The sequence below is a fragment of the Anastrepha ludens genome, chromosome 3 (genome assembly GCF_028408465.1).
Source record: "Anastrepha ludens isolate Willacy chromosome 3, idAnaLude1.1, whole genome shotgun sequence".
NCBI lineage: Eukaryota > Metazoa > Arthropoda > Insecta > Diptera > Tephritidae > Anastrepha > Anastrepha ludens.
The window spans coordinates 40,400,191-40,471,611 of record NC_071499.1 but is presented as its reverse complement, the minus strand read 5'-3'; the positions used below and the strand labels follow the sequence as shown (position 1 = coordinate 40,471,611).

Below are 71,421 nucleotides of genomic sequence, written 5' to 3'. Positions count from 1 at the left end.
AAGAGCTAATATCAAATTTTGTTTTAAAATCGGTACAACGTTTACTGAAACATTTGAATTGATGAAAAAGTTTATGGTGATGATTGTCTATCTCGTGCCAGAGTTCATGAGTGGTTTACACGTTTCAGAGATGCTTGTGGGGACATAAATGTCAATGACCATACGGGCCACCCAAAATCAGTAATCACCAAAAACTCCATAGAAATAGTTCGTAAATTTATCAAAAATGAACAGAAATCATCGTTGAAATCCATGGAATCGGAGTTGAATATCTCCAAAACATCGATTTATCGCATTTTAACAGATCATTTGGACTTACAAAAGTTCTATGCACGTTTCATTCCGCACAAGTTAACTGAGGACTAAAAATTGCTCAGAATTCAACATTTGAAAGACCTCATTAAAGAGGCGAGAAAGGGCAAGAACTTCCTTTACGACATTGTAACTGGTGATAAAACGGGGTGTTTCCAACATGAACCTGAAACTAAGCGTCAAAGTGCCGAATGGAAGACCCCAAACGAGGCACCACCCAAAAAATCGCGTTTGGAGAAGCAAAAAATCAAGTCGATGCTCGTTGGTTTTTACGATTCCAAGGGAATTGTTCACAAGCAGTTCGTGCCAACGGTCCAAACCGTCAATGCAATTTTCCATCTTGGCGTTTTGAAGAGTTTGTTGCATTGCATTCGTTGAATTCGCCCTGAATACTGCGAAGGAGGAAGCTGGCGCTTATTGCATGATAATGCGACATCTCATCGACTCACTCTTGTGACCGAATTTTTGGACTAGAAATCGCATTTTAACCATCAATCATTCACCATATTCGCCTGATATGGCTCCCTGTGACTTCTAACTATTCGGAAAATTGCATTTGGCCATGAAAGGAAAACGTTTTGTGTCTGTGGAGGCCATCCGAAAGGCTTGCACCGACATCCTGAAGGACATTTCGGTCAATGACCTGAAACACTTTTTCGAAAAGCTTGTAGAACGCGCAAAACAGTGTATCGGGGCCAGAGCGGACTATTTTGAGTAAATAAACTCGAAGTTATCAGAACTATGATCCTCCTGTCGTTTCTATTTTAGCTTAGACTTCTTTATTTTGGACTTCATCTCGTACAATTGTTACTGAATTTTTATTTTTAAACTATTATATCGTTAAGCTGTATACAGATCATAGGGATGTGAAGAGTTTTGATACATAAATAAGCTTAAATATGTATCGCACACAATTTTTGAATGCATCAGTACCTAATTTCGTGTTTCACTCGGTATTGTGCATTCATTTGTTCTGTGCACTACAGTTAGCAGACTATAATGCATTGATTAACGTGTGCTTAAGCTGTTGGCCAAGGTGATCAGTGCGTGTTAGCTGCTGAAGTGAATAGGTGAATATTGCAATCGGCAATTTCGTTTGAGCACTGGCTGCAGGAATGTTCATAGCTATTCCTTAACTAAAGTTTTTGAGTTTGGAATTTCCATCGCATACGGAGTCATCGTAATCTCATCATCAACGATCTGAGGTCGTGATCTAACTAACTCTAACTTGTATCACCTACTACTGCAATGGATTGCTTTGGTCAGCGAAAAGACTCAAATCAGAGCGATTGCGCAGAGTTGGAGTGCTTTGTACCTGGTGTTGCTTTGTAAAAGCAGCATTTGGTAATTGCAATAAGCGTGTAAGACTGTGGTGTTAAGTTTATCATGCAATGTTTTGCCTTTTATAATTAAAAAATAAAATGAAAAATAAAAATAATAAAACAATAACAATCAATTTGAATTTGAATTTGACCATTTAACTATTTAATGTAATTAACCCCATTGTTCAGAATGCGAGGCAATCATTTGATGGCCAACAGGGATTTCAAGGCGGGCAAAATCAGAATCAGCCGAATTACGGAAATAAACAAAATCAACAACAGAAGTTGGAACAGGAACCAAAGAATAAGAACGTTCAGAACACTGCGAAACCGGAGCGTAATGCAAAGCCGGCACCGCCACCACTAGAGCCACCGCCGCAACCACCACAAATGGAAGAGGATGAAGCGCCTATAGAGAACAATAAAGTGGATGAGACGTCCTTATACGATGAGAGTGGCAAGTTGCAGTATAAGTATATTTTCCGTACGCGCAAGAAGTCTTCCGGTATGTTTACATATTCTATTAATTACGTTTCGACATGTTTCTCATATAAATACTTAACTTTACTTATGCCAATAGTTCGTGCCAAGGAGAAGAAAGTACGCCAGAATCGTCAATTGCGTAAAACACTGATTCCCAAAAATGCATTAATGGCACTGAATGAAGTAGTTGGGATTACAATTAGTGAGTTTACCATTGACAATGCCCCAAGTGGTGGTTTTGTCGCTATGGTTACCGTTAATGACAAACAATACGAAGGCAAAGGTAACTCCAAGATAGCAGCCAAAAATGCAGCCAGTGAAAAAGCATTGCGCGATTATGTGTTAGAGAAAATGCGCGAGAAGCCACGCTTGAGAAAGATTTCAACTAATGCCGATGAAGCAATGGACACGAGTGAAACAAATAATGGTAACTTTGTGATAAATTGTTTATGTTTAAAAATAACTAATTAGGCTATCGAAACTTTTAGATGTAGCTAGCGAGAATGGTGAGGATGGACAGCAAGAGAATGGCGGAACGCCGACAATAATCGACGATGTACCAATGGTCAATTTGGCATCATTCGCTATTTTTAAACTTTTCACTGAATGGGAGAATGATGGTTATGTTGTACCTGAGTTGCGGACTACTCATCCAATACAGCCAAGCTCTGGTACCGAGGGTGGCAATGCAGACGTCATCCCCCAACCTAAGCCGCCAAAGGCTCCACCAGTACGGTCCGAATTGCCAAATAATTGGGAATCAATACATCCATCTACTTTACTTTGTATGGTAAGCGAAAAGATGTTCGATATAAATCAATTTTGATATTTTTACAATTCTGATCATCTTGTGAGTAAAAAACCATCTGTGACATTCATGAAACATGTTTGCCACACATACCTTCTGCTCAAATATGAACGAGACGTTATCAATAAAACGGTCCGCGGATGACATATGGCAGGACTGTTATAAGCTTACATGGCAAATTTCAGCATGATATGTCACATAGTTTGTTTTCTGTGCTACTGTAAACAAGTCAAGCTCGAGTGTGTTCTTCGAATTCTCTTTTATGACTTCAATTGTCTCAAAATGTGTTCCACGGAGCGGCAACTTGAGCTTGGGAAACAGGAAAAAGTCACATGGAGCCATACCAGGCGAATACGGTGCTTGCGGAACGATATTATCATTATTTTTGTTCAAATAATCGCGAACAAGACGTGATGTGTGAGCTGGTGCATTATCGTGATGCAAGAACCATGACTTGATGTCCCACAATTCCTTCCTTTTAAGGCGAATGTTCTCGCGCAAACGCTTTAAAACGTCTAAATAATATTCAGCGATAACCGATTTTGCGATTTGTGCGATTTTCAAGCACAATTTCCTTTACTTTTCCGATGTTTTCGTCGTTTACTGATGTTGCTGGACGACGTTCATGAGGCAAGTTTTCAACCGATGTACGGCCCTCTTTGAACGATTTGTACCACTGGAAAACACGTGCACGCGATAGAGCAGAGTCCCCATAGGTTGTCTGCAACATTTTTAAGGCGTCTGAAGCCGAAATTTTGTTGGAATAACAAAATTTCAAACAAATTCTTTGTTCAACTTGAATTTCCATCGTTAAATTCGAAGAACACACTTGAGCTTGACTTGTTTACAGTAGCACAGAAAACAAACTAAGTGACATATCACGCTGAAATTTGCCATGTAAGCTTATAACAGTCCTACCAAAAAACAAAAAATTTATTTTTGCCATATGTCATCCGCGGACCGTTTTATTGATAACGTCTCGTTCATATTTGAGCAGAAGGTACATATCTACATATTTTTAGCATTTGACCACATACCTGTAATACATAATTGCTCTTTTATTTTATTTTTTATTTTATTAAAACAAACGCCAATCGGTAATATACATACAAATATAAAAGAGAGTACAGAATCAGAATTTATAGAGGGCTGGTAAGAAATACAATGATAAAGATTATGCGACAGACGGTTCTTGAGAAAAATCAGGGTATTACTATAGGATGATATGTTTGACATTTCGCAGAAAAGTATCGTAGTTGACGCTGATGGCTATTCTATTGCACGGGCCGTGATAGACGTAGCTTTTGTAGGAAGCGACTGTTTTCAGTAGACGACTATTCCTAAGAGTGAGACCAGCCGGGGCAAGCTCAAAGGAGCTGCGTACTTCCGGGGCATCAATAATATCATTTACCACTTTATAGAAGAACGTCAGATCAGTTATGCGACGGCGAGCCCGCAGCCTGTTGATGTTGTACCGAATGTAGATATCTTCTGTGGCTGAAAAGTTTGATGATGAATGCCGGAAGGCTAAGGTCTTGCAGAGCAGTAATGCCAGCTTCAGTCTATGGAGACCAGATTATGGATCCATACTCCAGTCTTGAAAGAACTAAAGTTTTGAAAAGACAAATCAGGGAGTAGGGGTTTTTGTAGTCCTTACCATTCCTAGTTATAAATCCGAGTATCTGAAAAGCTCTCTGCGTTATTCCGTCTACGTGATTGTGGAAAGTTAGTTTGGTGTCAATCGTGACACCGAAGTCTTTGATGTCATCCACCTCCCTTATTTTATCACCATTGAGTGTGTACACTGCAGGTAAGGGAGTGCGCGATCTCGAGAAGGACATCACAGCACACTTTTTAAAGTTGAGATCCAGTTTGTTCCTTGTGCACCAGTCAGAGAGATTATCGACGTCCTGTTGTAGTAGATGACTATCCACCACACTAGTAATTGATCGATAAACTTTAAGATCGTTTGCAAAGAGTAGGTATTCCGAGTTGAAGTCATTACCAATATCAGCCACTTTGACCTGCAGGTGTCTACAAGCTAGATATGATCTAAGCCAGTCTAATGCTTTGTCGCAGCCGCCATATTTCCTGAGCTTGCATAGCAAGATTTCATGGTTAACTCGATCGAACGCTTTACTGAAGTCAGTATAGATGCTATGAACACAGGTGTTGGTATTCAGTGAGTTCAGTAGATAGTTGGTGTAGGCGATAAGGTTAGTTGACGTTGAACGGCTACCAATAAAACCATGCTGTCTTATGGTGATGATTGGACCAAAAGCAGCAGAGAGTTGCGGTAAGATCACCTTTTCAAAAAGTTTAGCCAAGGCCGACTGAATGCAGTTTGGCCGATAATTCGCGACTGTATTCTTTAGGCCTTCTTTATGAATGGGGCTGACGTACGAGAGTTTCCAGTCTGTTGGGAAAAACACCACACTGCAGAGACGATTGTAAAATTTGTGTCACCGGTTCACAGAGCCCATTGGCGCAGTTCTTAAGAAAGGCATTCGGTAGGCCATCAGGTCCCGCACCTTTACTAGGATCTAAGGAGTTCAGTTGCTTGAAGACATTATCAAAGGTAACCTCAAAGTCATTTAAGTTTACCGATTGCGTGTAAGGGTGTGCGTGTGCCAGGGGTACGCTATCGTAGGCTTGAGTTATAGTAGTGCTTCCCTTTAAGGTAGTAGTCTGGTCAAATACTCATTTTTTATAGATATTTTTTAGGACCTTTTTTTTAAGAAAATAAAATAGTATACAAAAACATTTTTTTTTTATTTTGACATATTTTTTTGTAGTAGTGTGGCCACACTAAAAATTGGGGGTATATTCAGAAACGCATTATAAATGCGCAGTAATTGCAGCGCTGGCAACACTGCCAATGTGACAAGTGATGCAATTGATAGATTTGTTGACGATTTGCAAAAAGATTTGTTGCATTTATGAACGCGTTTTACACTAAAATGGAAGTATTATTGAGTTTAGTTGTTGACGATATATTTGAAGTAAAAAGTGATAGTTTTTTGCTAAATTTAAGAAAAAAAGACGTGCAAAGCTAAAAAGAAGATCACATATAGTAAGATGTTCATTAAAACGAAAAATTCCCAAAAATAAATCTTTTTTTCCTAGTCGCTAATGCTTTTTAATTTATTGTGATTGTAATTCATTACTTTTCCAATTTTCAAAAAAAAAAAAAAAAATCTTTTGAAACAATTAGAAAATTTTCGCTGCGCGATTTGCCCGTCTATTTTCAAATCTTTATTCACTTTTTTTATTTTTTCCGCCACCTTATTCCACAAAACACTCTTTTTCCTCCTCCCTGAAGCAAATTCACTTTCCATGCTCAGTCGGACTCTGAGAAGCAACTTTACTTCCGATGTACTTAGATAATCGCTAAAATCAAGAAAAATGTAATAAAATATTGTCTTAATAATGTATATTTAATATATCTTTACATTAAAAGCTAAAAAAATTAGTTTTATACTCACTTTTCATCAGACATCATATTAGCGTAATCAGCGGCAGTATTAAAATTTTTCCTGCAAATAATGCGTGACGTTTGATACAAAAATGGCGTTTTGGAACGCGATGCATTTGCAGTACTGCCATATTTGCATTTCTGAACGCACTGCCAACACTGCAAAAGTACGTTGCGCATTATAATGCGTTTCTGAATATACCCTGGTATTTGACCTTAATATTGAAGCTTCTGGACTTTTCTTTTATAAAAAGACGTTTATAAAGTCGTAGCTTTTTCAATTGCAAGGAATCATCAAACGCTTACAAGCGCTGTAGTTTTTACTAATATATACGATATTATTTTGATAACAATATTTTAATGGTTTGCTTTTATTTTTCATTTAATTTTTTATTTTATTTTGCTTTTGTTTTTCAGATGCGACCGGGACTTCAGTACCGCGAATTAGGTACAGTGGGTGATGCCCCAAATGTGCTTCAGCGTATGGGTGTTACCGTAGATGATGTGAAATATGAGAGTTCTGGGCGTTCTAAAAAAATTGCGCGTCGCAATGTTGCTGTATGTGCGCTCAACGAGTTGTTTGGCACAAACTTCACAAAGGAGCAACCATGTGAGGAATAAATTATTAAATTCAACTATGTTGAGGATTGTAAAACTTTTAATGAAATCTTATCGCATAGAAAAACTTTGAAATAAACATCAAATATAAAACATGAAACTATTTTATCATCTTTTGTGTCCAATATGTTATTGCGGAAGAATTTCAAGTCTAATGGAAATATTGTTTTTGTTTTTTTTTCGGAGAAGCGAGTCTTAAGCTTTGTATAATACCATCACATTCCCCTGGCAGCCGGTTTAACGTTGCCGGAATGGCTCCGCGTTTGTCCGACCAGTGTACCGTTACTCACCTCCAACCAAAATCGTCACGGGAGCAATCCCAGCAATTTTGCTCCAAATACTTCTCTTCAGGGCTGTTATCGAAGCCACCCTGGACCACAACTATTCTACTGCTACATCTGCCACAAACGGCTCCTCCTCGGTGTAAGGTGTAATAAGTGCAACGGATGGTGCCATCTTAAGACCTGCTCAGGCCTTAAGACACACAGGGAGTGGTCCACAACGTATATGGCCACGTGTTTATCCCACCATCAGGATGCCCGCCTTAACAGCTTCAACGTCAAATGTGCCGGCACTGCAAATTGCCACCACCAATCAAACCTTAACGGTTAGGAGCCCATCGGTGCAATACAACTCCCTATCTGGTTCACAACCCTCTTACTCCAATCCTAGTGCGGGGACAAACCAGCAGCTCTTGGTCCCCCGCACAGTCTGTTCCGTGTGTCAGACCAGAGTTCTTCGGGATCTGACATCAGTCAAGTGCAATTCTTGCAATGGCTGGTGCTACTTTCGGAGGTGCTTTGGCCTGCGCATCACCCGTGAGTGGACACGCGACTACGTTGCCCCCTGCTGCAGAGCTCTACACCCGCAACCGCTTTCACATTAGGTGACTTCAATGCGCATCACGCTCTTTGGCATTCAAACCTAGCAAACGATCGTAGGGGGCAGAACTTGGCAGAGCAAACTCGACATTCAGCACAGTAAACGACTACGTTCCCACAAGGGTAGTGGGCAATTGTAGCGGCTCGCCTGACATAACAATTGCTAACGCTATCCTATTCTATCACTTGCATCAGACCACTTGCCAATTATCATCTTGATTGAGAGACCTGCCGACTTCCGCGGATCACCAGTCATATATTAACTTTAACGAAGCTAATTGGGCCGGCTTCGCGGAATTTACCGAGAACACCTTCGCCGCTCTCCGCATTCTCACCGATGTGCGCGTAGGCGAACGCGCATTCCGCAAGGTGCTCACAGCTGCTTCGTCTCGCTTCATCCCCGCTGGAAGGATCCGGGATGTGCATCCTAATTGCTCAGCTGCAGCTGGGTCCATTGGGAGTAGAGTACCTCAAAAGGGTTTCCAATATGTTCATGACCAATCTCGTAATTCCTGGCAAGTGGAAATCACGGAGAGTGGTTCCACTACTGAAACGCCATCCCGTCATCCAAGGAGGTTCTTACCGACCGATAACTCTCCTTTCCTCAGTAGTGAAGACTCTTCTACTCCCACTCTACACGAAACATTTCACCTGCCTTTTACGCTTCTTCACAGCGAGGAATCTATAACTTTCCCCACGGCGACCCTCTATCCTACCTGAACAAAGGAGGTCAAACTGCAACTTAAGGTAAAAGTCGATGACACGATGAGGTTGACAACCCAAAAATCTTGGGAGTTGGGACATTCGACAACTTGCTCTCCTTCCCTGCGCACACAACCGCAATTGCCATTAAAGTCGAAAACAACAACAAGGTCCTCAAATCGCTTGCCGGCAGCACTTGGCGCAAAGACAAAGAAATGTTGCTATCGACACTTAAGGCAATTGGCCGGCCGGCTCTAAACTACGCCGCGGCTCTCTGGTCGCCTAGAGCTAGTGTAATGCAGTGGACAAGGCATCCAACTTGCCAAAACAAGTCATTCGGACGGCGACGGGTTGCCTCCTGATGTCCCCAATACAACATCTACACAACGAAGTACAGAGGCTCCATGTGAAGGAACACAACAAACTGCTCGGCAAGCAGTTTCTGATAGGGTGCTACCACAGGTCCCACCCATGTAGACACCTGCTTGAGCCTCCCAGGCATGTCAGGAATTACCTCTTCAATTACCCCGACGAGATCTAGGACAAGTCAGACCGACAATTACTAAATCGGACAGTGTACAGACGGACTATACACAACATTTATTGGGAGACACTTACCGCCTTCTTAAGCTCCCGACCCGAATGCCGTTATCGGAGTCCAACCACCACCCAGAGAGCAGACGAAGAGCTCCAACTTCCTCGAGAGTCCCGTGTAACCTTGGCACAATCATGTTCTGGATTCTGTAGTAGGTTAAACTCCTACCTATCCATAATTGAGACACTAAACATATGTCCGGCATGTATAGGCACCCCGCACGACACTAACCACTTTTTCACATGCCACATCAAACCCACTCATCTAACACCCTTCTCCCTCTGGACTCAACCTGTCGAAACAGCAAGTTTCAGTCTGCAGTGGCCCGTGAGCATTGGCGAGGGTTATGAGTCTTTCAAACTTCTTTTGATTATACCCTCCCAGCAAGGATTTCGCCGTCTGTTGCGTCTACTGCACCTATCATGTGGTACTGAAATATTCTACAGGATCCGGCACTCGAACTGTAACCAACTTCAGATCGCTCAGACGAGAGTAAACGCGAAAAAGAAAATCAGTAATGGATTTCCAACGTAATAGTGTGATTGCATTATATGATGTTTGGCTGGGAAATCACAACCAACGATTGTTCGTGAGCTCGAGCACCTAAAAGTAAATAAAGTTTTTGTTTATCGTACCATCACTCGTTACAATGTCACTGGTAGCATCGCGAAACGTCATGGAGGTGGTCATCAAAATACTGCAATGTCACGTGAAATTGGTCAAAGAGTGAAGAAGCGACTTGAGCGAAATCCTTGACGAAGTGCCAATCAAATGGAGCAAGAACTGAAAATAACTGAACGTAGTATTCACCGCATGCTGAAAAATAATCTCAAAGTAAAGCCTTACAAGATCCAAAAGGCGCATGAGCTAACTCCAAAGCAGCAACAAGTCAGACTTGAGAGAGCGAAGGAGTTGCTTTGCTTCGCCGAATGCGGTCACTTTCCGTATATTGTGTTTTCTGACTAGACAATTTTTCAAATTGAACAATTCGTAAAATCCCAAAATGATAGGGCTTATTTGACCAACCGTTCATACTAGGCAGCATCCGCCACAAGTAATGGTTTGCGGCCCTGTAACAACAGATGAGCGCTCTCCAATCGTGTTCATCGAGCTTGGCGTCAAGGTAATCTGGAGGTTGAAGTTTGAAGCCGTGGGCAAACATTTCGGTGGCAGACCATGGACGTCTCAACAGCACTCGGCACCGTCTCACAAAACTCGAGTTAACCAAGAATGTCTAAAAAACAACGTTCCGAACTTTATAACGTCCACACAATGGCGCTCAAATTCATCAGACGCGAGTCCGATGGATTATTCTCTTTGGGTAATTTTGGAGTGCAAGGTCCGCACTAAAAGATTCACGAACTTCATAACGTCCACACAATGGCTCTCAAATTCATCAGACGCGAGTCCGATGGATTATTCTCTTTGGGTCAATTTGGAGTGTAAGGTCCGAACTACAATAAAAGATTCACCAGTTGTTGTTGTTGTAGCAGTATCTTCGCCCGGTCGTCTTCGTCTAGCTCATCTAACCGTATACCCAGGAAACTGGCTGTTTCGACGGGTTGGGTCCAGAGGGAGAGAGGTGTTAGATGAGTGGGTTTGATGGGGCATTTGAAGAGGTGGTTAGTGTCGTGCGGGGTACCTTCACATGCTGGACATATGTTTAGTATGTCGGGGTCGATTCTGGATAGATAGGAGTTTAACCTGCTACAGTATCAAGAACGTAATTGTGCCAAGATTACGCGGGACTCTCGGGGAAGCTGGAGCTCTTCGTCTGCGATAGGTGGTGGTTGGACTCCGATAACGGCATTCGGGGGTCGGGAGCTTAAGAAGGGGGTAAGGGTCTCCCGATGAATGTCGTTAATGGCCTGTCTGTACACTGTCTGCTCCTGGAGTGGTCTGTCCGTTTTGTCCTGTATCTCGTCCACGTAGTTGAGGAAGTGTCTCCTGATGTGCCTGGGAGGTGGCTCGGGCTCAAGCAGGTGTCTGCATGGGTGAGGCCCACGGTGACACCCAAGCAGAAACTGCTTGCCGAGCATTTTGTTGTGCTCCTTAACAGGGAGCATGCACGCCTCGTCATGCAAGTGTTGGATAGGGGACATCAGGAGACATCCTGTTGCGGTCCTGATGGCAGTATTCTGGCAGGTCTGGAGCTTCGTCCACTGCGTACCACTGGTTCCAGGCGACCAAACAGGCGCGGCATAGTTCAGAACCAGTCGGCCTATTGCTTTGAAAGTCGACAGCAACATTTCTTTGTCTTTGCCCCAAGTGCTGCCGGCGAGCGACTTGAGGACCTTGTTGCGATTCTGTACTCTCGTTGCAATAGCGGTTGTGTGCGCTGAGGAGAGCAAGCTGTCAAAGGTGACTTCCAAAATTCTGGGGTTATTAACCGTCGGTATTGGGGTATCATCGACGTGCTCCTGAAGTGGCAGCTTGACCTCCTTTGTCCAGGTGGTAAAAAGGGTCGCCGTGGATTTAGTGGGAGAAAGTTTTAAGTTTCTCGCAGTGAAGAAGTGAGAAAGGCGGGCGAGGTAGTCGTTTACTTTAGAGCATAGGCCATCAATGTCATTGCCCGACGCCATTATCGTGCAGTCGTCGGCATATGAGACCAGTGAGACTCCCTCTGGTGGCTGGGGGAGTTTCGAAATATAGAAATTAAAAAGCAAGGGTGAAAGGACACCACCTTGCGGTACTCCTTGCTTTATTTTTCTCTGTTTTGAGGTTTGGTCTCGAAATATTACCGACTCAGGTGGACCTCTTCAGCCCTGGCGGGAGTGTCGACTGTAAAATGTCATCTAGTAGCGTGGCGTGGCTGACTGTGTCGAAAGTCTTTTGTAGGTCCAACGCTACTAGGACAGACCTCTCGCAGGGGCGGTTTTGGTTTAGTCCGCGGTTTACCTGGGTGTTTATGACGGTGAGTACCGTGGTGGTACTGTGCACTCTACAGAAACCATGCTGGTGTGGGGCTGGAGTCAGGTGTTCAGTGAGGAGTGGGAGTAGAAGGGCTTCAAGCGTCTTCACTACTGGGGAAAGGAGAGTTATCGGACGATAAGACTCCCCTTGGTTGGCGGATTTCCCAGGCTTCAGTAGTGGGACCACTCTCCCTAATTTCCACTTATCAGGAATGATGAGAGTGGCCATGGACAGGTTGAAGACCTTTATGAGATATTCTACTCCCAATGGACCCAGCTTTTTCAACATCAGCATGTTTAGTCCGTCGGGGCCAATGGCTTTTGATGGCCCCCTGAACCTCGTCACTGGTGAAAGCAAGCGGTGCACTATTGTATGGCAGTTTGTGCAACCGTCTGGTGGCACAACGTTTGGATCTGTCGACCGGAGGATGCAGTATAAATTGCCGGCTAAAATAGCTCGCGCATCTCTTCGGGTCCGACCGTTGAAGGTGATATCCACCTTGTCGTTGTGCTTCGTCGGGTTCGACAGGGACCTTACGGTGGACTAGAGCTTGCTCACACCAGAGGTGAAGTTACAGGACTTCAGATGCTCTACCCATTTGGTCCGCTTATGTTGGGTGACCAGTTGCCGGATCTCCGAATTGAGACCCTTTATACGAGGATCCCCGGGATCGGCCTGGCGTAAGCGGTCACGCTCGTTTGCCATAACGGCTGCTTCGGCTGGGAAATTGGGACGTAATTCCCGGATCCGTCTAGCAGGTATGAAGCGAGCCGCGGCGGCTGTAATCGCCTGCGCGCACATCGGTGGGAGTGGGTAGGGCTGCGAAGATGTCCTCAGTAAATTCCCCGAATCTGGTCCAATCAGCTTTGTTAAAGTTGATGTATGACCGGTGATCCGCAGAAACGAAGTCGGCAGGTCTCTCGATCGAGATGATAATGAGCAAGTGGTTTGATGCAAGCGATAGCATAGGTCGCCAGGTTATGCTATTTATCAGGTCAGCGCTAGCAATTGCTATATCAGGCGAGCTGCTACAATTGCCCACTACCCTAGTGGGGGCGTCGTCGTTTACAGTGCTGAACGTCGAATCGTCTATCTGCTCTGCCAATAGCTGTCCCCTACGATCATTTGGCAGGCTTGAATGCCAAAGATCGTGATGCGCGTTGAAGTCACCTACTACCAATCGGTTTTCTCCCCTGATGAGCGCACCAATATCGGGGAGATATCCTGCCGGGCAGCAGGTGACAGGGGGTATGTAGGCGCTCAAGTCTCAAGGCGCTGTAAAGAGGCATTGTCCGCGAGTGTGCCAAAAAAATACTTGCAAGTCACATTTGGGCAGTTTGCGATTCGTTTCTGGACCGTCTCAAGACCATAGTCAAAGCAAAAAGTGGTCATATCGAGCAAAAGTAAATTAATTCTTAATTTTGTATTATTTTCACACATTTTTTACATTGAATTGAATAAAAGTAATTTTCCAAATCCAAATGTATGGTCTTTTTAATTGGTTACACTACGAGTGCCGAACCCTGTATAATATCATGATATTTTAACAGCTGTCTTTTTAAGGTTAGCATAAACTGAAAAAAAAGAGGTGAATGCAATAAAACGAGTGCCATCTATGTGTTAGGCCCGGGAATTTTCTGCCCATGCGTTAAGATAAAGAAATGTATATATTTTTGTAATTTTAATAGAAATAAAAATAACCATTTTACAAGAACAAATCAAAATAAACAATATACATATAATATTTGAAGAACTTTACAATAATAATTCATGTTCAATTTTTACTCACTGCCTCTTCGAAGTAATAACAAAAATAAAATACAATGTGATTTATGCCTGCTTTATTATTACTTTTTATTTGAATGACAATAAAATATTAGTTGCATATTTTGGCTTTACAGAAATTTTATTTTCCAGTTTAATGGATATTTTGAATTGCGTCTAGTCTAATGCTTGCATATTGGGCTTCTTAATTCCTGTATGCGTATGCTTCGACATATCGAGTTTATTATGTCAATTCAATTCATTTCATTTACTTTCATTTCGTTTGTTTGGTAATTTGATTGCAGCACTAAAAAGAAATGGTCGAGCAAAAACTGTAACAATTTAATACGCTTTTCATTTGAAATACCAACTCGTGCCATACCGTCGGGTGATCAAACACCGATTATTGAATGATCTTAAATATATATCAAATCAAATCAATTCATAATCCATTTTTCGCTCTCACATACATACATATCATGCAAACTTTTTCAATGTGTATAGGTGTATATATAGTATATGTGTGTATGTATTAATTGCATGTTATATGTGTGTGTGCGCGTAATTGTTTCCATTGCAATATTTGGAATGAATTAAAAAAAGAAGAAAATATGAAAAATTCTGAATTCAGTGCGTAACATTATTGTTTCATGTTTAAATATTTTCATATACTCAAATATACCGCAAATTCTTTGCATTTAAGTTTTCGTGTTTTACTTTATTATATAACAAAAAAATGTAATAAAGGGAACGATGGGGAATCAGATAAAACGAATCATTAATTAAGCATGTTAAAAAAAAATTCACATGTGATTGGAAAAAAATTAACAAAAAAAAAAAAACAAAAATTTTTGTGTTATATTTCGTAAATTTTCAAACGTTTCTCATAAGCGCGGATTAAATATGCTCAACAATACCTACTTGTACTAGAAAATGTTTTACAAATAATTTGAAACAAAGGAAATATATTTATATATGTATATAAGTAAAAATTATATTGTAAAAATGGAATTTGTGCAGCAGAGCTCACTCACATTCGAATTTAAATTCATCACGATTTGTAAAATGATTTTGACTTATTTAGAAAAATATACAATGGCTCACAACGAGTCTACCAATTATTTTTTATACTGATATATAGACAATTTCGGATATAAAATATATCCGGCATTTTGTTTTTTCTTGTTCGTGTCTATATGTTTGCCTCTTTTTGTGTTGGTATACTCTAATATCGTATGTAATGTAAATGACTACTCCATGAATGCATACATACATACATATGGTATGTGCATATGCATATATGACAAAAAATACATACATATAATAAATATTTGTGGTACCATAAACAACTTTCTCATTTATTTTCTATGTGATCACACAACATTCGCGTCAGTGTCACACACCGTTTTTTATGTTACTTGAACTTTTAGTTATTCAAGTAAATAAAAAAATATATATTTTGATTTATAAGAAAATTGAATTTTTCAGACTTTTGAAGCTGCATACTTGTATGCAAATATTTTAGTTTTAATGCTACGCTCAAAATATGTTTATGTTTTACACAGAAAAATATCTCTTCGCTGCTGCTTGTGGTTATTTTGTGTGTGGTGTTTTACATACGATATTTTTGTACTTATAAACTTAAAATATTTTAATTTGATTTTATTCTTAGGTGGGCACATCGAAAATTTCTTTTTGAAATTTCCAATTATTTTTAGGTTTTAATAAGAAATTCCAATTTAAAAAATCCTGACGTTTATTTGCTAAAATTGCGTTATGTAGCAATTCAAAAATAAAAATAGAAGAAAAATTACGCTTGTCAAAACTGAGAAAAAAGAAAAACCGTCTACGCAAACTTTTCCTGAATGGGATATGAAACAAAAAAAAAAAATCTCGTAAGACACGATGATCTTGCGCGCTCATTCTCAATACATTGGTTGTTGTTGTTGTAGTGTATCGTTGTTTTGTTTTATATAGTTTTTACAATTGGTTGCTTTCGCCAGAAATATTCTTCAAAGATATGTGATCCATTCAGTGCGATTGCATGGACTTGTTAAAACCACATGTTAACCAAGCCGCGCTCATCTAATTGCGGCAGTAAGAAATCGTTTATCAAGGCCCTTCAGCGTTTGCGTCGCTAACAGTGACTGTATTGCCGATGACATCGTCAAAAACATCATTCCTCTCGCGTGAACGCCGCGCACCACACAGTAGCTTTGAGTGAATGTAATGGCACTTCGTGATTACACGCGAATTTCCAGTGACGTCGCTCATGATGATTTTCATCGTTGTTGAAATTGAGGATAGCTTAACAGTAATTCACACGCGACAGACGGTCAGCAGGCATTAACCCATTCACTTAGCACGGGAACATATGTAAGTAAGTCTTTCTCTACGATTCGTCGCAAGATCCGTCTGGTGATGCCCAATTGCGCGAACCGTCATTTGGTTGATATTTCTTCGTTCTCGGTGGCATCGACAACCACAGCCGCGACATTCTCGGCTGAACGACCTGTCCGGTGGCGGTCACGCCCTGCAACATCTCGTGTGGTGCCCGTCTGTTGCAGTCGAGCAGTTAAGCGCCGGAATGTTTGCCCAGTTGGCGCGACACAATTAGGAAATCGACGTCGATATTCATGCTGCGCCAACATCATCAACCGATTATTGGTAAAGAAAAAAAAAAATCTGCACAATTATTCCACTCGCCTGCGAGGTGTAGCGCTCCATTTGCAAAAACCATAAAATCCTCCGATATGATGATTAAATTTGCGCCACTTTGTACATGGCGAATGTTTTATGGTGTTGTGGCAAAAAATGGATTTTCCTATGTGTGTTCATCCAGCAACATCTGCGCCAATATACAAATCAGGAACTGCCATTGAATCGTTTGCAACGACAACTGTTTTATGCACAAAATCAACCAAACATCATTTGCGTTGAAAGCTTTTTCTTTCACTCAGTGCGTTATTAATTTTCTCGTTAATTCGCTCAGCGAAAGTTCACAAATTTCCATTTTTTACATTAATAATTTATAAGTATATTTTCAAAAATAATAAACTGCTAACCATTGGTGACTTGTTCTCTTTTCTCTTGTTTTACTCTAATACTAATGCTTTTCAAAAAATTTTGGAAAAGAGAGAACCCTACAGCTCAATTAAGAAATATTATATATGTATGTATTTCATCAATAGAAAAAACAAAAAAAAAAAAAAAAAGTAAAAAATAAATAAAGTAGTTTATGAATTTAATGAGAAACATTTTTATTTGTAATTTTAGCAAATCGTTTCGATCTTTCATTCAGTTCAGCTGTGCTTGCTAAATACCAAAAATTCTTTAAAATACGTAACGTTTTGTACATATAAACGTTAGATTTGTATGTTTATGAGTTCATGTACTTTTTTATTTCACACGTACATATGTATACAATAAAAATGGAAAAAAGAAAAAAAACGAGGCATAGAATGTGCCTCATATCATCCATATAAATATAGTTTTGTTATCATATGTTTTATTAAGTCTATCACATCACATTTTGTTGTTAGTTTTTTGTATGCTAATTTTAGCTGTCGCTTTGCAGTTGTTGCATTATTCAAATTTAATTTTTATTTGACATATTTGTATTATGTATACATACAGCTTGTCTTTTCTAGAACAAATGCCTTTAAATACTGTTTTTGAAACAATATTCGTGGACCCGAGAAGTTTCGTTTTCGTACGACGGGAATATCCTAGATACCCTGCTAAAAAAAAAGTATTCTCACTGCAAACCCACATCAAAAAATATCTTCGTTTTTTGTTTTTGTTTTTTTTTTTTCTTTGGATAAATTAGTTTCCTTTCTCCAATTATTCGAATTATAAGCTACATATAAAAAAGTGAACGAAAAAAGTTTAATTCAAAAATTCTTATCTGTTTTTAACTAAGAGATCTTTATTAGGTTGAGTGCAACCGACACACATAGTTGAAGATTGAATACTGCCGATATCCAAATTAATGCAAGTTTTATGACAAACTGTTTAATTTCGCCTTGTCGCAAATGAAAAATTAATTAAGCGTTCGTACACATCCTTTAAGGAGCTGACTACTCGTTTCTTAGGCAGCAGTTATAATCTCCTACCAAGGAAGTCATTTATAGTTGTTTTTGCTTGCGTAATTTTTCATTTATAATTAACGAAACTATTAATCACATACGTAATTATACACGTATATATGTATGTGTTTACTTAGCTTTATTGTACTATGTAAGCATTCCTTCTAATAAACCATGTTTCGTGTCTGTGGTCAGTACATACATAGTTATATTTGATACAACTTTTGTATAAAAAATTTAATAGCGAAAATATGCCATTTTTCAGTACACTTTATTTCACAACTTCGCTTTTACATACAAAGCAAAATTAGTCGAAAAAAAGTTTGAATTTCATTTTAACCCAAGTCCCATCCCAGACTCGGTGTTTTGTTCGTTTTTTTTTTGTTTGCTTGTTTTGTAAATCACCAAGTGATATACATATGCACATTACATTGTTGTATGTGTGCCACACACTAGTAATTTCTTTACAAATCACTTAATGATCGCAAAAATTGCATAGATGTGTATGTATGTGTATGTGTATGTATACACTTGCATACAAATGTATGGCTGTGTATATGTTTGGGACTTTTTGGTTAGGAATATTCGAATATGTATTTTTTTAAATTGAAATATTAAACTATTTCTTATAAATTATCGTTCACGTTTTATGTTTTCGCTTATTTCCTCACATTTACATAGTATATAAGTATGTATGTATGTACGTATGGTAATTAAAAAAATATTTATATTTTAACTTCTTCCTGTTTTGCATACTTTTAGTTTCTTTTGCTTGTATAATTTGACTTTGGCTTCGATACTAACAATTTTAGCAGTTTCTTCTTTTTTAAGGTCTATTAAAAGTAATTTTATTATATATTTTGTTTCCCCCCCCAACACTAAAATTCGAATACTAAGTCCCTGCCGACTTTTGTGTTCCATAGTTGAGAATACTAGCAGCAGAATAGCGCAAAGTGAAGTAATTCGCGGTAAGACCCGTATTTTTTTTTTTGTTTATAATATTCGTATTCGTAGTTTCATAGACGAATATTTCATTCGAAATGACTTTTATCATGCAAATGTAGAGCAACAGAGTTTTTTTGGGAATACATTGTATTCAAATATATAACTCAGTACCTAAATTATTGCATTTTCTTGTTTCCTTAAATATATTTACACGAAGTAAACATATTTTTTGCTTTTGGAAAATCAAAAGGCGGTTCAATTATTACACGTATTATACCAAATTTGCGATATTTTTTAACGTATTACGTTAAGTATGACTTAGGGAAAAGTGTACGAGTATGTGTGTAGCGAATTTTTTGAAACACTTGCTCTATATATATGTATGTTATAAAAAAAGAATATCTGTACATAGCGGTACATTTCATCAAATGTGTATGTGTATGTATGTGCAGTTTTCCAATTGTTTTAAGGGTTTATTTAGGTTTGGCAGTGAAAGTGGTAGACATTGATGCTAAAACAAAAGTAAACGTTGAATTATTATTATTATTAATTTAGCAAAATCTCAATTTTCTCGTAGTAAAGCCAAACGAGTTTATTTGTTCAAACTAAGGAAAGCTCTATTAATCACAGAATTCTCTATTTATACACTGTTAAACATTTTTTTTTTTCAATGTACTCAAAAAACCTTCCAAGTTTATGCCACGCAACGTTCGGCCCCCGAACACAAAAGTCTATGCAATCCTCTTAAATGCGCTGGTCAAACGAGGCACACATAAGTGTACTTAAATCACAACGCATTTTTTTGTATCGAAAACAAAATTGGCTGTTGTACGCTGTGTATACTTGCATAGGCTAGCGGCTTTTCATAAATACAATACTGCAATATATTTTAATATTAGGTGAAATAAAAAGTTTTAAGTACTATAGGCAATTGAGTACTAAAGCCCTCTCTCGACGAACAAAAGTCGCATTTCATAAGTCCATCATGAATGAAGAGATGAAGACAACATCGGATGGGGCGTCTTTTGAAGTGTTCGAGAGGTGCTGCGGACTTTTGTACGTATCAAGCCGTACGAGCTTGAAGGTGATATAGATATAGCGCAGCGAATAAAGATTCAGCTGATTCGCTTGCTAGGCCGAGTCGCCCAATGGGATACAAACACTTTCAAAATATTCGATGCGGTAGGTGATGGTGAAAGATCATGTGGTGCCTCATCTTCGATGTCCATTACCAGAACGGAATTAGTTAGCTTCAACATTTTGTTGTTGCATTCGATACTAAATTGGGTCCATAGTTGCAAAACTTGGATTAACCTACTCCGACTTTTCTGCGTGGTCTTAGTGGTACTGAAGTATACATCGATTTTTTTTCTTTTTAACCTCTCTTTTGGAACTGTTAAGGAACTTAAGCATAATATTAACTTTAAATCAGAGAGTTTTACTTCACCCAGTATTACAAACTTTGCTTAGAATCTTCACAACTTTTGAGTTTGCAGTTTTATATTTAAATTTTCGCCGAAAAAAGTGTTTACTCGTACTAAGATTCTAAAATGGAAATCAATATAATTAAACGTTTACTTCTTCACTGCATATGAACCAAATCGTTAGTCAATTACTGCACTTAACTAAGCCCTGAGCGTTCTAGGCGACAAATGTTAGAGCGAATTTAACGATAATCGAATTTTTTGGAGCTGTTTTGCATATTGTTAAAGGAATTGTCGTTTTTTGTTTTTAGAAAAAAAAAAAAAAAAAAAATTAGTTATCTGATTTTCACGAGTTACTCTAACATTTGAAGACTCCTCTCTTTTTATTCTCATATGACCGTTTATATAAGTTTGCCTATTAATTTTAATCGTAAACTTTTCATTTTATGTTTGTATGGATGAATGCGGCGCATTTTATGTTTCTTCTTGTATACGGCCAAATTCTTAAACTGGCGAGATTTGGCTGTTGCAATTAAATTTATTTTTTGGAAAATAAAACTAAAATTAAGTTATCTATTACATACAAATTTTTTCTATTTGAAATATTAATAAGTTAAAATTGTTTCTCATTAGTAATTGATGTGTTTTATTCGAAAAACTATTAAGTAAATTAAATTATTGAATGGTAGCAAGGACCGAAGAAGAGCTGTGCCTGAGAAATCTATTCTAAAGTTAATATAATATATTCCAATTTAGATAATTCGATTAAAAGCATATTGCAAAATATAACAAAGAAATGAAGGCATTTAATCGTTGAAACACGATATTTTTTGTTTTTCATTACAATTCTAATTGCTTAAAAGGTATTGCGATGCAAAGTGGGTATTTTGCGGAATATCATTAAAGTAATGTTTATGAACAATTCAAAATTTTTTGTTAAATAGGATTTTTTCTTGTTGGGTTACATATAGTACATATTGTATTTGTGTACTAAATAATTTAATTTTGAATTTCGTTTCATTTGATGCCGTTTTCAAAAATTCAGCGTTTAAATTGTTCTTTCATAGTTACTGACTGCATTCTTTTAGTTGCTCGCTTAATTTTATGTTCTTCTAGAAACCGGAAATAGGAATTTCTTAGTTATAAAATAATTTATAAAATTTAGGAAATGCACTTTTGAAGGGATTTTTTGTATATTTTTGTAAATGCTAAAAGATATTATATATACATATATATAATACCGCTCCGGTAATATAAAATCCAAAACAAAATTTTTAATGGGTTTAAATTTTTAACTAAGAAATTCTACGAAGTATTACCGATTTTATACCAAAACAAAAACATTTCAATGTGCATTTAAAAGAACAAAAAAAAATATATATATATATATAGTTCATATTAAAGACTTAAATGAAATTAAACTTTTGTTTCTATAAAAGATAATAACACAGGCCTCCAAAATTTGACTGAATCAAAAACCAAACAAAATTCGCCCGGATGATTTTTACGTACCGGGCATCACAAATTTCTTTCTTTCACAAAAATAAAATCTTCAAAAAGTCGTCATGGTGCCGACAAGTTCTATTCTGCTATATGTATTTTGATACTTTGTCTCCGAAAAATCGTTTTTTAATTTAGTTGTTAAATTATCCATAATCTGATGATTCCCAATTTTCAAATATCAACGAATTCACCAAACTCAGTAAATAGTAGATTTTTCGCTACCAAATACATATTTTTAAGTTTTAAAATGTATTTTGAAGGGCAAACTTTGAGATACTGTGACGACATTTTTACGCACATAATTTTAAAAATAGGTTAGAAAATTTCGACGACCTTACGTACCGGGGTTATATTTAGCTCAGATTCAGCATGTAAAAACCGTTACGGAAATTGTTGTCTGGTATTTGAGTCAAAATCTTGTCGGCTTGCGTAATTATTTGCTACTGTATTCAAGAATAGCCGTCGACTTTGGGCCTTTCGCTAATACCTCAAGACTGACGAAATGAAGTACAGTACAGTATTATCCATATGCAAGCCTTGCGGCGCTTCTTGTAATACAATTAATTATGGTAGGTCTCTTACAATAGGCTAAATAAATGTGTTTCTTAAAGTCGATTTAATATTATTTCAAAGACAGTTCACCGGATATATAAATATATATATATCTATATTATTTGTTTCACATTTGTTACCATTTCCATTTTCGCAATGTTTTTTTTCCTCGTTTTAATGCCATTCAGCATATTCCGGCTTTATATTTAATGCATACCTTGAACAGTTACCGTTTATCGATTATTTTTAATGAATGTTTTTGTTTTTGTAGTATCAATAAGTAATTAATATTTGTAAGTAAGTCGATAAAATTGAAGAAATGTATATGTTATATTTTCGCTATGAGCACTGCAATAATTCATGTCGTCTGATGCACTTACGCTCTTTGCTGCTGTTGCTGTTGTTGCAATACATCAGCAGCCGTGGCCGGAGCTACGCCAGCGGCAAACTGGTGTGGATGTGGATAAAAAGCAGCGGTGGCGTGTGGTGGTAAACCGCCATATGGATTAGCAGCAGCGGCTGCAGCTGCGGCTGCCAATACACCACTAGCATCATACATGTAAGCAGTAGCGGTATTAGCAGCTGCGGTCGGCGGCGATTGAGCAGGTGCTGCGTATAAAGCCGCAGCCGGTGGTGTCGAAACGTTGCTGGGGTACTCACCACCCAATTGACCACCGGCGGCAGCGACTGCAGCTGCTATGTTTGCAGCAACATTCACTTGTTGCTGGTGTTGCTGTTGTTGTTGTTGCTGAATAGTGGCAACTGCAGCACCATTCATAACCCCATTATGCTGTTGATGTTCAACACTACCCCCACCGCTATTGGGAACAACATTTTGTTGTTGCTGCTGTTGTTTGTCATAATGCTGTGGATTATATTCGCGTTTCTGATATTGTTGGAAACGGGGTACGTTGCCATTTTGCTGTGGAATGAATTGCTGACCACGTGGTCGATATTGCTGTTGGGGCATGAACCCGCTGTTTTGTTGCATATGTGGTGGCATATAGCCCATCATGGGACGAGGACCACCGGCATTGAAGGGCGCACGTGGGCGATAAGTGCGACCACCATTAGCATCTTGGCCATTGTATTGACCACCCGTACCGCTGCTAACCACACCAGAACGGTTGTTCCAGCTGCCACCGCCACTAGCACTTCCAACACTGTTATGTTGCTGATAAATGCCGCTGTTCTGTTGCTGATATTGAGTCTGCTTCGGAGCATACGTACCGTTGGGATTGTTGCCAGCCTGGTAGTTCAAAGGATTGCTACGTTGCTGATGAGGAATCTGCTGCTGCCAGCGACGATTATTGTTACCACGGCCATTACCATTTCCACCCGATGAACGGGCCAAATCTAATAATGCTGGTGGTGGTACTTGACCAGCCTCCTCCAGCACCGAAATTAAATCACGTGCCTGTTTTCCATTATCAGGGGTAAATAATGTATAAGCAGTGCCTAATTGTTGGCAACGACCGGTGCGTCCAATACGATGTACATAGTTTTCAGATGAGTTTGGGTAATCGTAGTTGATTACATACTGCAAATCCTCCACATCTAGACCCCGAGAGGCCACATCAGTGGCAATTAAAATGTTTGATTTCCCATTACGGAAGTCTTTCAACACTGAGTCGCGTTCGGGTTGGGACTTATCACCATGAATGGAAGTGGCGGTGTAACCTTCGTTGCGAATTATTTGTAAAATTTCCTCGACCTGAAAAATATTGTAGTAGTATATTTATATGAAATGGAAAAAAAGTCTCAAATATTAAAAAAGGAGCATGTTTTGGTTGATTAGTAAAAAAAAAAAATTTACTCTTGGTGAGTCTTACATCCGCTACTATAAAATAAAAAAACGGTTTAAACCAAACCCGTGGTGAAATTGGAAAAGCGATATTTTGACTAATTTTCTCTTTTTGTTTTACGTTTTCATACCTTTTTGTAATATAAACCATTCTACAAGAAATATCATATAAATCAATGTTTTAAACCTTTTAGAAGTTCTATAAAAATTCTACAAATTTCTATTTGAGGATTTTAAAACTTTTCATATCCTATTAAATGCTATTATAGAAAACTGTCAAATAAACAGGGTCTCCTATACGGTGCTTTATTTATAAAAATACAAAGTTTTTAAGACTTTGCAGACAGTTCCTCGCTCTAACTCACGAATGGCTTGCTCGATATTCGGTTTAGTTTGAATTGTTAATGAATTGTTCGCATAACAGCGGTCCTTCACGGCACCCCACCTAGAAAAAGTCTCAGCAAGTTGAGATCGCTGAGAAAGATAATAACATTACATGGCACGTTATCTTGCTGAAATCAAAGATCGTCCATCCAAGTCATTTTTCGTCCACGAAAAATAGTTTATCCGCCTCCGCACCAAACTTTCACTCTGAGGATGCATTGACTTATTTGGCAGTTTGGCTTGTTATTATATGATTTAATAAAAACACTACATGGACCACCTTGTATGTATATTTTTATTTATTTGCCCTATACTACGAAAAACACTATTTCTACTAATAGCCAGGGTGCTATTTAAGTTAGGGTTATTTTGTATATATATCCTATAAATAATAACAATAATAATACTATTTCTGTTTCTGGGTCACAAATGACGATTAGTACTGTCTAAATCTCCAAATATTATGCTATATATACATATACATATATATATACGTACATATTATATATAAATTTTCTCTTACCTTTATTTTTGTTTCGACGAAAATAATAATCTTGTTATTATTATTAGCAGCATTATTGGTTGTTGGTGCTATTTCTTTAAGCAATTTGACAATGCGTTGTGGTTTCTCCGATTCTTGGCAAATTTCAACCATTTGACGAATGTTGTGATTAGCTGACAAATTCATCGATCCAATATTTATGGAAATGTAATCTTTTAAGAAATCTCCAGCCAGTGCTTGCACTTCCTTAGGCCAAGTTGCGGACCACATAACTACTTGACGATCAGGACGAATTTGTTCAATTATCTTACGTATCTGTGGTTCAAAACCCATGTCAAGCATGCGATCTGCTTCGTCCAGTACCAGGTAAGTACAACGTTGTAGATTTGTGTTCCGATTCTCCAAGAAATCGATTAGTCGTCCTGGTGTGGCTATAATCACTTCAACACCTCTTTCTAAATCACGTGCTTGTGGTATTTTCGATGAACCGCCAAAAATGCAAGTATGTCGTATTTCAGGCTTAGACAAGTGACCATAATCACGAACAACGGATTGTATTTGCTGTGCCAATTCACGTGTTGGTGCCAACACCAAGGCTATTGGACCTTCCCCACGTTGCAATGGTGGCTGATTTGCGATATGCACCATAGCAGGTAACATATATGCTAGTGTCTTACCAGATCCTGTCTGAGCAATACCAACTAGGTCCCGACCAGAGAGTGCAATTGGCCAGCCTTGCGCCTGAATAGCAGTGGGCTTGGTGAAGCCCTGACGTTTCATCTCTTCAATGGTGTATTCTGGAAGAGAACATTCTTCGAATGAAGATACTGGATGTGGAATGCCATTGCCGGATACTGTTATTTCTAAATCATTGCGAAGTTCAGCAACAGCTTGTTCACTCATATTCAAAGTGTTTTGGTGTGGTACATAGAAATTCTTCTTGAAAGGTTGTAAATTTTCCCAACGTGGGATTTGTAGGTTACGTCCAGGATTTTTTGCCTTTTCACGCTGAAGTTCAGCTCGCTCTTCTTTGCTTAATAATCCTAAATTAACACCACCATGGTAGCCGCCATTGTTCGGTAGGTAGCCGCCGTTCGGTTTTTGATGACGTGGTACGAAATTTGGATTTTTCCCACGCGCTTGATAACCTCCAGGTGTGGCAACACCGTTACCGTAAAAGCTCGGACCACCACTTGTCATCATGGAATTGGAGTTATTGCCACCACGGTAAGAGCTTTGAGCACCACCATACAATCCAGATCCACCGCCATATGGCAAACCGGTATTGTTGCCATTATTGATAGCACTTCGCTGATAGTGAGGTCGCTCAGGTCGTGGACCAGCACCGACCCCGCCGCCGCCATAAAATCCATTAGAATTGGCCTGTGGACTTCCGGCATTTACTGCATAACCACCTGCGTACATTTTATTTACTTTTCTGGTAAAGTTTCGTCGAAAAGTGGGTTCTTCTTTGCTGACCTATTGGACTTTTACCTTTATAACAAAAGTCGTGTTTTCCAAATTGGCCCTATTGTTTTAAAGAAATAAACAAAAGGAAACATAGAAATAAGAACAATTTTAACAAAATGTTTTGTGACATTTGACATTTGAACAAAAGTAGACATGGCTACCTAAGTCGGTTTATAGTTTATTTATGAATCGTCGTGGAGTGCTGAGAAAAATTTAAGTTCATTGCTTTACCCTGAATAAATATAGCAGCGACGTAAAGGCATGTGATAATCAAATATTATATATCAGGAAACGTGGTGCTTCGCAGGTTGAATCCATAGGAAGAGATGTGTTAGGCGAGTGGGTTTGAGGGGGAATGTGAATAGGTGGTTGATATCGTACGATGTACTTTCACATGTCGGGCATATATTGAGTATGCCTGAGACGACCGTAATTGAGCCAAAGTTGCGCGGGTCTCCCGCATTCTCCAGCATTCGATGATAGGTAGTTGGGAAAGGTGGTTAAAGTATGCCTATATATTGTCCGGTCCATTAGTTGCAGTCGCGTTTGCTCCTGAATCTCGCCGGTGTAGTCGGAGAGATGTCTCCTGACGCGAGGAAGAGAAAGGCTGGCGGGATAAACGTTCATTTTGGAACACAAGTCAACGATATCATTACCGGACGCCACTATCGCACAATCGTTAGCATAGGAGACCAGTGAAACTTTATCTGCAGTGAGAGTTTCGAGATACAGAAGTTGAAAAGCAAGGGTGTTAAGTACACAACTTAGCGGCACACCTTGATTTATCCTCCTCTGTTTTGAGCTCCGATCTCGAATAATGCCAGACCATTGCCGACAACACAAGTAGTTCGCGGACCACCTCTCCGGGTGGGACGCTCAACTGTTGGATATCATCAAGTATCGTGGAGTGGCCGACTGTATCGAAAGCCTTCCTTCGCAGGAGCGGTTTTGGCTACAGCTCTTCATTTATGATGTGTAAAAAAATTCGCGTCGATATCTATCAGTATCATTCGATAAAAATATGCCTTCGCTTTAGCTTGGAGAGGTTAGTAATTTGGTTTCCTGGATTATGACACTCTTGCAGCAATTACAAAATGTTCTGTCTATATACAAGGGGTTTACAATACCAATTAGGGTTTACAAAATATTTATCCATTTGTGGTCAATGCCACCACCACAAAGTCGTCATTATGAGGAAAGGAAAGATCTCCGGGATCAGTAGAGCTGAGATCAGCTGAAAAATAGCTTATAAGGCTTCTTCTTTTCATCAAGCGCTAACAAGTGGCGAATAGATGAAGCTACTGGTGTAAATGAACATATATTGGCACTGCGGAAATAGAGCTGCCCTAAATTACATGTGTTTGAACGACAGTGAGCTATACCAGTCTAATGAGCTGTTACCATACTCGCTACCGGCGAATCTTGCTGGATAACTTTGTTGTTGCTTTCGCATACAAATTTTTCGTTAAGTTAATCGAGCATAGAGATAGCGAGCGGGGAAATATCGAATGGAAAAGGTCAATAGGTAATTAAGATACTTAAGATCCTCCATTTGAAGATAAACTAAATTTTACGTACAAATAATGCATTTATTTTCCCCAAACTAATATATAGAGAAGGAAGTACTATTAAGCACAATAAATCAGTTCCTACCAATTCTGTGTTTTTTTTAATATGTATTCATATATTTACTTTAAATCACTTAGAGAGGAGTAACTCCAAAAACTAAATTTACTACGAATAGCTGGTACTCCCATCAGAGAAATTAGCCAATCACAAAGTGTTAAAACTTATTTTAAGACGAGTATGTACAATTAATGATAACATATGTAAATAAATGTTAAGTAAAACATAAATTGTTTCAAAATGTACATATGTATGTCAAAGGCACCCACGTGGTTTATGGTTTAAGCAAAAATTAATAATAGGTGGATTGCAGTATCCGCTTTGGCAAAGATTTCCACAATTTCCACGAAAGTACAGTCAGACAACTGAAATCTAAATTTTTATTGTTATGGTTTCCCTCGCCGACGATTCAATGGTTATGATCCTTATCCCCATTTTCATGAATTTTAGCAGGTAGGCGAATGATAATACAACAAAAATAAAGGTTTGAAAATACAGGCTAGCGAAAAACTGGTACCTGCAACCTATAGTATACTGACATACCTAATTTGTCGGTTATGTTTTCAGCATATCTCCGGAAAAACGTATCCAAAATGCATCTAACAAGACGAAAACGAACACTGCTCAAGTAGCAGCTATGGTAGAAATAGTAGCGCAACAGAAGTGAGAGTTGTTGTTGCTTAAGCAGCACAAGCATAAGTCTGGGCCGTTCCGATTAAGAGAAAAGACTGTCGTGGGAACGGCAGTAGTAACGCTAGCTGGAGTACACATGAATAATCTCGCAAATAGTGCTCAGACCAATTCTAAGTTTTCTGCGACTACTCCAACTACAGGGTGTACTGAAAATGTTGTTGACTAGTACTCTGAGCAACTATTAGTAACGAGCTTGGCGTAGCGTTTTGCGCTACTTACTCCACTATTCATCTGTTCAATTTCAGAGTAGTAGCGAGAGTAAAAAAAATGAAAACTAGGAAGTAGCGTAGTGTTTTCAACCCCTGCATATATGTATATTACAATTTGGGTCCCCGTCAGCATTGGGTCTCTCTGGGCAAGTTAGGTATGTCGGGTCTCATTTCTCTACTCGCCAAATTTTAACAAATTCTCTTTTCTTTTTCTTTTTAGGCTGATTTTATCAAGCTTTACGATGTAGTAAAAAACTAGGGCGTGTAGAAGATACCGAGGTCAATAAAGGGGTATATGTTACAATTTTGACAAGTCCGGAGTTTTTATTTCTGTGTAATTTCAGTTTGGCTTTTCAAAACTCATTGTGGAACATTCTAAACGTTAATACAAATAAAAAATAAATACAAATCGGAAACTTAACCTCATTTGTATATTACATCTTTGAGTGTTAGGATTTATATCACGATTTATTTGTGTTATAAATACTTGCGACTAGTTTTATTAAAGTGCAGTGGATATATTATTAGATAACCAAAAGCTATTATTTGAGCAGCTTTTAATTAATAAACAAATTAAAAAAGGTGCCGTTGTCAGACGCTGCCTAAACAGCAGATGCTTTTTTTATAATGATGTTTTCATGGCAGAAATACACTCGGAGTTTGCCATTGCTGGCCCAAAAGAATTTGTTAACATTCAAAACCATTTCCCCCCCCCCCCCCCCCCTATCATTTGGTGTTTTTGCGAAGAGTTTCGGCCACTATTTAGTAATAATAACCCTGATGTATCTAATTCGGTTACGCCGCGTTTTGCATTGTTTTACCATACGTATGTATATAGAAATTTATATACACAGTATAGTATAACTGAAATAAAATATCAGCAGCTGGGTGGTCAGAGTGACAAAGATTTTTTTCCGAGCTTTCCAAACAAATCTCCTGACGTGTTTAAGAAATAGGCTTATGCTTTTAGTAGGCTAAATAAAGTCTACTCATATATACATAAAAGATGCAGTTGGGCCTCCACACTAATATTGAACTAATGGAGTAAAAAAAAAACCGCATGGTTACCGTTCGCAGAGAATCAAAGAGGAGTCTCGCTTATACATACACATCCAACTATACTATGAATTAATTTTTATATGTATTGAAATCGTTCAACGTATGCTTGTCGTTGAGAAAATCGATAGTGGCTCGTTTTTCGTGGCAAAGGGTGAAAGCGCTTATTTAACGTTAAAAGAAAAAAAAAAACGATAGAAGGATACGTTGACGTTGGAACTCCTACTTATAAATAATTTTAAAAGTGCAGTTACCTGATTTTGTAATTGCCCACTATTTCACTGAAATAGATCCCGCTTCGATGCGAAGTGTTTTATTCGTCCTATGTAACGAAATTGCTCAACTTTTTCGCAATCAATTTAAACGGATTTAAATTAGGCTGCTCTATTTCGGTCTCGTCGAAGTTTCGCCTTGGTTCCTGCAGCAGTCAATGAGTATGAATATGTTTCCCTTAGATGCGTGAGAAGCTCGAAAGAAAATTTACGAATTTTTCACTAATTTCCCCTTCACTTTGCTGCTCTGTTTATCTACTGCGTATTTCACTTATTGTTACGAAAAAAGTAAATACTTTACGTTTTTCGAAGCATTAGTTAATTTTTCTGTTATACAATAAAAGTAAAATACTATTATTTTATTGTATTTAATTTTAACTAATTTAAATGTGCAGGAAAAAGCGAAAACGACGTGACGGCAATTGAACGAGCAATTACCAAACTGTGACAAACGAATGAACAAAGCCCGAACGGAGGTGCGAATGTGATGGCGGTTGTACGGGAAATTTTTGCTGTAGTTTGCAAATGGCGTCTGCAAACTGGGTGACCCAAGTGAACTAAGAAAGTTTATTCACAATAGCACTACGTTTTTTGAACAACTCAAATATCTGTCAATAAACTAAAATTCAAGTTTATTATTTTACAAAATGTCTTAAAGCTTTACTTAGGCCCTTCGCACACGACTCGGATCGTCATGCAGCGACGATGAAATAAAAGAAAAAGGAGGCACTGGGTGCATTCGTACATTAGGAATACCACAAACAAAATATTATACATTGCTACGAGGAATTTACAAGAGGGAGTTACTACAGGATGTCTAAAAATGCTTTAAGGAGCTTATAGAAATTGTGAAGCCGGCTATTCAAAAACAACATACCAGCACAAACTACAAGCGTACCATGATATTTGACGACATATACACGGCATGTGCGAAGGGCTTTACTGGTAGGAGGAATTGTTTTTGTGGAAACCTAAAAGAAATATTTCTAGCAAGCGTAAAGTGATATTTATAAGAAGTAAGATATAAAATTAATTTGATGGGCATAGACATGTGAAATCATGGTAAAAAGGGCATACAAATAATAACTGGTTTAAGTATGTATGAACATAATATTTTTACGTTATTATGAAAACAAGAACGACGATCCATTAATAGCGAACCCTACGCTATATTTGCAGCGCAATACTGACTTATTATCATTTTATATAGTTTATATATTAATAACAATCATAAACGAAGCTAATTTTAAAATAGACGCACACATAGCAGAGAAACAAGTCCCAAGTTGCCCGAAAAAAAATTTAATAACTCAAAGTTGGCTTATCCAGTTATTATTAAATTTATTTTTGAATCATGGTTGGTGACCAGCCAAGGCGCATTCATTAAAGGTGGTGGCATTAGACCAACAACAATGTTCTCTACGTTTGATTGTCAAAGCAAAGTGTTGTGAAACTAGCAAACAAATAATGAATTCGCCTTGTTTCTTCTGAGGTGACAGCCACATGGCCACGGCGAAAGAAAAAACAAAAACCAAATCAGATGCGCGAGCTATTTTAGCCGACAATTTATTCTGCATCCTCCGGCCGACATATCCAAGCGTAGTGCCACCAGACGGCTGCACAAACTGACGAACAACAGTGCGCCACTTGATTTCTCTAGCGATGAAGTTCAGGGGGCCATCAACCATATGAATTCTTCTAACACCATTGGCCCTGACGGACTAAACATGTTGATGTTGAAAAAGCTGGGTCCATTTGGAGTAGAGTACCTAAAAAGGGTCTTCAATATGTCTGTGGCCACTCTCATTATTCCTGACAAGTGGAAATCAGAGATAGTGGTCCCACTTCTGAAACCTGGAAAACCGAGCCAACCGAGGGGATTCTTATCGTCCGATAACTCTCTATTCCCCAGTAGTGAAGACTCTTGACCCTTCTAATTCCGTTCTACACGAAACACCTGACCCCAGCCTCACACCAGCACCACCACAGTACTCACCGTCATTAACACTTAAATAAACAGCGGGCTAAACCAAAACCGCCGCTGCGAGAGGACTGTCCTAGTAGCGTTGGATCTAAAAAAGGTTTTCGATACAGTTAGCCATTACTAGATGTTATCTTACAGTCGACACTCCCACCAGGGCTGAAGAGGTGGACCCCAAATTACCTGAGTGGTCGTCATTCGTCGGTGATATTTCGATACCAAATCTCAAAACAGATGAAAATAAAGCAACGAGCTCCGCAGTGTGGTGTCCTTTCCCCCTTGTTTTTTAACTTCTATATCTTGAAACTCTCCCAGCCACGAGAGGGAGTCTCCCTGGTCTCAAACGCCGACGACTGCACGATAATTGCGTCGGGTAATAACATTGATGGCCTGTGCGCCAAGGTAAACGACTACATCGCCTGCTTTTTTCGCTTCTTCACTGCGAGGAACCTACAAATTTCCCCCACTAAGTCCACGACGACCCTATTCACCACCTGGACAAAGGAGGTCAAACTGCAACTTAAGGTAAAAGTTGATGGCACACCAGTTCCGACTGTTAAAAACCCCAAAATCTTGGGAGTTACCTTCGAGAGTTTGCTCTCCTTCTCAGCGCATACAACCGCTTTTGCCACTAAAGTCCAGAATCGCAACAAGGCCCTCAAATCTTTTGCCGGCAGCATTTGGGGCAAAGACAAAGAAATGTTGCTATCGACATTTAAGGCAATAAGCAGGCCGGTTCTAAACTATGTTGTTACAATTACGTTCTGGACACTGCGGCAGGTTAAACTCCTACCTAACCAGAAATGACATACTAAACATATGTCCGGCATGTGTAGGAACCTCGCACGACACTAACCACCTTTTCACATGCGCCATCAAACCCACTCATCTAACACCCCTCTCCCTCTGGACCCAACCTCTCGAAACAGCAAGTTTCCTGGGCATACCGTTAGATGAGCTAGACGAAGACGACCGCAGATTATACTACAAGGTTACTGCTACAACAATAACAACAACAACCGCAAAACCATTATATACTTAATATCATTATATACGTGAATTTATTCGCATTTTACACTGCATATTTCAAATAATAAGTAATGTTTATCTAATATTTTAAGCTTTTATTTTGTTTATGGATAAGATGATCGAAGCCCTCCTGCCGTATGACATGTCGATAATCGTAATAAGCCATCACACGAAAATTTTCCATCATTCGGGCGAGATCCATTTTTCAACTCACTGAAAAAAGAACAAATAAAGCTCGTAAGTGAAAGGTATATGAAAATTTATGTTAAAAACATTTTTGATTTTTTAGAATTGTTTTATTAAAAAAGGGTCCTTCTATTGTAAATGCCCTTAGCCCAAAACCCATAGAACGACGTGGTGAAAAAAAGGAAACGACTTGCAGTACTGATGATTTAATTGTGACTCTTGCCAAGAGGGATCCTTTCAAGTCATCAGAGGCCATTGCAGCTGAAATCAATAACGTAGTATCATCGAGAACTGTATGGTGCTGATTGCACAAAATGGACCGGCCAGGCCTAATAGCTCATAAAGATCCTTTGTTGAGTCGTTTTGGGTTATAAGACACATTTCGGGTGAGTATTCCCGAGGAGCAGATTATGGACGGTTAAGCTCGACTAGTAAGGTGATGTCTGTGCAACGCCTCACAAAACGAGAAAGCAAAGAAAGTATAAATAAAATTCCGACATTGTCAGTCAAGATTGGGTTCCTGAGAGATATCGTTCCAAAGGCAGTGGTGGATCATACTATACTGGAAGTGAATATTTTTTCGTCTGTGGTGCTTTAGTTGCGGACGGGCCACACACAAAAAGGGTGTAAATCTGTAAAAAGATGTTTGAAATGTGGGGAAAGATAGATGTGTGAGAATCTGCAGAGCTGCTAAATGCATTCTTTGCATGGGTGAGTCTCACATTTCTTTTAAAATAAAGAAAGAAGATAGGATCATTACAATTATTACTGTTCTGATGAACAGCACAGAAACAGTTTTGAGCTGTTAAGCGAAGATGACTTTCCTGAACTTAGTCCTCAACAAATCAGCATGAGGAATAGTGACAACTATTGGTATTGGTTCAATATGACATGCCATTACGGAATTACTTATGAGATGATTCGGTCGCTTTCCGAGGATTTTAAAGAAATTCGTGTAAAAACTTTGTGTGATGTGTTTCTTAGCGGAACTATTGAAAGACAGTGGCGAACAATCAATTACAGGCCTATATCTGTAATACCCGTCCCCTTATAAATAATTTAATAATCACGTTTAACTAGACCCTTTGTTAGCTTGGTGTACTCAGAAATAAATCTTTTGAGTATCGAAGTGGGAGATCTGCATCCATGTGTTTTATAGAAATTTTGCACTATATTCAGATGACCAAGGAGAAAGGTCAAAAAGTAGTAGTGGTAGTTCTGGACATTAGCAACGCGTATAACAGTGTTCCGACCTCGGCATTATACATTGCTCTGAAAGACATACAACTTTAGAAAAAGTTCATCCATTGGATTAGTTCCTTTTTACAGGAAAGAGTAATGCAAATGGGAGAAAGTGCGGTTATTATAGGAAATGGATTGTCACATAGCAGCTGCCTGTCAACATTTCTGGTCTTTTTGAGGATAGCTGGACTGATATGCAGTTACGCCAAAAGAAAGTGTACACCATATATTGACAAGCTTTGACTATTTATTTACAAATTTGCTTTATAATTTAAATTATTGTTTACTACAACAAAAACAATATAAAGCAAAGTTTCAAACTTTGTTCAAAATTTGTAAGAAATCGGAAAATGTTCATCAAAATTTAAAACTTTTTACTCAGAATCTCTGCAGACAATTTCAAGTAGGCAATTTTATACTAAAGCTCATTGAATATTCGTGCAAGTTTCAAGTAGGCCAAAAATCAATGCGAAATGACAACTAAGTTTGAACAAAAAATAAATGAGCTTGTATATGGATGTTAGAGGTTGAACCTAACAATAAATTGTGGTTGACTGGGAAAGGTGTGGGGTCTATAACGTAAGGCAGAGAAAAATTTGTTTAGAATTATGTTCAGGTCGTCGTCATGGTGGTTAAAGACAAGCTCAAAAAAATAGCAATTTTCTCGGGCAGTTCGTCTGCTTGTGGACAGTAGGAGTAGATACTCTTTTAAATACGCCGGAAGAGGTACTCAAACAAATTGGTTACATTCTTTGATATCAAAAGTCCTCGTTGATGTGAGGGATATTAAACTAGTAAATCGCCTTCTTACAGTAAATAATTATGTCAGAAAATACCTCCATAAAATAAGAATAATTAATTAAATTTTTTGTGAGGAATGCCGTACAGTTGATAATTAAAGGGTGACCGAAATTTGAGTTCGATTAAACGACGTTAAAAAAAATTAAAAACGATATTAAAATTTTTTAGGCTTTTTATTAAAATCTTTTGCATACAACAATCAAAAAACAGAAATTTTTTTTTTAATTTTAATAATTTTAAAAATGGTGCTGGAGGAGTTGACCCTTCCGAAAAATTGGACATGCACAGTATTGTCCATTTTGGCTCTTCTATTCATCTGAAACACAAAAACAAAAAAAAAATTTTTTAATTAATATGACTGTAGCTATGACCCGTACTAACGGGTGGTTAAGTTTCAAGGGCCGGTGTTGATTTTAAATAAAACACATTTTTTTAGTAACTTATTGTCATTTCTCTTTATTATGACAATATTGGTATGGCTCAATTACATATGGAACAAAATATCGGGCAAATGTTCGCCGCGGCTTCGGCGGCACACCTCCATCCGAAGGTCACAATTTTCGATGACGCTGAGGCATAATTGAGGTTCTATGCCGTTAACGTGCCGAATTATCTCATTCTTTAGCTCTTGAATTGTTGCTGGCTTATCGACGTACTCCTTTTCTTTTAAATAACCCCAAAGAAAGAAGTCCAACGGTGTCAAATCACATGATCTTGGCGGACAATTGACATCGCCGCAACGTGAGATTATTCGGCCATCAAATTTTTCGCGCAAAAGAGCCATTGTTTCGTTGGCTGTGTGACAAGTGGCACCGTCCTGTTGAAACCACATATCGTCCACATCCATATCTTCCAATTCGGGCCATAAAAAGTTCGTTATCATCTCACGATAGCGAACACTAATCACAGTAACTGCCTGACCGGCTTCATTTTGGAAAAAATACGGCCCAATGATGCCGCCGGTCCATAAACCGCACCAAACTGTCACTCTTTGTGAGTGCATTGGTTTTTCGGCAATCACTCTTGGATTATCATCCGCCCAAATGCGGCAATTCTGCTTATTGACAAATCCACTGAGGTGAAAATGTACCTCACCACTGAAGATGATTTTCTTCGAAAATTGGTCATGCACTGTTGCCATTTCCTGCCACCATTCTGAGCATTGACGACGCTTGAAATGGTCAAGAGGCTTTAGTTCTTGAGTCAATTGCACCTTGTAAGCGTGTAGATGCAAGTCTTTAAGTATAATGTTCATCAACGACGAGCGTGAGAGGTGCAATTGTTGGGCACGACGACGAGTTGAGGTGGACGGCTCTTCAACCACACTATCGCGAACACCAGCAATATTTTCTGCAGTACGAGCTGTACGAGCATGCACTGGTGTTTTCACATCTCCTACAGACCCGGTTTGCTCAAACTTTTGCATCATTTTTCCGATTGTACGCACATTTGGTCGATTAAATTGACCGAAAAAATCACGAAGTGCGCGATATGCATTTTGATTTGAACACCCGTTTTCATAATAAGCCTGAATAACTTTAACGCGTTGCGCGATTGGGTATCTTTCCATGGTTCAAATTGAGTTAGTCTGAAATTGAAAAATGTCAAATGAAATGCAGAAAAAAACTTGACGTTTAGGTGTGGCTCACATTCAACATCGGCCCTTGAAATTTTGCCACCCTTTATAATAGAAAAAAAAATTACAAAATGGAGCGGTTTTGCATTTGGCACAGTTTTTTTAATAAAAAATAAAAAAAAACAAATAATTAAAATAATAATATGATTCTCTTTGGCCACCGGGCATGGTAACATGCGCAGCTCCCTGGGCGGGGCATGTGACCGTACGTACCAGATGATGAATACAAGCAAAAAAAAAAAAAAACTCGAATATCGGTGAAAAACAACGGACAAAGTGACGGGAAGACAGACGAACGCATTTACAGCACAGGACAGACAATCGGACACACATACTAAGCGACAGGACAACCAATCCGTCAATCATGACAAGCTGGGGATCGGGCCCTCCTCGGAGGATGAGCTCCTGGCCTCTAGCCAGGAAACAATTGAGGGTAAAGCTGTGGGCCACAACATGCCCACAACTATAAATGAACCGACAACATCCGCTGAAGCCATGGGCCAAAGTGCGTATATAAGGGCCATCGAGGTATAAGCTCTACCAGAGGTATATGGCTATCCTTGGCAGGATTCGTAAGAACAGGACCGAAGGTAAAATTCATCCCAAATATGAAGCTGACACGGCAAGCTGTCAAAGGTGGTGGACGAAATACCTGGCATTACAAACCGCCCGAAAGACAGAAGCCAGAAAACGAGACCGTTCGCAAGAAAACAAGAGGCACAAGATCTCAGATCAGGATGCGGTTGTCTCCAAACCTATCAATCAGTTCAGTGAGGTGGCACGGGACCATCTTCAAACGGCTTCTTGTAGACAAAACTTCCAACCGCGGCAAACCTGCGCTCGACAAATGGTCGGCAATTGAGGCACGGCTGTCTCGCATAATCGTCGACCATGTTATGGTTGCGTTTCCACGGCAGTCGGTTCTACGTTACCGAAACGACCCGGATTTATATCCGGCCAAGGACTGTCACTCCAGCAGCATTTCCCGTATGTAAGTATGGGAAATGTTTATGCTGCTACAACAACAACAACCATGTTATGGCGAAATCACCGCTGTTCCAGAGTCACGAGCAACTGTCTGGCTTAGACGTCAACAACCTAATAAGATGCTTAAACCGCACATACTGGATATAGTCTTGCTGTAATTAACTGTTAAACAAGTTGGTAACAAGGATGTGGCAACAAAATGGTGTGGAAGCGCTAGTTAGATTCATAACGAATCACCACTCTAACCAAACAACCAACCAACGGGTTATAGCCATTGATGTTGTGAACAACATAATAAAATTCTAGACGATTCGGTTGATTAGTTTCATTTTTTTGACAACACCAGGCCGAAAAAATTCGCTTCAAGATAAATGAGTTTAAAGTTTGAGGTGCAGGAGCGCGCGGACGGCTCTCTACCTAGTTAATGGCGTGTTTTTATTATTATATTTATTGTTCAGGAGTTATGGCTCCATATGTAAGCTTTTTGGCCTAAAATTCTGATTTTTTCAAACTTTGAGCGTCGAGCTATCTCAATATTTTCGGCTATCTCAATATTTTGCGGTCACCAGAGCTGGGTGTCCAGAGCCTTCCGAGCATTTCAAATACATCTCATGAAATTCCCGCCGCGTTTAAAAAATATGCTCATGGTTTTAGTGTGGTAAAATCAGCTATTTATATATATTATGAGTTATTATATATATATATAAGTATATAATTGGCGCTACACCCTTTTTGGGTGTTTGACCGAGCTCCTCCTCCTATTTGTGGGTGCGTCTTGAAGTTGTTCTACAAACGCAGGAACCTATAGTTTTAAGCAGACTCGGGAAGGCCTATTGTTTTCATGAGAAGATTTTTCATGGCAGAAATACACTCGGAGGTTTTGCCATTGCCTGCCGAGGCGCGACCGCTATTAGAAAAAAAAAACTTTTTCTTTATTTTGGTCTTTCACCGAGATTCGAGCCTACGTTCACTCTGCATTTCGAATGGTAGTTACGCACTAGCTTACTCGGTTAAGGCTGTCGCTAAATAAACTAATAGAGTAAAAAATAAAAAAACGGCATGGTTAAGATTTGCAAAGAATCAAAGCGGGGCTTCCATACATACAAGTCCAACTATACTATAAACTAATTTGTAAAAATGTATAGGGTGGAAGCGCTAAACTTATATTAAAAACTTAAAATAAGAAAATAAAAATAGGAAGGAAACGTTCGAAATCTTACTTTAGACTAATTTTAAAAGTGCAGTTACCTCTCTTTGTGACTTCCCCACTATTTCATTGAAATAGATCCTGCTTCCATAGAATAGTCCAAACGAGATACAGAATACTTTATCATTCTTGATCGTCTTATGCAGTGAAAGTGTTCAACTTGGTCGCCATCAATTTAGCGGATTTCAATTTCGGTGTTGTAGAAGTACCACCACCGCTCCTGTTGGAGTCAATAAGCGTGATGTTTTCCTTAGATGCGTGAGAAGCTCGAAAGAAGTTTGACGAATTTGTTTTCTATTTTGCCCCTTTACTTTGCTGCTCCTGTTTATCTGCTGGAAATATCACTTATTGTTACGAAAAAAGTAAATGTTTTACGTTTATCAAAGCATTAGTTAATTTTCCGGTTATTAAACAAGCTCAAGAACGGGGATGGAATAGGATGGCGGCTGTACGGGAAATTTTTGCTCTAGTGTGCAAATGGCGTCTGCAAACCGGGTGACCCAAATGATACAAGTAAATTTGTTCACAATAGACCAATTCATTAAATGTGGTGACACTAAACCAATAGCAATGTTTTGTACGTTTGATTGTCAAAGCAAAGTATAGACGAAGTAGGAAATAAATAATGAATTCCCCTTGTAATTTGAAAATAAATGTAAATATTATTATTATTATTTATTAAAATAGTATTAAATACAGTGCTTAATATCTAAAGAAATAGAGTACAAGCAGCTTAGGCCATCGACTCTTTAGTTTAATTTTAAGTGGTAGATACATATGAAGTACGCAAAATATAAAGATAAAAATAAATCTAATAAAAAATAGTCCTTTAGTCCTCCCTTCGCTTTCATAGTATAGTAGATTTTATAGTAGGATTTTGGAAATTCCCGTAGAAACGTGTCAGCTGATTGCCTTCTCACCACCCAGTGTTGCCAAACAGTACATTTGGAAATAATTTACAATGATAAATGAACTATTTGCATTTGTTGGTTTTTGGCTTATTATACTATTAAATTAATAATATGTTCAAATTAATTATATTAATTGTATTTGAGATCGCGTATGTGTGAAAAAGTGTGTATGCAATAATATCAATGGCAACATTTACCCGATTTACACGAGGAGACATCTGAAAGGGAAACATTTTGTTCAATGGCGAAGGACGGTCGGGGAAGAGAGAAGGGATTTTGTCTCCCGTACTCGGCGACACGCTTTGCTCTTCTTATTCGTATTTCTTATCTTAAAGCAATTTTTGACAGTTGCTTCATGTGTTGGTTTTCATATATATGAAGTATTTTTAATTTTATTTTTGTTTATTCAAGTATAAGAATTTATAAATATATTTCAATAAAAAAAACAACAAATTATTTATTATTTAACCAGTTTGCATTTTTCATTCATATATTTAAGAAACTGTTGTCGAACGCTCTCTGCTTTACATGTAAGCGCGTGCTAGAATACATCCGAACCAGACGATGCTAAAGTATTAAATGTCAAAATGTCGCGGAAACATTTTTGCCCGTGTGTACGCGAATGAAACATCAAAAGAGAATTTCCAGTGTCTCCCTTCCAGATGTCTCCTCGTGTAAATCGGGACAAAGGAGGTCGGTGAGAATTCATTTGGCCTCTGGTCACGGTCAAGCATTGTTTGACAAGAACTTTATATGTGTGCGTGTCGGCTGATTGACGCTAATATCTAAAATTTTTGATTTTCATCATTCAAAAGCCGACAACAAGTATGTGTGACACGACGACACCCGACTGCACTAACACACACAAAGCTCAGTCAAGCATGCTGTATTGTCTCCAGAGGCCAATTAATTTCATCGCGTCAGCTGAGACGGGCCTCCGTTTACGTTGGTGACTGTGAACACCATCACACAACAATTATACATTGCAGAAGAAATTAAAAAAAAAAACGTTAATATTCCTGAATACCCAACACGCGGAGGACTTTTTAGATATCGCATTGTAATATATTAAAAATATTAATTTTATTCATATTTATTTAAATATTGTGACTTTGTTAAACACACTTTGTTTAAAGCTTTAATACTTATTATTTTAAGCAAGAGCTCATGATAAAATGGTTTATACGATACAATCACTAGTTTTTGGAAATTAATTTCCAGCGCAAGAGGTTAAATCAACACTACCAATTGTTATTTACATAAATTTATTCGAATATTTCTAAGCATATTTAACAATAACAGATAATTTTAATTTAATAATTTAACCTTTTGTTTCGTTTATTGGTGACGCTTCCTTCAATTTGATCTTGGCTTCAAATTTTTCAAATTCCTTTTCTGCCAATTTGTCCACTTTATCAGAAACTTGCTCCACCGATACCACTTCAGGTATGTAGAATTGCAACATGTTTTGTACGCCATTTTTAAGGGTGACAATTGAGCTTGGGCAGGAAGAGCAAGATCCTTGCATTTTTAGCTTAACTACTCCATCTTCAAAGCCCATATATATAATATCACCGCCATCCTCTTGTACCGTTGGTCGTATGCGGCTGTCGAGAAGCTCCTTAATCATCATAACCACGTCGTCATCATCGTCTTCGATTTGAGTATCTGAATTTGGTTTTGCTTCGTTAAGAATGGGTAAACCGCTGGCGAAAAAATCCATTATAACAGCAAACACTTCCGGCTTAACAACAGACCAATCTATTTCTTCCTCTTTAGATATTGTTATGAAATCGCCACCGAAGAAAACGGCACGTACACCATCGATACGAAAAAGTAGTTTTGCTTAAAGTGAATAGGTTTAATTAGTTTGAAATGGTATGTACGGGCATTAACTTACCCAAAGGACTACAATAAGCAGCAGATACGCTGGGGAAATCATAGGTATTACCCTTGCCAAGTACGTCTATGCCAGGCAGAAATTTGAGACTGTCTGGATTGGGTGTGTCTTGTGTTTGTATAAACATGTTGCGGCGATTTTGACATTGATAGAGCGGAGAAGTGAACTTTTTGTTTAAGAGACGGTTATTTGCCGGTATCACACCGGTATGGATAGAAGTTATATTTTTTGCTGACACTCTGAAACTAAAATGTTGAATTTTGAAACATTGCTTATGGATTAAAGCTTCGTTTTAAATTTATACCCACATATTACATAATCGCATATCACTTTGGAAAATGCTCCGTGGACTATGACTTGTACGTAAAATCAAACGAAACATATTTATTAGAGAATTTAGTGTGGAGCAAATATGTTTTTAGTACCGGTCGCAGGAAAATTACAGAACACGAATCAGCTGTGGCTGTTTATTCGTATTCATTGTGAATGGTTAATAATAAGATAGTAGAGCTACCGGATTTTCTTCAATAGAAAAAGGCGTATTACCTAATCTCAACGGTAAGAAAAGTAAACAGGTCAAATTATAAGCTAAACGAGACCTTTTGCCAAACAGTCAAAATGTAAACAAACACAGGGTTGAACAAAACTAAAGTTGAGTGGCTTAAGGGTTTGAATGTCAGACAAACGAGGCAACATTAAAAATACAAGGACTTTGAAGCTCAAACAACCAAATCCAATACAAAAAAAAAAAAATAAACAAATTAGCCGCTAAACCGAGCTCCCTTGTCTGAATTAGCTTTGGTCTAAAAATTGGCCGGCCCCCAAATTTGTTGAAAAATTTTTAAAAGACCGTTTACACAATTAAACTTTTGAACTCAAATGTAAACACCTGATCTTTCCAACGAAGAAGAAGCCTTTCTCTGTCTCTGATATTACCAGCTTGTACCAAATACCACAGATTGCAGGATCATCAAACTTATGAATAGGGCCAGAGCACACTTAAATTCCAAACGGCAGGTATGCTTTCATCCGACCATATTTTGCATAGAAGCTGATGCATGCACCTTATCAGCTCTTCGGCGCCATGTTTGAATAGCTCAGCCGGCAGTCCTTCGGCACTAGCAGCTTTTGGTCTCTCCTTTTTCTGTCTGTTAATACGTATCTCTTCCTTTTTTAGCTTCCGGTAGCAATCCCACATGGCTCGCGTTGCGCCCGACCGCAGCATGGCTCCACTTGCAACCACAGTTCTTAAAAGACATTTTGGTCAAGCTTAGCAGACACTTATATAATTTTTCTTTTTGAAGACAAAGAGCAATTTTTATGTTTTATATTGAAAGAATTTTCAATTTCCTATTATAGGTTATTTCAGAAAATCTAAGCACTTTTAAATTTATGAATAGAATTTTCAATTTCCTATTATAGGTTATTTCAGAAAATCTAAGCACTTTTAAATTTATGAATAGACTTCATTTAAAGAATGTGGCAGCTCCATGAGGGTAGTTAGATTCTGATACGAAGGATGACGACATAAAATAATAGAAAAAAATTGCGAGAAGCACGAAACATCAAAATTTAATAGAGTAAAAAAAATATCGAAAGTTGTAATCTCGCGGTGTAAAATTTTTCATTGAATTGTTGAGAAATTACAGCAAAAGTTAAAAGAGGTTATTGGAACGGCCAGTTGAACCATAAACAACTCATTAGTATTTAGGCTGAGGTAATCTGACGAGTTTCCTTGCATTGTGATAAACAATAAGTGAGCATAATTCGTGTGATAGTTACCAAATCCATTGAACGTCGCTTTTTAACGTTTTGATACGTTCGCTATAATTAAGATCAGCTGGTGAAGAATACTGATAACCCAAAGATGGTGAAACTTTTTGCTCTGAGTATCTTTTACAAGGGTTCAGCGGAGGCGCGCCTATTGAAATCTGCTTACGACTTGCAGTCGTTTTCTTTCTTTCAACGCGGCACAGTTCAAGAATTTATGACGTATGTTTTGATCATTTACACAATTTGTTTTTAATACATACATACATACATATCATTTGTTTTTAGTTTTGCGTCAAAAACTATTGTCGAGCGTACACAACCCGCCATGCGACAGTCAGTCAAGCAGGAGGCTTATATGTGTCATGTGTACGTGCGTGCTGATAATTTAGCTGGGGTGCTGATTGCTGATCATGAGTACCCGCAGCGGGTTGCACATACACTCATCACAAAGATATTAGACGAATTTAGTGCGAAAATCGGTCCGGAACGTTGGGAATCAGGAGCTGAAACAACCATAGATTTTAGCGTACTACCCGCCTATTTAGCTAAATATCAGGATCCTAAAGAGGCAGATGCGTTAACTAAAATGCAAAATGATTTGGACGAAACAAAGATTATACTAAAGAATACAATCGAAGCGGTGCTCGAGCGTGGTGAAAAATTGGATGATATGGTAATCAAGTCGGAAAATCTTTCAATACAAAGTAAAGCTTTTTATAAGACAGCCAAAAAGACAAATTCATGTTGCAATTTTAGTTAAGTGCGTTAGGTTAAACGAAATACAAATGACCAAGAATTTTACGGGGAAAAAACTAAATAATTTTATATATTGTTTTAAAATGTGTGCTTTGCTATGGCTTTTAAATAAATTTTTAGTTTAATGCTAAATGATTAACTATTATCATTCATAGAAGATTATTAACGAGACAGAGTGTCGTCTAAAGACGTCAACGCTGTTAAGAGAGCTGAATTAAGAAACAAAAACAAAACAATTAAAAGTATACAATTAACTAAAGGTAAAACAATTCATATAAATACGTCATTCCAAATACTTAAATTTTAATTTTTATTTAAATTTTTGTAAAATTTGGAGAGGATAAAAAAATAAACACTCATACAATTAACTGTGGAACATTTCTTATTATTTCCATTGAGCTGAAGATGAACTGATGCTCTGCAATTTCACTATGGTATTAAAAAGCAGAATCATGGCTTTTTAGGTAAATATGCAAATATATTTATATGTATATATTGAATGTTTTATATACATACTTTTGCAACAAGGGTGTTGAATATAATTATATGTGTGTGTTTATAAGTATGTATATATAGATATAAATATTATTAAAAAGCTTTTCATTGCCCCAACGGACTTTACGGGTTACATGGGTTTCGTCGGGGGAAAAAAGGCCTATTTTCAATATTTTTTTTTATGTAAAAAATTATTTATTTAATTCAAACTTTTTTTTTGTCTTATAGATACATATTTAAAGAATAATTTCTGAAATTTAAAAAAAAAAAATTTAAACTCCTCCATTGTGACGTCATTTCCGGTGACCACTCGAAAAAAAGGTGCGTCCGCGTTGTCAGCATAACTCCTGACAGACTCATAAAAAATGAAAAAACAAAAATAAGTGCTTTAGTTAAGACCATAAACTCGTGCTTGAACGAAGGAAAGAAAAAAAAGTAATATAAAAATTGGAATTTTGGCAGACATTTTTCCAAAAAAATGAAAATTTCGGCCAAATTTGCTTGACATTTTGTTTTTTTTTAAATAGTTGTAATTGAAAAAAAAAAAATCCTTCGTTCAAGCACGAGTAAATTGTATTTCGAACATCTGTGTAAAATTTCATCAAGATCGGTTGAGTAGTTTTCGAGAACATTTGACAACCGTCTGTGAAAACACAGTTCTGAGAAAAACGCGTTTAAAGTTTGAATAACAATAAAAGTGGCTTGGAGCGCACACATTCCAAAGGCTGTATCTCCGAATTTATTATTCGGATCGACTTGAAAATTAAGGATAATATTCCTGAGATGTTGTAGAAATTAATAAGCAAAAAAAAAAAAAAATCGATTTTTTGAACCAACGAAACCCATGTAACCCCTTAAATTATCCATTTGAAACACATGCATGAAAATATACAAAAGATATAATATATATTAATGTGTAAAAGGAATTTCCATTCAAAGTTGGTTTGATTAAATAAAATATATTTAATATGTGTAATGGTAAAAGGAAAGGTTTAAGGAAGTGTGAGTTCCAAATTATATATCGCAAAGACACAAAACAAAGAAAAAAAAAAAGAAAAACAATGATGACTTTTACTTGTAAACAAGTATGTATTAATATGTTGAATAAGGTAAATTCTATTGCAAATTAACAACTTATCGTGCAAAAATCTGCCGATATTAACAGTCTCATTCCTGCTATTGTCACAATAATGGGATACCTCACTTGCTTATCAAAAGAATCAGTTAAATTGAACTGCCTATAATAGCATTAAAATTTTATATTTTAATTTCATGTACACTTAAATCTTATACTTACATATGTAGTTCTTGATGAGTTTCGAAAGAAAAGTTTAACAAATATACTTATATTTATTGTTCCTAGAGTTTACTTGGAGGAAAGTACGATTAGAATATTGCTTCACAACCAAGCTGAAGTATGAAAGTAAGATAGTTCAGGAAATATATACATATACTTATATTATAAATATCCATCTGTAATTGAAAAGTAATCTTAAAAAATATTGAAATGGGTTCCACCGAATAAATAATGTTCAAACAATATTTTAATCATTTTCGGAGCGAACGTTTTTAGTTATCAAATGAGGTGGCCGATCTGCCGATCTACTGATCTTTCATATTTACATTGTTTCTAGCAGAAATTTCTATAAAACATACGAATTAACCACATAAAGCGAAAGAGTCAAAATTTCAATATTGCTGTTACAACAACAACTACAACAACAAAGAGTGAAAGCACAATGGGGAAAACTGATATGGTTTTTGTACTTTTTAAGGGGGGAGCCTGCTTTAGAGGCTTCAAAAAATCGATTTTTTTTGCATAAATGTCTTCCCAAACTATCCAAGAATGTGTCCTCAAAATTTCAGAAGCAAATTCAAAATATTTTCAGAGTTACAGAAGAAATTGTGAGCAAGCGTCGAGCAGGTATACGAGCGGCCGGATCGCTCGAAGTGTGATTTCTCTGTTTTTTATTTTTACGATTTTTCCTAATTGGCGGGAAAGATAGGGAAAAAGTTAAACGTCCTATCGAAACGAGATTACATTGATTGTATTTGGAATTAAATTCACCTCTAGTTGAACCTAAAAAACCTTCAGAAAGTTATGATTAACCCACTTTTTAAACAATCTAAAGCGAATTTGTTTTTCCAAAAAAATTAATTTTTTTTAAATTAGCGAAAAATTGTTGAATTTCTCATTTTTTGTTTAATTTTCTTGGTTTAACTAGAAGCTATGCTATACTAAAATACATTTTTTTGGGGGTTTTTGGTTTCAGATGAAAATTGCGACCTGCATCTTTGCCGCCGCACGACACATGCACACTCGAGGCGTCTCGGCAAAATGCTTGTACCAGGCATAACAAGACATATATTTTAATTGAAAACTTTTGAGAAGACTGTTGAAATAAATAACAATAAAATCTGAAAGTTTCGTTTCAATAGAATATTTCTTTCCTTCCAAAAAAAAAAAAAAAACACGAAAAAAACGATTTTTTGAAGCCTCTAAAGCAAGCTCCCCCCTTAACATCTTTTCCGCAACATTCTTCTGCCACATTTTTAAACTTTGCACTGTGAATAAAGTAATCAAATGTAGCAGGAGTACTAATCTTTAAAAACTAATTTCAGTTAAGGAATACAGCAATTCAATAAATACATTTTTGTAGCTATCACAAATTTTATAAGTCATGTAATTATTATATTTTGCTTCATGCCCATGTAATGTAATTAATCGTGCAAATTATATATATATTTAAAATTAAAAAAATTAATTACATGAGATGTATGTACGTACATAAATCACGACAACCCAAACGAGCTGCAAAATGTAATATTTAATCCAAATTCTCGGCATTAACGTTTATTGCCAGTTGCATAAAATATAAGAAAGGGGCAAAAGAATCGCGTTCTTCTAGATGTAACAAAAAATTTAAAAACCACAAAAAAAATATATATATGCATATATACCTATAAATAATTGATGAAAAGTTCTTACTGTCTGGTATTATACTCGTATACAAGATATATAAACAAATATTAACGTATTAATAAACCACAAAAAACATATATGTACATATGTAGATGATTAAAGTGATTAATCTTGAGGATTTTCTATATGTACGTGTTTGCGCATATATGCACATAAAGCATATGCATATGTACTTATACATACAAGTGCATGTACATGGCTTAAGTGAAATTGCCGTTTCCGCTATTAACATTTGCATTTATTGCTTAAGCTAGGTAAGTTACTATTATAGACATACATACACTTTTCATTAATTTGTTTGTTATTTTGTAGTTGTTGCTCACAATTAGCTGAGTGCTTATTGCTGCTCTATACATTGTGACTTCTGCCCATATGTGCCAAAACAAAAACGAGAAATGTTTCAATTCCATTGACTGCCCCCAAAGTCTACAAAAGTCTCAGTATATTTACATACATACATATGTGTATGGCGTATGCGCTCTCTACAATACCAAGAATGATAGAAACAAGATTGCGCCCATCCAAGAATGATAGAAACAAGATTGCGCCCATCAGAGCGTACGTGACGTCACGTTTGCTGAGTAGTGCAGTATTGCCAACCATTTGCTCTTCGCAATAAATTTAGTGCTTTTTTATACCGAAAATGCGACAATTTTTAAGTTTGGTGTTTGTTTCTTTTTGTTTTTAATTTAAGGCTAGCGAAACTTTAGGTTAAAAAAAAACTGTATTATTATACAAAAGAAGTTTAAAAAAGGCCACTCTGAGAAGATTTTAGTGCTAATGAAAATTTTTTTACTCCTATAAAATTTGATAATTTGAAAGTGCAAATTTAATTTTTGGCTCCATTTAAGACTATGCAAAAATATTAAATGCCCCGCTCTCAACTCTTCTTAAGATTGAAAACCTTTTTACACATTTTAAAAAGCCTTTGAATTTATTGAATGCGAATTAAAACCATAGAGGTGTAATCGTTTCTTCCGGTCATCAATCCTTAGTGAGACATAGAGCATCAAGAGGTGTATTCATAATAAAAATAAGCAACAAAATACCAGAAAATACTAAAGAAACCATACTGACATTTTTACAAAAAGAGTACCTTATCTAGTAAATATAGCAAAAAAGTCGTTCCCTTAAAAAAAGAGTCTCGCTTAACAAAAAAAACTCATAAATTAAATTATACATAAGCATAACACATTTATTTAAAAAAAACGCACATTCTACAGACAATTTGTCATGCATACAAAGTTCTTTAAGTAACACAATAAAAATTTCGTGTTTTATTTTCTTTAAATGGGCATTTAGTGCGTTTTTATATCCAAAGCTAGGCAACTCTGCAGTAGCGAGAGAGAGATTTGACTGCCGAAAGCAGAAGAACACCAACAACACCGGCAATCGCGGGCAATGCCACCAGATGTTAAAAAAAGTAAAGCTAGATAAAACTGAGTGAATTATTTAAATAATTATTAAAAAATGTATATTTTACAAAATTATAAACATTACTTTTAATTAGAATAGGCTAGAAAAATGTCATGTGGAATGAACTAAAGCTCCGAGACAAAAAATAATAAAAATAACAAAAAAAAAAATGCTAAATCAAGTTACGAAAATGGTAATCTGGCCATACTGGAGCTAAAATCACGTAACTAGTTGTCAAATTCGCTGAGCGCAAGGTAACGGGACCACGATGGGCGCCATCCAAGGTGGATTTAATAAGGTGACAGCATTCACCCAGCTGAATTTTTCGCCGTAGGTATGGCTTACGTCAAAATGATATGCTTTGTTTGTATGTATTGGTATGTTTACATTCGTATGTTTACATTTGCTTGCTGATTTTGACATGATGCTTGCACCAAACGCAACAACAAATACATGTAGGGTTTTACTTATATGTGTTTGCTGTCACCTGTAATAAATTCGCCTTGGCGCCATCTCATTATTCTTTGCATCATGCTACAATACATCCATTCAACTGTTTATAAATGCCAATGGTTACCGCTCCAACTCATTAATGTACATATGTACGTTCTCTGTTTTGTGCGCAGCTCCAAGCAATATTTGACAGTTCGTTTGGTTACTTTGTGTTTTTAGTGTTGGCCTTTCTTTGCACGGGTGTTTTTATTTTGCGCAAAATTTAGAGCATATAAAAGTGTGATAAAAGGTTATTTGTAAATTAGTAAAAAGCAATTATTTAAAAAATACTCAAGGTGCAATTTATGTAATATTAGCGTTGAAAGGTGGGTGTATAGCAAGTGTTCGGCTTTTGCAAAGTGGACTTAACAACGTGAATTGATGATTATACGGTATTGTTGTTAACTTTGTTACTTTATTGAATTCCAAATCAGTAACTTGTTTTTATTGACCTCAATAATGGGACGCGCATTTATATGTAAACTATATAATTATACACATATGTATGTGTGTATATATTGCATATGACTCCGCAATCACTTACCCAGCCAAAAAATGTAAACAAATAAGTACATATGTATGTATTTATGCATTATGCTTAATTGTGCACTTTGTGGCAAATATAGTTTCGGCAAACGAGAACTGGACTATAGGCAATACTTTGAATACTTCACTCAATGGAGTACCAATATCAAGAGGTGGCAAGCGTAAGTCATTAGAATTTGTTTCCGCCCTCACAATAAATAGGTGTGTAATAGGTAATGTCATAAAGCATTCCAATACCATTTGGGGAATGCTGCTGAAGTGAGAGTTTTTGAGTGGATATAAATCCGAGTGGTTCCCGCAACGTAAATTTGACTCTGTGAAAACAAACTGCATGTGTTTGAGCCACCTTGTTAATTGCTCAATACCCCGCATGAGCATAAACACAGCTGCAGCATAATATGCCGTTAAATTTGGTAGAATTAAATTAGCATGAAATGTGGTACTTTAAGAGAGTTAGAAAAAAACGTGGAAATTTTGACCTTTAATAGCTGAGGTAGCTGATAGGTTGCGATCATGTTTTAAAATTTTCCTTGAAGTTGCAAATCTATCATCTTTTTGCCCAGTGCTTTGCCCCAAATAACCGATTTCTTTTTTAAATCAAACCATTTTTAAGGCCACTGCAACAACTGACTTTAGCACCAATCGCACTTAATTTTTTTCTAACAAAAAAATAAATAAACTACAAGTAGGTATATTGATTTTGGAGGATGGTTCCATATGCATTGGTTGGGGAATAAGTTCATAGCGTTTTTATATCTTCTTTTATTTTACAACGATTTGTTTGCTGTTCGGCAAAGGGTAAGTATTCATTCGATGGAATTCTTTCTGTTGTACAAGACTATGTAAATTGTATTTTTGAGTTATTTAATTTTTTATTATTTTATGAGGCTTACCATAAACATGGAATACCCAGGAGGGTATTCTTCTTTGACAAATCATCGAGGTTAAAAAGCTGCCGAAGCAGCCCGCGACATTTGCGACGTGTATGGAGGAGGTGTCATAGAAGAGTTTAGGACACGGAATGGTTTGCAAAGTTTAAAATTGGCGACTTTGACATCGATGTTTGTCGATGCCACCTCCCGTAGCAAGATGTCTTCAAATTACTTCTCATGATCTCACCCACCTCGAGCAACACGCGGTCATAAACAGCGCTTTTTGTACCGAATCGTCACGAGAGATGAGAAATGTTGCCCAGACATCAATATGAAGCAAAGAAAGGAATGGCTGGCTCCAGGAGATACGCCAAAACCGAGAGTCAAGCCAGATTTTCATCCAAAAAAGATCATGATATGTGTTTGGTGGCACTAGGAGGGCATGGTGCACTGGAAAATGCTCAAAAATAATGCCACGGCCAAAAAGGAGCCCAACTACACCGCGTGAATGAGACAATTCGACTGAAAATACTTGATCGACATGGTCAAACCATATTCCTTCACGACAACGCTTTCAGCATCAGCCATATTCGCCGGATCTTGCACCTACCGATTACCATCTTTTCCGCTCCCTGTAAAACTATACATATGAAGGGCATTACCTTCGATAACAAAGAGATCCTTAAAATCTGGCCTAACAACTTCTTTGACACCAGACCAGGCGATTTTTGGCGGAACGGCGTCAACAAATTGGCCGAAAGATGGGAGGAGGTTGTAAACTGCAACTGCGAATATATAATTGATTAATGATAAAACGGCAAGAACTTATTCCCCAACCTAATAGAAGTCCATGTAAGTTGGGAAAGTCGTTGATCGCCATTTCCTTGGGAGTTGCCAAGACGATTATTCTGTATATGGTCCAAATAGCTCACAACTTACGGGCTTCACCAAGTATCCTCTGGGTAGCTTTCGAGCATCCGTGCGTGAGTCCAAATAAAACTTAAACTCTGTAAGGCTCTCACCATGCTCGTCTTAATGTCCTCTACGTTGGAAAGATCAGGTGGAGAAAGACTTGACTTCTCTAGGTGTGCCCAACTAGCGATGAAAGAAATGACTGACGCGCTTTGTTAAACTCGCCCAAAATCGCGTACGCTGTTATCGCGCCGATCAAGAAGAAGAGGATATTGATTATTGGGATAAATATATGCGCTATTCCAAAAAGTTTTAGCACTTAAGCAATGCTCTCAAGCGAAAATATGTGCGAATTATTCGTAAAATTGAGGCTGATATTAAGACCAACCCGAATACATTCTGACGTTATGTTAAGTCCGAAAAGTTCTGCTATATATAATCCCTCCGAAATATTTTAGAATAGGAGCTGTGTTTCCTATACTCGGGTGCTTCCCATACAACATTTTATTGATAGAACGTGTGATATTGCCAAAGTTGGCGGAATTATGTATAAGGAAAAGTAAGCCGCCACAATTATTCAAGCTCAAACATACCCATACCCATGCCTGTAGGAAATGGGGTCATACAGGAATTGTACTTGCCAGAGGCTCAATTGTGGTCAAACTCTGAAAACAGTGCTTGTTTTCGACAAAAGTACACTTTGCTCTCGGATTGTACGCATCTGTATTTCAAGCGGAGGTGTACGTTAATCAAGAAGCGATGAACTTTGTTGTGGAAAACAGATGGGGAGCAGATCTGTAGGTGTCTGCAGTGACTCATGACCTTAAACAGTCCTCCAGCCACTTCAAGGGTAGTTATATATGTATATATATTTATATATAATTGGCGCGTCTACCCTTTTTGGGTGTTTTGCCAAGCTCCTCCTCCTATTTGTGGCGTGCGTCTTGTTGTTGTTCCATAAAGTGACAATTTCAAGCCGACTCCGAAAGGCAGATATTTTTATGAGGAACTTTTTCATGGCAAAAATATACTCGCACCAACCCATTCGGCTACGGCGGCCGATCAAGGGTAGTTGAGTCCTGTAAATCCTGATGATAAGATGGGTCCCGCGACACGTGGGTATCGCGGGTAAAGAGATCTCCGACTCTTTACCTAGGATGAGCTCTGAGGACAACTTCTTTGGCCCGGAGCCCGTACTGCCACTCCCTTTTGCAGCCATCAAAGCCACGGTTAGCAAACGGGTTTCTTCATCCCCTTGGCAGGCTGAGAGAGGTTGCAGATGGACAAAACTGATGTAACCTGTCCTGTCTGACCGACTGTTGCAGATCCTCCTGTCATTAGGCAGGAGGGACAGTAGTCAGCTGGTTGGACTGATGACGGACCACTTTTTATCGACGAAGCACGTGGAAAAGGTAGGCATCTCAGACAGTATATTCTGCCCAGCATGTGGAGCGGAGGATGAGACGGCGGATCAACTCAGATTTCTTTGAAGGTCGGGTAGATTTGAAGAAAATAAAAAGGGAACCGGAGAGTATTTTTTCCGACAAGAAAAAGACTTGCTGTCAAAAATTTCCATGTACAACCAACCAAAATTGAACGCTTCTAATCTTTAGCTGATGGTTTTATATACAGTCATGGACAGATAAATAGCACGAATGTGAACGAACGTTAAGTTAAGTTTAGTACCAGCCGCGAAAAAGTGATGTTAATGCGGATAGAGCTATAATACGCAAGAGCAAGGCAGACACTTTTAAGTCGGCACGGCAAATAATGCTTGAAATAAACCAAGAATCTGGTTACAGGTGTCTAGAAAGCTTGTAGTAAGACGACCTAACGATGCCCAGCTGTTTGGCCGCATAAGCAGAAAAAAACCACTCCTCTCAAAAAGACATATCAAACACTGACTTGCCTTTGCAAAGACAAATTTATTCAGTTTTGGAAAAACGTGCTTCGGACCGACGAAACCAAAATAAATAGGATGGGACCAGATGGGAAAACTATTGTATGTCGTCCAAAAAATCAAGCGCTAAATCCTAGGTTCACAAAAAGACGATTACACACGGCGACGGAAGCATCATGGTTTGGGGAGCTTTTTCCTGGCATGGTGTTGGACCGATTGTTCGCGTGGTTGGTAAAATGGATAGATTTCAGTATTTGGATATACTCCAGAATAAAATGGAGCCATTTGTGTTTGAGTTTATGCCATTAAATTGGACATTTATGCAGGACAATGATCCAAAGCATACTGCAAAGACAGTGAAGCAATGGTTCAGAACAAAAACAATTAATGTACTGGATTGGCCAGCGCAGAGCCCTGATCTCAATCCAATAGAAAATTTGTGGAATGACGTTAAGGTCAAATTCGCTAACAAAATTTTTAAAGATTTTGATTATTTGTGGACCGTAGTTGGGGAGGCTTGGTACTCGATTCCAAAGGAAAGATGCCACAAGCTTGTAGAAAGCATGGAGCGACGGCTTGAAGAAGTAATCGAAAACGGGGTATATATAGGGTGGGCCATGTAAAATTTGTTTTTTGGATCGGCTATAAAAAAAAATTAATCAATATTTTTTGAAACTTTTTTTTTTATTTTGAAGATTGAACATTGTCATTTATGAATAATAAAATCGAAATGAAAATAATATCGTTCAAATGACTGCCACGGCTGGCTTTACAGCAGGCCATTCGATCAACCCAATTTTTAAGCACATTTTCTATATTTGGGCTCCAATTTCATGAATGGCAACATCGGTTTCGTGTTTTAAAGCATCAATCGTCTCTGGATGGTTCGCATAGCATTTGTCCTTAACGGCTCCCCACAAGAAATAGTCCAACGGGCTTAAATCAAAGCTCCGAGGCGGCCAATTGATATCGGCATTTCGGCTGATTATTCGATTTTCAAAAACGGTAGCCAAAAAAGTTAGAGTGTAACTTTGGCAGTGTGACAAGTTGCACCGTCCTGTTGAAACCAAATGTCGTCCATGTCATCCTCTTCAATTTTTGGAAACACAAACTCGTTGAGCATGTCACGGTAACGCTCGCCATTTACTGTAACCGCGGAAGAAGAAGAAGACTCACCCGTTTGGAAATAGGTTTTAAATATTTCCCAATTTTGTTCAAGCGTATAGCGTCCCATTTCGTAAATGTCAAACCTTTAAGTAAATTATGAATACATTTGACATGCCATTTATGTTACCATTCTCAAAAAAATAGGTGGTTCAAAAAGCAAACGCTATATGGCCCACCCTGTAGTACAAAATACTATCTGATTTGTTTACTGTTTTTGCTTTTATTTGGAATTTTTTAGGATGTGCTATTTATGTGTCCAGGAGGTTTCGTGAGTTATCAACGTTCTCATAAATTAAATCAGAACTGAAATTCTTTTTGACCACTTTTTTGTTTTAAAGTAGGAGTAAATAAGTTTTTTATGTTTTAGGTTGCTTCTTTCCCAATAAAAAATAATTATTTAAAAACATATTCAACTATTTGCATTCAAAGTCTAAATGTGCTATTTATATGACCATGGCTGTACCTCAATGTGTTGAACAATTTTTTTTTATATCTCTAATTTTTTCCGCACATGGGAGTGCATGGCTTTGTCCCAAGACAGATTACATATATGTAGTGTCGCATATGAAACATCGAGTGCATTTCTAATATGATAAAATGTTATTAAATTACTTTCTTACCACGGCTGTGATACGTGATTCGTTTTTTGTTTTTTAGAACATCAGTAGACAGTTTCATATATTTAAATTCTATTATCTCTGATCTATAATTTATAGAGTTTTTAAATAAATAACAAATCATGGCCCGATTTGTGGAATATACTGAGCCTGTATGGCGTGGCTTGAATATGCGAGAGTTGAAAGTTGATGAAGCTTTTGTGGTGGTAAAGTCCCATTACGCGAAGCCAGCTTACCTTTACAGCCGCTCGGACGAATGTTACAAGGTGAGTAGAACACAGTTGTGATGACACACTCACACGTAACGAGTATGTGAGTACATTCACATATACATATGTATGTGGGTATGCACAATAAAACTCCAAACAATTTAATTTACGCTTTATTTTATATTCCAAACTTTTTTCTTTGCTTTTTAGTGCCCCTACAGTTATGTAAAATCAATGCAAAATTTTACATTTAAGTTAAATGTCGCACGTGGTTGGGCATTTAAAGTGTATACCAAAGGTGTGGATGTCCTCTCCAACGATGAAACGTAAGTAGTTGTTATCTTTATTGTTTGCCTAAAAATAAACAAACAAAAAATGTATGCACATTAATAACGTCTTTCTGCAGGCAATGCAATGACACCGTCTGCAACAGTGTTTGCGAATTGTATGCTCCTACGACTGTGATGCAAGAATTTGGCGTTTACAATTTGACGTTGCAGCAAAATGGTAGCTGTGAGGTGATAACTGATAAATCGGGCGTTGATGTGAATTTGTGTAATAAAACTAATATTTTTTATTTAATTTTTTACTCTATAACTAAGGCCCAGATTTTCGTTGTAGGTTTAACCATAATTTCAAGTTACCTATATTTACAGCTTTCAATTCAGTTTAGAAATGCACTACAGCTAAACAAGCACTGAAAAACCGCACCTGAACGTTTTACTTTTGTTGCATTTTTACATGAAAGAGGCAAAAAAGAAACGGTGGCCAAGTTGTTGTGAGGTAAAAGGTTTTCCAATAACGGGTGTTATTTTGATATTCAAAGAAAAATGCTATTTTTTAATATCGGATGTTTATTTCATTATAAAGAGGAAGGTATGCCGTTAATAGTGGAGAATAACATCAGGCAAATGACTACCACGACCTTCTTCATCATTAAATTTTCCATAACCGAATTGCAAAGTGACTGCCCTATATCCTCGATAGCCTCACGAATCCCATCTTTGAGTTCTTGAATCGATCCTGGGCTGTTGGCGTAGACCTTTTTTACGTGCCCCCAAAGAAAAAAGTCACAAGGTGTTAAATCACAAGATCTCGGTGGCCAATTGTGATCAGCTCTTCGAGAGATAACACGGTCCGGACGGTGTGGCACGTAGCACCGTCTTGTTGAAAATAAACATTGTCCAGATCAATACCATCCAATTCCGGCCATGAAAAATCGTGAATCATCTCTCGATAGCCTTTTATATATTTAAATAACACCTCTTATTGGAAAACCCTTTACATAAAGTTTGATATTGTCAGTAAAGGGTGATGAATTTAGATGTATCGGATTCTAAATTGAACTAAAACTAACTAAAACAGCGAAAATTCAAATTGTTTTGGCAATCTGTATTATTTTTGTGTATCACCATTCGTGACATTTATTTTCTGAAGATAATCCCTCTCAAATGTTGGTCGCAACTGCATTCTAATTCAGCCTTCCGTAAACACCAATTTTGGATGACTCACTGGAGGACTTCGGCCCGTATCTCGTGAAAAACTGTAGTTATGTTGGCTTCCAATGCCTCAACCGAAGCAGGTTTTCCCACTTACATGACTTTAGACTTTACATGCCAAGTTGTTGAGATCGGCGCCGAATAGGTTTTCCTGCGTCTTCGGCAAAACTTTCATTTTCAACCGCAATATGCTCTTCACTAGGCCAAGTGGTTGAGATCGGCGCCAAAGGGATTTTTCTCTTCACTTCGGTCTGTATGTGGTCTAATCGGTCGAGCTTCATACAATAATGTAAAATTATTCTCAATTTTTCCGATGGTTTGCCGAATAGCGCATTCGTAGGACGGTTATGTACACCATAAGTTGGAAACTTTTCACAGAGCGTCGATATTCGTAATACATTTGTGCGTTTTGTAAACGTTGTTGAGGCGTGTAAGTCTTTCCATGATGAAGTGTCCATGAAGTTTGAAAAAAGTTGTGTATTTAATTTGTGAGTAGCTACGCGTGATCTATGAAAAAAATCCTATTGTAAAAACACCTCCAATCTGATCACCCTTTACATATCATTCCATGTTAGGTGATCCAAGTATATCATGGATGGTCTTACATTTTTCAAAAAAATTATTTTGCATGATATTATATACACAACAAGAAGTCAATTGAGAAAATTTGGGAAAATAATACTTTCAGATTTATTCAATGTTGAAAATTTTGATACGGGGTTTTTTAAAGTTAAATGTTTGTCAAGTATGTAGAAGCCTATTAAGGAATTATTATGAAGCCTTTTAATTAATTATTGAAGATTGGTTTTTGACGAATGACACAACATTTTTTTTTTACCAATAACGTTGAACAAAGAAATTCTATTTTTTCCAAAAGTTTTTGTTTTTTGAGTACTATATATTTGATTCTAAAAAATTTAAAAAAAATTATAAAAATATTTAAGGAAGCGAAGATATTTGACTTTAAAAACCTCCATAAAACTTCGAATTTTCAACATTCAATTAATCTTAAAATTATTAAATGTTTAAATTTAATCAAATTTTTTAATTTACTTTTTATTATACTAGAAAAACCTACTAACAAAACAGTTTTTAGAAAAATTTAAGGCCATGTTCAAAATATCAGGTCAGTCAATAAGTTCGTGCGGTTTTTAAAGGTGGTTTTAAAATTAATAAAAAAGATGTTTAAAGTATTTAGTAATCAATAATATAATTTCCATCATTTTTTATAATGTCTTCCCAACGTTTAGACAAATTTTTAATTCCCTGCTCAAAAAATTTTTTGTCCTTGGAGCCAAAATACGCTTCGCTATCCCTTTTTATAGCTTCTTTTGAGGAGTCGTTCTTGTTACTCATATGGGGTTGAAGTCCCCGAAAAAGGTGATAATCACAAGATGCAATATCCGGGGAGTATGGTGGATGCGGCATTAGCTCCCATCCGAGCTCGTTCAGCTTTGCGGTATGAGGTCTTGCGTTGTCGTGGTGAAACAAAACTTTGGGTCTATTCACTAAAGACGGTCGATTTTTGTTAAGTGCCTCATTTTCAAGCCGTTGCAGCAGCTGAGTACACACATCCACTCTCTGCTGAAGGTTGGCGACGGAAAGTCTATGGGGAACCCATTTTCCCAGCTGTGAAACCTTTCCCAACTGAACCAGGTGCATATGAACTATTCCATGCGATGAATGTAACCTCTGAGCTATCATATTGACCGTCAAATTTGGCTCGGCTTCCACGAGTTCGAGCAAGACATCGGAGTTAAAGACTTCAGGACGACCAGCGCGCGAATTTCGAAAACAACTTTTGCGCAGTCCTTACACTCACAGTATCCTCTCCGTGGACAGTGTTTATTTCTGCAGCAGCAGTTGTTGCATTTTTACCACTTTTATAAAAAAAATACAAAATATGCCTCTTATACGCGTTCGAAGATTCCATTTTATTTTTTAACAACACTTCTATCCGCGACTAAAATCACTTGTTGAATGCACAATATATCGCAGAAAATATAAATAGTTCCGTTATATTCCGCGAATAATTTTTTGTATGCAAAAATCGTACAAAAGTGAAATTATGGGTAAAATACGCACGAACTTATGGACTGACCTGATACTTCGACCACTTGGCCAGGAATTGGTTAAGAGTGTCAAAATCACAACAAAAAGAAAATGTCTAGAAATGAACACAGAAATTACCACAAGTTTTTTCTGCATGCTGTTTAAAAAAATCCTGCGATATCAGCAAACAGTATCTTGTTCAATGAAAACGAAAATGTCCTCCTGTTATGAAAAAATTTCCCGTCACAGAACTTCGTTAGTTGCTACTTTTTTTAAATATCGTTTACTTTTAGCGCTCGCATCGGTGTTTCTGCTAGTCACTATGTTGTTAACGGTGATACGCACGTCGATGTGCGTCTGGCGTTCGTACACTTTCTCCCCGGATACAGAAATTGAAGCCACTGGTGCCACGCCTGCGCAGCAAAGTAAACGAATGCGAAGTTTAGATGCTTTCCGAGGGTAAACTAAAACTAATCTGTTTGTGTTGTTTATTTGTTGTTGTTGTTGTTGTTGTTTAACTTTTCACACATTATCATTTATGTAGAATGGCAATCGTTTTGATGATATTTGTAAATAGCGGTGGCGGCGGCTATTGGTGGATCGAGCATGCACCTTGGAATGGTCTGCATTTGGCAGACGTAGTTTTTCCTTCATTTCTTTGGATTATGGGCGTTTGCATACCGATTTCGGTGAAATCACAAGTGGCGCGAGGTACGCCGAAAGCGCGAATATGTCGGCGCATTGTTTGGGTAAGTTTGGAGAAAAGTAGAATATACGAGTCCGAATCCATGTGAATTCGGAAAAAATTTTGCCAAACTCAAATTCCAAATTTAGACACAAAGTAAACAAAAAACAAATTTTAGCTTAGAAAATATTTCTTTGAATTCTATTGGAAGTGCGGTAATAATATTTTTGTACAAAGAAAGGCAGAAAAATTCAAAAAATACTTCAAATGCAGCGGAAAGCATTGGAAGCGAAAATGACGGTCTTTGCAACATTTTTCCAAAACCTAATCACCTTCTCGTTTTGGCATTTAGTGTAACCCATATCCTGGATTTTCTTGTAATAATTCCAAGAGCCGAGAATATTGTTAAAATTTTTGACTTCAAAGGAAAAATCACATAGAAGCGAATTTCTTAGACATTTGTTTTTATTAAATTTAAGACTTACATTTTCTAATTTGCGGTATTTTTATAAATTGGTAACATTTTGTTTTATGGTCATTCCTTCAGAATTTTATTTTGAAACTTTCCAAGGCATATCAATAAGGTAGTAGTGGTAGAGTATAATTTAATCTGCTCTCTAAATAGTTAAACGTTGCGATCTAGAGTAGAGTACTCAGAGAGCGCTCAGTGAGCTACTGCTGCCAATCACTGGTCTGGAGCAAGAATGATAGAATACAAGATTGCGCCCATTAGAGAGGGTGCAGTAATCTAAGAAGAAGAAATTGTACACGAATAGATTCCAAACACACTCACACACACCTGATTCTGTCAAACTCACTGAGAGCGGAATAGCGATACAAAATGGGCGCCACGTTTATATTTTGTATATCGTAGAGAATATAAGCAACAACAAAATACATGCCATCGTTGGTTCTGCTCTACTACTGCTACCTGTAGATGATTTTTGTTGTGTTATGTATTTTTATATAGATTTTTTTAGATTTTATTTTATATTTTTTATAGATTTTATTAAGTAATTTACACTTACTGTCATGCACAATTTTATAAGTATTCATATTTATATTTATATTCGTTTTGTAGTAGTAGTAATCATATTCGATTTCTTATTTGTATTTTGTATTTGTAATCGTATTCGCATTCCTATTCGCACTCATGCTCATTTACATACGAGTATTTACGAAGGGAGTTCAATGTATTGTCGGTATAACTATGAAAAAATATTCCTATTTGTTATACCGAAGTTTAATAAGTTTTACTATTAAGACATGAATCACTAAATAGATTCGAGAATGTCGCGTTTTCCTAACTGAGTCGAAGTGTTCATATATTTCATGAAATCAAACAATGAAGCTCTTATACTGCATGAATCATTAATCATATGTGTATATATAGTAAGTCATATACTCTCTGAGGCACAAACTGGAGTGCCACTTTGGTTTCGAAATTAACTTTTGGACAGCTTTTGAAATATTCCTTACAAGCTCCTACGATTATGCAGTAGTTATAAAGGTTCCTTCAAAAGATGTGCGCCTATATGTTGTTTTAAAATAAAACATTTAAAAAAATAGATTCTTTCAAGTTTCAATATTTTTATTCAAAATATGGCTTTTAACAGTTACAAGTGAAAAATTACGTCATTTAAGGGGGCAGATACCTGTAAACGGTCATATTTTCCCTGATTTTCATTAAAATTATTTTAAATGAAGAAGTCAATACATTTTTTTCCAAAATTGGCAGACAGTTTATTTGTACATTAAAATAATACAAATTTTTTTTTATCATTTAAAATGGCGGATGTACACTCAATTCTTCCAGGAAGGTCGCAGCGGGGCGGGCATTGTAGCATCGGCGTCAGTGACCTGAATACAAAAAACCAAAAAATTTTTTGTTTATTAATGTCATAATTTCTATACGAATTACAAAACATGGGGGAAAAAATTCGCGGAATAAAATGTAAAAAAAAAAAATTTTTTTTGGGCGAATTTTCCTACTATTTTTGCTTCGAAAAAATAATATTTTCGAAAAATTATAAATTCACATAGAAAGTAATATCATAGAAAAGATGTGTGCAAAATTTCAGGGAGATCGGTCAATAACTTTTCGAGTTATCGTGTACGCCAATTCGAAAAATATAGTTTTGAGAAAAACACGTCTAAAGTCGGCAACATAACTATTCCTCTCCCAGCGCTCGAACGCAAAGAATAGAGTCGTCACGGTTGACGATCTATAATAGTTATAAGAAATACTTAAATTTACGTTCTAAAATTTTTTTTGACATATTCTTAAAGGATTATAAACATTTAATGAAAAAAAAAAAATTTTTTTTTTGAAATTTTACAAGTATCTGTCCCCTTAACAGTTACAAGTACGAAATTATGTCATTTAAATACCCATCATGAGTACTTCTACAGATAAAATCCGCCAAATCGTCAATTAATGAATGTCTAATTGTTGAGAACGCCGAGGTATCGATGTTGAAGATTCTTCGGCAACACTTTGCGTTTCTAACAGAATGTCCAGTTTTTGGTCTGCCTGTAATTTTTACTATACTCGATTGAAACTGTTTCTTGAAATTGTTCACCATCCTTTGAATTGTCGACTCATTCAAACGATTATATCCACCAAAAAAATCACGAATTTTACGTTATGTTGTTCGTGTAAAGAACGACCATTTTCATAACGCGTTGTTCTATCTGTCTACTTAACAAATGTCAAAGGTGATATAAAAGTAGGTACCGTCTAGCAATTATTCACTAATCTGCTTGTCACTTTTGACAGACCCTTTATGACAAGACTTTTGAAAATCTAGATTCGATGCAAATGGAAACATAAAATTTTTTATTCGATGAAACATTAAATATTTTATTCTCAATAATATTTTATTATTATGTATAATAAATTAAAAAAAAAACATCTCTTAATAATTAACTTAATATTTTCCAGCGTTCAATAAAATTATTCGCCATTGGCATGTGCCTTAACTCGGTAAATGGTCCACAAATTGCCGATTTGCGTATAATGGGTGTGTTGCAGCGTTTCGCTGTGGCATATCTAGTTTGTGGCTTGGTTTACACGCTTTTCACACAGAGCGAATTCGTGATGCCACAGGTAAGAACATGAACTTTTATATATAAATATGATAATAAAGTAAATAGTGCAAAATGTTATTTGGCCATTATGCCAATTTTTCATAATCTACTTCTTCTTCTTAGCTTCACAGTCCATGGTGGACCATAGCTTCGTTAGCAACTTTTCTCCACTTTACTCTATCCTCTCATTCCGCCTTATCGCTCCAGTGGTGTACGCTCATTTCCTTAAGATCTGATTCGACGCCATCTAACCATCTCTTTCGTAGGCGCGCCCTGTTTCTTCCTCCAATGGGTGTTAAAATAAGGACAGTTCTCGCATTTCTCTCTCTCGCGGCATGCGCAGGCATTTATCAATAAGTTTGAAGACGCGCGTGAGAGTGTTTCTGCTTTTAGTCATAATAGGAATATCATCGGCGTAGGCATATATCTGAAAATCTTTATTAAATAATGTTCCATTCGGACTTATTTCTTGGACGGTTGTGTGTAGCATAGAATTGAATATTAAAGGTGATAATGCGCCTTCTTGTTTTACACCACATATGACTTGGAATGGGTCTTGTAGGCTTCCTTGCACCAGCACTTTACTTGTTGTGTGCGACAATGTACAGAGAATCAAATAAATTAACTTCAAAGATATTCCAAATTTCTGAAAGCAGTATTTTTTTGTTTTCTATCTATACAGTCAAATGTCTGTTTTAAGTCCTTCACTGATTCCTTCGAGGGAGGGTTGAATGTATGAAAATGAGGCTCGCACTTCGACTTAACGGTCTTTTGTGCCCCCTATTCATCACAGTACTCCTAAGATAGAGCTGGTCACGATCCTCTGAGGTCCAGAGCCCGTTCCGCCACTCCCTTTTGCAGCCATCAAAGCCACGGTTAGAAAACGGGTTACTTCAACCCACAAGCGATCTTGGCAGGCTGAGAGAGGCTGCAGATGGACAAAACTGATGTGACCTGTCATGTCTCACCAACTATCGCAGATCGTCGTGTCATTAAGCAGAAGGGACTGTATACAGTTGGTTGGACTGATGACGGACCACTTTCTACCCGGAATTTAAGCGGATGATAAGACGGCGGAGCACTTTCTGTGTATTACACGTCCTTCCCTTGAATCAGGTTTGAATTCTCTGGCACTCATGTGTTAAGAAGCGACCTCCTTAGCTCCTTGGCACCACAAGCTCTACTCAGATTTCTTCGGTGGTCAGGTAGATTTAAAGAAAATTAAAAAGGGAATCCGAGTGCAGTACAATGTACTTAATTGTGTCTGAGTGCTGTACTTGCCAGTTGTCCCGACAAAAAAAAGACACATGTTTTAGTTTCCATCTTACGTGATTTCATCTTAGTGGATAACTTTATAAAATCTATTAAAATTGTTTGTATGTAGCATTAGATCTTAGTAACAGATCTCTACAAATAAGGGCTAAGGGCAAACTCTGACGGTCGCAAATATGTATATATCTGGTAAACTTCATGTTTTCGCACGGGCAACTTTGCGTTGACTTCCGAGAATCACAAATTTTGATATTTACGCAAAAATCAAAAAGTCTCGAAACGTTGTTACTAAAAAGATACGACTAGCTAAGGTAAACGAAGATTCTTTCTCTGTCTTAAGTTTCGGAGCAACGCTGAAGAGAAGTCCGTTCAGGAGATACGAACTTCGGCTTTCTTAGGTGTATAAAAATATAAGGGAAGCTATTAAAGGAGAGGTTCCGGTCATATAATTGAAAGGGAGATAATCGTTGCAATACCTTTGACTGTACTCCGACGTTTTCTAGTAGGGTTTTGTAAAAGTTTGTCAGAACGTGTGACAGTAATATTCAGTTCTCTAAATGTTCGCACCCGTTTGCATGGTTCGCAGCCAATTTGAGAATGTTATGCGTTTGACCGGGAATCTCTTCCAATTTATGTTGGACAGCTTGATGTTATCGACTCTTTATAACCGATGGTTTTTATTGAAAGTCTTTTCATTGCATTCGATGCAACCACTGGTTATGATCAACAGTAGTAATAACTCCCATCCCCTCAAATTCTTTATATTGGGTATGGGAATAAGTTTCCGTCCTTTCTTAGTCAAAGTTACGAATTATTGAAACAATTAAATAATACCTGATATTATATGAAGTATGTGCCACTGGAAGCTGCAACTGGACTCCATCTTTCAGGCAGCATACGGATTTCTCTGATGCAAAAATTCGAGTTCTTTTAACTTGAGCCAGTTTGCGATGCTCTCGGTAGAAGTGAACCGCTCTCCAATAAGGGCTGACTGCATTGATCGAAACAGATGGTAACCCGAAGGTGCAATGTCTGGGGAATACGGCGGGTGGGGCAAGATTTCACAATTAAGTCCCTCTAAATATTTCTGGACCGATTTAGCAGGGTGTGGCCTGGCGTTGTCGTACCATCAGAATCAGTTTGTCATGACTTTCGTCCCATTCCGGCCGCTTTTCTTTGAGAGCTCGATTCAAACGCATTAATCGGTCACGATCGCCAGTGTCGGCTTTAGATGGTTTAAGAGGGTTGGGTACGTAATGCTGTATGATACAATATTCTGTTTACAAAATGCTGTATACAAAATTCTGTATTATAAAATTCTGTATACGAAATTCTGTATTTCAAAATTCTGTAAAAAATATTCTGTATTGCCGAAATGCTGTTTAGACGAAATTCTGTACTGACGAAATTTTGTATTGACAAAATTCTGTATTGACGAAATGCTGTAAGTAAATGATAAGAAATTCAACAAATTTTATAAAAAAAGTGCGCACTTTTTTTCTTCAGTTTCGATAGAATCCACCGTATTTTTGCGTAGAACTCCTTTTCGCGTGGGCGACCTTCGGCCGCGCTTCAAAAAAATAACCCTCATCAGTCCGACTCCGGCTACGCAATCCAACGTATTTTTGCGTAGAACTCCTTTTTTCGTTGACTTTTGTCAACACAAAATTTTTTCAATACAGAATTTTGTTAATACAGAATTTCGTCAGTACAGAATTTCGTCAATACACAATTTTGTCAATACAGAATTTTTTTAAGACAGTACAGAATTTTGTTTTTACAGAATTCTGTAAATACAGAATTTTGTCACTGCAGAATTTTGTTACGTTAATTTACAGTATTTCGTACGAAAAGAATTTTGATATACAGGATTTTGTAGGGATCCCGGTTTAAGGAGTTCATAATAGATGACACCCTTCTGATCCCTACAGATGCCCAACATAACCTTTGAAGCATGCATATTTTTTTTCGCTGTCGATGGACCTGGTTCACCTGGCAGGCTCTAACTTTTTCGACGCTTAAGGTTATCATAATAGACCCATTTTCAAGGAAGTGACGATGGGATGCAGAAAACCTTTTCTTTTCTACCGTTCAAGAAGCATCTCACATGCCACCAAACATCTCTCGATATCACTCTCCTTCAATTAATAAGGCATCCTGCGCTGAGTTGCCTGCTTTCTAGACCATTTCCATTGCGTGAAAACGTTTACCGACGATTGATCTGTCAAGATTTAACTCTTTAGACATATCATCAAGTGTTCGACATGCGTCGTCATCCAATAATTGTTGTTGTTGTCGAATTTTTTCGATGCCCTTTCGCGATCTTCGATTTTTATCACTCACGTCGAAATTGCCACTTTGGAAGCGTCGAAACCACTCTTTACAAGTTGTATTTGATGGCGCGTGATTACCGTAAATATTGATCAATATACGACACGTTTCGGTTGCACTTTTCTTTGAAAGGTAATAATAAAGCATGACTTCCCGCAAATGCAGTTTTTTCGGGACGAACGTAGAGATGTTTGACGCCAGATAAAAAAGGATCTTTACGCTTCAAACGAAAGTTAACTACTGCGATTGAGACCTCACATTTTTTTTTGTTTTTCTTGTTCACTCCTCTCGGGAGCATAAGGCCTCGACAAGACTTGTCTTGCGTTGGTTTCGTTAATCTATTTGATTTCTGACAGGGTCGGTGATTAGCCTGCCGCGAGACCTCACATCTACATCTTCAAATCACCAGTATATTACTAGAGCGAACACAAAAACAGTATCAGCAGCGACACCTCTTTTACAAGGGCGGAAACTTATTCCCATACCCAATATTTATTTTACACCATTTTTTAATATTTTATTTCTTTACAGATCGCTTGGAAGCGCGCTTTGTGCGATATTTTATTATTGAGAGCAGAATTTTTTGTAATCCTCTCGCTAATTGCCATTTATTTGGGTCTGATATTTGGACTACCCGTGCCCAATTGCCCCACGTAAGTTTATTCATATTAAAACAAAAAAAAATATTTTCAAAGATTAATTTAATGTTTACGCAGCGGCTACTTGGGTCCTGGCGGCAAACACGCTTTCGCGCAGTATCCCAATTGTACGGGCGGTGCCACTGGCTATATCGATCGTTTGATTTTGGGAAATGCACACATCTATCAGCATCCCACAGCGAAATATGTGTATGGTGCGCAAGCGTTTGATCCGGAAGGAGTTTTCGGTAGTAAACCCATTTCACTTTAACTCATGCTTTCTCTTTCTACACATAGCTGAAACCGATTATCCTTACAGGTTGTCTTTTGACTGTGGTGCAGACATTTTTTGGCGTGCTCGCTGGCGTTATAATATTGGTCCATACCGAGTGGAGTGCTCGTATTAAACGTTTCTTGTACTGGTCCGTTAGTCTGGCTCTACTGGGTGGCGCGCTTTGCTTTTTCGCTATTGAAGATGGCCTCATACCGATTAATAAGAATCTGTGGTGAATATTAAGAAAATAATTAAATTGCTAGTATCCATTTACACACACACACACACACTAATACTTATATGTATTTTGGTTTTAGGTCTCTTTCGTTTGTGTTGGTCACATCTGCGTTGGCTTTCTTTGTGCTCAGCATTTTGTATTACGTCATTGATGTCCGGCATTGGTGGACTGGGTATCCGTTTGTACAGTGCGGCATGAATGCCATCGTCCTGTATGTGGGCCACACAGTGATGCACAAAATGCTGCCATGGCATTGGCGCATTGGCCCGATGAATACACATTTTGTTCTTTTGCTCGAGTCCACATGGAATACTTTACTTTGGGTGGCGATTGCCTTATATTTGGATTCAATTAAATTTTATTATAGTTTATGAAAGTACAAATTTGAGTTTGAAACAAATTTAAAAAAGTGTAAAAATTGGAGGAATTTTCAAAATTACGAATTTTTGCGAAAATTTTTAATTCATTCGTGTAGATATCTAATAAATTTTACCATTTTATATATTTAGAAACTTGTAATAATATTCTAGTTAATGAAATATGTGAATACTAAGTAAGTAAATCTCACGAAGAGATAGTCTAACACGATTATTATGAGAGCTACGGTGTATACCTATGAAATGATACTTTTTTTTTTCATTTTCAAACGTTTGTTAACAAGAAATGGTTACAAATCTAATCTTCAAAATAATAGCCATCGCTAGCGACACATTTTTCCCACCTCTCAGGCAATTTGTGGATGCCGCGTCAAAAAAATTGACCGTCTTTGGCCGCAAACCAATCATCGAGCCATTTTTTTGCTTCTTCGTGAGAATTGAAGCGCTGTTCGGGAAGTGCGTGGCCCATCGATGCAAACAAATGATAATCGGAAGGCGCCAAGTCTGGTGAGTAAGCCGCACGCACCAGCGGTTCCCAATCGTACGTCTCCACCAATTCCCGGGTCGCTCTTGTTCGATGTGGCGGTGCATTGTCATCAAGAAAAATTACTTTGTGACGCCGATCGGCATTTTCTGGGCGTTTTCGGTGTATAGCGCTGTTCAAATCGGCCAATTGTCGTTGGTGGCGTGCACCGTCAGCTGTTTCACCTGGTTTTAATAGCTCGTACCAAATCATACCACGCTGATCCCAGAAAACACACAGCATTGCGATAGAAGGAATTCTCGACACAATGTCGCTATATGCAGTTTACTAGCAGTCTGCCAAAATTAGCCCTGCTAAATATGGTTAGGAAAAGTCTTAGAACTGGTAGCAAATCGTAGTAAACTGGAGTACCTCCGCCTTTGGAAGGCATCGCCAGAAGAAGGCACAGACAGCACGAATGCGTCTCGGAAGCCATAGTTGCCATTATTTGGTTCCAAGACAAGGATTATATATATATATATACATATACAGGGTTGCCCATATTCGACGGACAATCAGTCGATGACTCTTTGGGCCCATTCCAATCGACGAGGCTTGTCCGCATTCAACAATCTTTGCGTCAATTGAATCTTATACGGGAATAAATGCAAATCAATGCGGATAATTCGTTGTAAAGTGGTCCGAACAATGCCCAACTGCTGAGAATGACGATTTTGGGATGTCCTTGGCGACGCTTTGGTCGGTTTTGATTTGGCCTCTTTGGATTAGAAAGAGCATCACCAGTCGAAAACGTTTCGTACAAACGTTTAATGGTGTTCTTAGAAGGCGCACTTTTCACATTATTTAATTTTTTATACGCACGTTGAGTTTTCATAATACACCGCTGGTAGCGGTCCTTCCACTGCAGGAAACATTTTTTAAACTCATCCGCCGGAATCGCGTTCAATTCGGCTGCCACAGTTTTTTGGATCGCCTCGATGGAGTCGAAACGCCTTCCCTTCAACTTTCTTTTCAGGCGCGGGGACAAGAAGAAGTCCGGAGGTCCGGAGGGGACAGGTCTGGGCTATAGGGAGGGTGGGGAAGCACCGGAACCCCCATCTTGGCCAATGCAGAGGTGCAGAGGAAGGCGGTGTGCGCCGGCGCATTTTCGTGATGAAGGGTCCAATTGTTGACGAGGTCGGGCCGAACCCGGGCGACGCGATTTTTCAGCCGAAGGAGCACTTCTTTGTAAAATGCCGCGATTACAGTGCTTCCTGGAGGTACAAACTCCTTGTGGACGATGCCTCGAGAATCGAAAAAGAAAGAGGTGTGATGCAAAATCCTAACACACTTTTAAAACAGCTTTCACGCGCGGAGCGATGTCGACTGCACCGCTGTTGCCAGCGAACTGGGACCGGTTTCTAGTGGAAGGGGAAGGTCCAACGATCATTTTCCCCCACCAGCCGATTCGGTTGATCGCTTGGCAGACGCTCCGCGTGGGAAGACTCATTACTTTTCAATCAAACCCAGTCAAGCTGCGATAAAGGCAATAAACTCATATGAAATTTCATCTAAAAATGTTCTAAAAAACAGGGAAGCCATAGAGAGATAAGCCGCAGCCAGACGGTTGCATATCTATTGGGTACCCGGACATAGAAACATTGCAGGAAACGAAATTGTAGATGAGATTGCCAAAAGCGCTGTTTACAGACAATTCGAACAAGAAAATGACATACTGAAACCTCTAAATACGGTATACAACGACATAGCTGCGGACATGAAAATACGGATAGACAGGCGGTGGAATAATCTAGCCACTTGCAAAAACACGAAAATCAATTGTTCACAGAGTGCGGATAAATACGCCCGATTCGTATTGGCCCTGTCTAGGAAAGAAGGCAGAACTATCGTAGGTATGCTGACAGGTCACTATTTGTTAGCGACGCACGCATACAAGATGGGAATTGCAAACAATGATAGCTGCATATTTTGCAATGAACTAGAAGAGAGGGAAACGCTAGAACGCCTTCCATGTTCTTGCCCTGCATTAGCTAGAACCCGAATGAAATGCTTAGGAGCTCTA

General features: G+C 37.8%; 6 protein-coding genes across 12 annotated transcripts in view; 3 read left to right on the top strand and 3 right to left on the bottom strand.

The window, feature by feature from the left end:
* Nucleotides 1-7,121, top strand: part of LOC128857800 (uncharacterized) — an 11,472-nt gene extending 4,351 nt beyond the window's left edge. Inside the window, exons 2-5 of the mRNA XM_054093564.1 lie at nt 1,824-2,139; nt 2,215-2,544; nt 2,606-2,907; nt 6,818-7,121. Of these exons, the coding sequence (XP_053949539.1) occupies nt 1,824-2,139; nt 2,215-2,544; nt 2,606-2,907; nt 6,818-7,021 (1,152 nt within the window). The 3' untranslated portion in view covers nt 7,022-7,121. The remainder of the gene's footprint in view (nt 1-1,823; nt 2,140-2,214; nt 2,545-2,605; nt 2,908-6,817) is intronic.
* A 6,807-nt stretch (nt 7,122-13,928) lies between these two features.
* LOC128857799 (uncharacterized) lies at nt 13,929-30,886 on the bottom strand. Its single transcript, XM_054093563.1, has 3 exons — nt 30,384-30,886; nt 25,097-26,603; nt 13,929-24,099 (listed from the first exon to the last, which is right to left on the bottom strand). Exons 2-3 carry the CDS (start codon nt 26,498-26,500, stop codon nt 22,762-22,764), a joined length of 2,742 nt encoding a protein of 913 aa, XP_053949538.1. The 5' UTR covers nt 26,501-26,603; nt 30,384-30,886; the 3' UTR covers nt 13,929-22,761.
* Nucleotides 30,887-33,442: 2,556 nt separating this feature from the next.
* LOC128857797 (uncharacterized) lies at nt 33,443-39,982 on the bottom strand. Of its 3 annotated transcripts, none has more exons than XR_008453948.1 (2): nt 39,512-39,982; nt 33,443-33,624 (listed from the first exon to the last, which is right to left on the bottom strand). XR_008453948.1 is itself a non-coding variant. In XM_054093560.1 (2 exons), exon 2 carries the CDS (start codon nt 37,208-37,210, stop codon nt 36,125-36,127), a length of 1,086 nt encoding a protein of 361 aa, XP_053949535.1. In that variant the 5' UTR covers nt 37,211-37,228; nt 39,512-39,982; the 3' UTR covers nt 35,963-36,124. The 3 variants fall into 3 exon arrangements, 1 of the variants encoding a protein (XP_053949535.1); XR_008453947.1 differs by lacking the exon at nt 33,443-33,624 and adding an exon at nt 35,801-35,956; XM_054093560.1 differs by lacking the exon at nt 33,443-33,624 and adding an exon at nt 35,963-37,228.
* Nucleotides 39,983-41,629: 1,647 nt separating this feature from the next.
* Nucleotides 41,630-42,746, bottom strand: LOC128857798 (NFU1 iron-sulfur cluster scaffold homolog, mitochondrial-like). Its single transcript, XM_054093561.1, has 3 exons — nt 42,590-42,746; nt 42,282-42,526; nt 41,630-42,226 (listed from the first exon to the last, which is right to left on the bottom strand). The coding sequence occupies exons 1-3, from the start codon at nt 42,661-42,663 to the stop codon at nt 41,703-41,705; spliced, it is 843 nt and encodes a 280-aa protein (XP_053949536.1). The 5' UTR covers nt 42,664-42,746; the 3' UTR covers nt 41,630-41,702.
* A 1,044-nt stretch (nt 42,747-43,790) lies between these two features.
* On the top strand, nt 43,791-45,174 carry LOC128857795 (synaptobrevin homolog YKT6). Of its 2 annotated transcripts, none has more exons than XM_054093559.1 (3): nt 43,791-44,037; nt 44,122-44,273; nt 44,340-45,174. In XM_054093559.1, exons 2-3 carry the CDS (start codon nt 44,149-44,151, stop codon nt 44,812-44,814), a joined length of 600 nt encoding a protein of 199 aa, XP_053949534.1. In that variant the 5' UTR covers nt 43,791-44,037; nt 44,122-44,148; the 3' UTR covers nt 44,815-45,174. The 2 variants fall into 2 exon arrangements, with proteins under 2 accessions (XP_053949534.1, XP_053949533.1); XM_054093558.1 differs by having other exon boundaries at nt 44,117-44,273.
* Nucleotides 45,175-50,291: 5,117 nt separating this feature from the next.
* On the top strand, nt 50,292-69,002 carry LOC128857794 (heparan-alpha-glucosaminide N-acetyltransferase). 4 transcript variants are annotated; one of them, XM_054093556.1, is made up of 11 exons: nt 50,292-50,446; nt 56,310-56,476; nt 56,630-56,745; nt 56,826-56,974; nt 60,264-60,429; nt 60,515-60,719; nt 63,600-63,764; nt 67,880-68,001; nt 68,065-68,234; nt 68,306-68,492; nt 68,578-69,002. In XM_054093556.1, the coding sequence occupies exons 2-11, from the start codon at nt 56,333-56,335 to the stop codon at nt 68,870-68,872; spliced, it is 1,719 nt and encodes a 572-aa protein (XP_053949531.1). In that variant the 5' UTR covers nt 50,292-50,446; nt 56,310-56,332; the 3' UTR covers nt 68,873-69,002. The 4 variants fall into 4 exon arrangements, with proteins under 4 accessions (XP_053949531.1, XP_053949529.1, XP_053949530.1 ...); XM_054093554.1 differs by having other exon boundaries at nt 50,292-50,522; XM_054093555.1 differs by lacking the exon at nt 50,292-50,446 and adding an exon at nt 50,571-50,588.
* Nucleotides 69,003-71,421: the final 2,419 nt, after the last annotated feature.

Coding starts and splice junctions, on each gene's coding strand:
- LOC128857799 (XM_054093563.1), bottom strand. CDS start 26,500: ATGTACGCAGGTGGTTATGCAGTAAATGCCGGAAGTCCACAGGCCAAT. Junction 24,100..25,096: donor TCGTCGAAACAAAAATAAAG/GTAAGAGAAAAT, acceptor AATATTTTTCAG/GTCGAGGAAATTTTACAAAT.
- LOC128857797 (XM_054093560.1), bottom strand. CDS start 37,210: ATGGAAAGATACCCAATCGCGCAACGCGTTAAAGTTATTCAGGCTTAT.
- LOC128857798 (XM_054093561.1), bottom strand. CDS start 42,663: ATGTTTCGTTTGATTTTACGTACAAGTCATAGTCCACGGAGCATTTTC. Junction 42,527..42,589: donor GATATGCGATTATGTAATAT/GTGGGTATAAAT, acceptor TCAACATTTTAG/TTTCAGAGTGTCAGCAAAAA. Junction 42,227..42,281: donor TGCTTATTGTAGTCCTTTGG/GTAAGTTAATGC, acceptor ATTCACTTTAAG/CAAAACTACTTTTTCGTATC.
- LOC128857795 (XM_054093559.1), top strand. CDS start 44,149: ATGGTGAAACTTTTTGCTCTGAGTATCTTTTACAAGGGTTCAGCGGAG. Junction 44,274..44,339: donor ACAGTTCAAGAATTTATGAC/GTATGTTTTGAT, acceptor ATTTGTTTTTAG/TTTTGCGTCAAAAACTATTG.
- LOC128857794 (XM_054093556.1), top strand. CDS start 56,333: ATGGCCCGATTTGTGGAATATACTGAGCCTGTATGGCGTGGCTTGAAT. Junction 56,746..56,825: donor GTCCTCTCCAACGATGAAAC/GTAAGTAGTTGT, acceptor GTCTTTCTGCAG/GCAATGCAATGACACCGTCT. Junction 56,975..60,263: donor GGGCGTTGATGTGAATTTGT/GTAATAAAACTA, acceptor GTTTACTTTTAG/CGCTCGCATCGGTGTTTCTG.